This window comes from Haliotis asinina, chromosome 1 (assembly GCF_037392515.1).
Source record: "Haliotis asinina isolate JCU_RB_2024 chromosome 1, JCU_Hal_asi_v2, whole genome shotgun sequence".
NCBI classification, from domain to species: domain Eukaryota; kingdom Metazoa; phylum Mollusca; class Gastropoda; order Lepetellida; family Haliotidae; genus Haliotis; species Haliotis asinina.
Window position 1 is genome coordinate 35210559 of NC_090280.1, and position 50956 is coordinate 35261514.

At 39.1% G+C, this 50956-nt stretch overlaps 1 protein-coding gene and 1 pseudogene across 1 annotated transcript; one reads left to right on the plus strand and one right to left on the minus strand.

Moving 5' to 3' along the window:
- Nucleotides 1-6996: 6996 nt before the first annotated feature.
- Nucleotides 6997-13775, plus strand: LOC137290772 (beta-porphyranase A-like). Its single transcript, XM_067821892.1, has 3 exons — nucleotides 6997-7323; nucleotides 8034-8178; nucleotides 12224-13775. The coding sequence occupies exons 1-3, from the start codon at nucleotides 7090-7092 to the stop codon at nucleotides 13588-13590; spliced, it is 1746 nt and encodes a 581-aa protein (XP_067677993.1). The 5' UTR covers nucleotides 6997-7089; the 3' UTR covers nucleotides 13591-13775.
- A 19415-nt stretch (nucleotides 13776-33190) lies between these two features.
- LOC137290762 (beta-porphyranase A-like) lies at nucleotides 33191-36906 on the minus strand (annotated as a pseudogene).
- Between the last annotated feature and the right edge of the window lie 14050 nt (nucleotides 36907-50956).

Below are 50956 nucleotides of genomic sequence, written 5' to 3' on the forward strand. Positions count from 1 at the left end.
AACGAATGGGTGTTCATGGTCCCTGAATCACAGGTCCTTGCAACAAACAACATCAACATGACATTTCAAAGCGACGGTGGCCATGTGTCTTCTGTTGGCCTCATTGTCGGTAAAATATAGGGCAAAACACTTCCCCTCAGGAAATGATCTTATGGCTGAAATTCCAGTATACGTAGATAGCTACCTGTCACTGAAGGAATATGCTTTCTTAATCACTATGTGTGTTGTGATACCTCTGCCCACAACTATTACAGTCAGTGAAGAACGACACCTGTGTCAAAGTGCGTTATGAGTGAACGACGCCTCAGCAATATTTCTGCTTTGATGTTATAAAAAAGTTAATAATAGTGAGCTGACCAAGTTGCTTGCAAATTATACTCTAACTGAGGCGAATCAACGGATTGGGCCGTTTCATCATTGATGTATGATGAATGCGAGATAAGTTGGTCACTGCGCTATACTTAGGTCAGGTCCGAGAGCGTAGCCAAGAGGAAAAAGCGTTCACTGGTCACGCTGAAGACCTCGTTCGATTTCCACGTGGGTACAATGTGTGAAGCGCATTTTGGATGTCCTTTGCAATGACACCGCGAGTGTAAAACAACACTCACACGTATAGCCATCTAGGATTGATCATGGTCCCAGGTCTAGATGCTGACAAATGGCTGGAATGTACTCTTTTGAATGGTGGCGTATTTGATCTTGCATCAAATTGTCGGAAAATCCTAACTAATTTGTTTAAATGGCACGAAGAAAAAGGGAAAAATATTTCTCATTTCTTAATACAATCTGCATGTTGCATACTGGACAAAATAGTCAGGGATACATGTAAATTTTGAAATTATGAATGACAATCTATCCATTCACTGACACACCGATAAAATGTCAGTCATAAAAATATCAATATCCCTAACTTATTTTTTCCAGTAAATTACCGACTCGACAGATAATTTGTGAGCTAGTTCCTGGCGACATATACCCTTTGACATAGAGATGGCGTTTAAGCCTAGGTAAAGAAATCTTTACTTTCTGCGTTGGAAACAACATATACAAAGAATAGAGACAGTATGTAGTACGCTCATGTGAAGTTCAGGTGGCTTACATGAAATCACTCGGCTATCTCTGTTTGTAGAATAACATGGCCTTGGGTCATGAGGCCTTTGGTCATAAGGACGTTCCAAATTTAACATGTTCTTGATTGGTTGAATATGTCGTCTACCTTCCACAACTTCTGTTGGAAATCTAGTATTGAGAGAAATGGTAGAATTCTTTAAATTCTTAATGAATGTATGGCGTACCCGAATGGTCAAAATAGTCATACAGACAAGCCTCATTATTACATGAGTGTAAACGGTGATGTGAGGGGGTCATTAATAAACAAGGTCATTTTGCGATGCGGTATTGGCCTTCATTCACAAATATCTGCTAAACGCAGATGGAGAAGACTGTGCGAGTTAATATTTATCGTCACATCGGCAATATTGCAGTCACATCGCAATGTAACAATTAACTATCAGTGAAAATCAATACTGTTAGGAGTTAGAAAACTGTTTACGATGAACAGTGAAACTACTAGTGTATCACAGATAGAGATAAATAAACTAGCATGTAACTAAAGATGTATATTATAATGCAAGAACATACATTATAAAACGGGCTTTAGTGAGTGAGTTATTATCTCATCGGTAATTTGTCTGCTATATCGTGACGTGAACGCATTTAATATCGAAATGGAATGATTGAGTGAGTTAAAATTTAACGTCACATCGGCAATATTTCAGCCATATCATGACGAGAACATTTTGATACTCAAATGAAATGTGTATACATCATAAAAACCTGTCGTCAAAGGACAGTAAAACAACTAGAATATCACTGCTACAATTAAACCTAGTGTGGAGAGTTAAAACAAATACCACTATTTGGACAATACAATATAAAATACGGACTGTAGATCTCCAACAACAGAAGGTAGATCACCATACTAGGGACCATGGGGACTTACAGTACCTTTGCTACCTGCCTGAACCCCAGATGATTCACACCATCCCCTTAGCCATTGGCGATTATACTGACATTTAGCCATTATTATAAACAACAAATATACTACGATTAAGAGTTTCGTCGTACTAAATTGACATAGAGTGTTTTGGTCTTACGTACCCTCTCAGGAGGACAATAATTTCACAAATCCCCCCTCGAGGGCACAGCCACTAACAATCTCAGTTGTTAATCTAGACTACCAATAATACAATATTTAATTATTTACAATTCTGATAGCAAATCTAATTCTTTTTAAAAAGCAATAATTAAATGAGAGCTGGTATTAGACCGAGAGGTTAGTATCCCACCAGTATCTTCAATACCTGGCGGTGAAGAGAAGGAAGGCTTGTAACTGCGTCTGGTAAGAATCCTACTCATCTATCTACGTAAAACGAACGCCACACGTCAGAAGTGAAGACGACTCTTCATCCGTTCATGAGAGATGTAAAAAAATATCCTTCTGGATGAGATTGGGCTTAGAACCTCTCCCAGCTTCCAACCAACACGAGTAAGAGTACTATATGACATTTTTGTTCCTTTGGACAATCAAGGAAAGGATGCTTTGTTAATAGTTTTCCTTGTATATTTAACCATTTATATTTGAAATCATTTGCGAAGAAAAACTCAATTCATACTATCCCATCACCAACTGTAGCTGTTGTACACCTGAGAGGTCATGGATACATACGAAAAGTACGTTCCTACAGGACAACGCTACATCAAGCGTCAACATCGTGTCAGGAGTTGGTATCCTGTCTGTAGTAAAGGGTGTAAGAATCCATGCAAGTGCAAACAGTCTTCACTTCATGACATTGCCGAAGCTATGATTCAAGATGTTTAACATGTATTTCGGTTCAGGATATTTTTTTTTAAAAAAAAGTCCCAGTAGAGTATTGATGGCAAGCCCAAAGCTATAACAGTATCCATAAAAAAGCAAAATAGTATTTATCTACTGCACATACGCAATACGCCTCCATATCCTAAAATGTTCACCATACATCAGTCTACAAATGTGCAAAGGTTCATCACTTTTATCACTAAATGCACATTTTATCTACTTAACCGCTATACTAATACAAAATTTGATCATAACGCCACCGAACGCCCCCAAGTTTTCATGCATTGGTCTACTGTGCCTACATCGTCAAGGTGTGACAGGACCCTAATATAACATCAGTAATGAAGACGTGAAGCTGGAATAGTCCTGAATATTTATTACTCACAGATATGAAATGCTGGATAACTGAGGATGCAGTAACTGTAACCGAAACATCTTATATATCCACAAGGTAGGATTGTTGTGCGTGAGAAAACACACACTTACGAAAGACAGTACCTTGATCTGCATACTCGCCCTATTGTGATTAACATTAGAGAATAAGGTCAGTATATGCCCTGCCCATTACATATTTCTAGCAAATATAGCCGTATGGTCAGAGAAAAAATACATGAGTATTCACCTCCCGATTGGGAGAGTAAAAAGGGTTCATTGTCTGTGATGTGAAGACTTAGATACTTGTGAATTATGAATCCAGCTCTGTTAAACGTTGGTGAAAAACATTTGCTATGAGACCGTATGGGAATTTGTCAAGCATTTAGTACTTAGTTGAGATAAACATAAAGTAGGTTATGGCAGAGTATACGTTTACCGTTATCTCGGTGTCAGGAATGACAAGAATGTAGTGTAGAACTTTTTATTGAAACCCTTAAGAGATTGGAGTGCCCCTTTTTGAAACGACTGTTCACGTAAGGCTTCATTTGTTTTAAGGTGGAATTGTATGTAATTATTATATTATCGGGTTTATTGTTTTGTTTTTTTTTCTGTTTGTATTATTAAGACTACGATAAAATTTCTGATAATAAGTAAAGAAATTGTGCCCGTCTTGGATCTACAAAGAGTCTACTTAGCAATGGTTCGTATCCAGTCATAATCAAAGCCATATATTACCTTAGTGAGTTAACATTTAAAGTCACTTTGATGATATACTGACTCAAAAGAGAAACTTTGATTCTTTTTTAAGGGCAATATAAAAACAACAAGAGATGGTAAGATGGTCAAAATGTTATTACTTCATTGCTGAGATCTGTGTGATGTACTCGATACAGTGCCACAATCAGTTCCATTAGGCTATACCGCCGTTCCAAAACACGGGTATACCAAATGTTAGGTCACAAGAATACAAAAAATTTTCAGTTCAATAATGTGTTGTATGGCCGCCCCGCGCATTCACCACTGCCAAACACCGTCTCCTCATCGACTACCTGATGTTTGTGAACACGTGGTTGCAGATTCTGTGCCATTGTTCTTTTCAAGGCAGCTCCAAGTTCCTGCAAATTCTGAGGTTGGTTCCTCAGACCACGAAGCCTTCTCCCAAGTGCATCCCAAACATGCTCTGTTAGACTAACGTCAGGAGACCTCGATGGCCAGTGCATGACGTTGATTCCACCGTTGTGAAGGAAATTTCGTGTCAGCATCGTGGTATGCAGTCGAGCATTATCATGCTGGAACTGTAGACCTGGGCCATGAGCCGCCATGAAACGAACGAGTTCACGGGTGAGCACCTGATCGCGGTAAGCAGCAGCTGTGAGGTTTTAACGGGTGACCAGAAGTCGGAAACGCTGGTTCTCACAGAAAGCACACCACACTATGCAGCTTCCGTCCCCGAATCTGTCGACGTCATCTCTAGACTCTATGCCTGCCGTCCGCGAATCTGAGGGTAAATCTGGATTCATCGATAAAAACTAGTCATTTTACTGTCCTTTGTTGACAGGATTATATAATCAATCATTCATTATTGTTAATCTATATATTGTTTTAGTCACGAAATATTGCCAAAGTGACTTTAAATTTTAACTCACTCACTCACTCACTCTAAACATCTCAGCCCTGTTTCGTGCAGCCGGTAGAAATCGTACTGTAAAATTAAGGTCCTCCTGAGAGGGTACGTAAGTCCAAAAACATTCACAGTAAATTTAACCTTTCCACCGCTATTAATCGTAGAATATGTGTATTTTTTATTTTTTGGGTAGATGTGTCTAAATTGCTAACGGTAGAGGGGATGATGTAAATCCAACTAGGGTCCATGCAGGTAGCAAAGGTACTGTAAGTTCCCATGGTCCTTAGTATGGTGATCTAACTTCAGTTGTTGGCAATCTATAGTCCATTTTTATATTGTATTGTCCTCTATAGTTAAACTGTTTTAGATTTAATTGCTGGTCTTAAATGGACATCTGTGATATATACTAGTGGTTTTACTGTTCTTCGTCAACAGGGCTTTGGTTTCTTATATTCATTCATTCTATAACGACTTCTCATTATTTCTTGCTCTCGTCACGATATGGCTGCAACATTGGCGATGTGAAGATAAATATTAACTCACTCACTTATTACAGTTCCAGCATGATACGAAATTTCGCTGGAACCAATATCATGGACTGGCCATCGAGGTCTCCTGACCTTAAACTAATAGAGCACGTTTGGGATGCACTTGGGAGAAGGCTTCGTGGTCTGAAGAACCAACCTCAGAATTTGCAGGAACTTGGAGCTGCCTTGCAAGAGCAATGGCACAGAATCTCCAACCACGTGTTCACAAACATCAGGTAGTCGATGTGGAGACGGTGTTTGGCAGTGGTGAATGCGCGGGGCGGCCATTCATAATATTGAAATGAGAAATTTCGAATTTTTGTTTTTGTGACTTAACATTTTGTATATCCGTGTTTTGGAACGGCGGTATGGCCTAATGGAACTGATTGTGGCACTGTCAGTGTATCAAGTACATCACACAGATCTCAGCAATGAAATAATAACATCTTAACCATCTTACCATCTCTTATTCTTTTATAGTGCACTGAAGAAAGAAGGACGTTTCTTTCTTGACTCATCGTTTGCTCAGTATGTTATTAAATATCTTAGAGTTATCTCTGTCATATTTTGCTGGTTCAAAGGGGATTCGTATGACATTTGTCTCGGCACTTTATTGACTGTAACACTCTTCAAAATGTATCATCCTTTTCATCACAATATTAAATAAATATTAATTCACTCTGTCAGTTTTATGTTGTAATGTCCTAATGAATATATCTTTTTGCGTTCCATCCAGTTTTAAATCTCTGTACTTTGTTGACAGATATTGTAGCATCACAATGTAAAATATTTACTTATGACCCGTTCTGTCACGATATGTGTGAAACACTGATGATGTGACAGTAAACCTTAATTCACTCACTCACCCATATCAGAGGAATGATGTTGAAGCATTCCACTTGAACATGCATATGTTGAACGACATTACTAAAAGGTCTTGGAACATATTCTTGCACATGTTCATACAATGCAGTCGAATTAACAGCGACATTAAAGTAGTTTGTATGAAGGGCTGTTCGACAGAATGAAACGACATTTAAGTTAATGTCAATATATTTTTTCAGACGCACCAAAGGCACAGTCGCCATGTGGTTACCCAGATCCTACATATTGTCTAACCCTTTTTCTCGAACATAGAAGGTATTAGATGTTGTTATCTCTTTTAGAAACATAATAAAAGGTGATATAGTTTTAGAAAGACACTTAGGAAAAAGTCGATATCGAACAGGTGTTCCAGTGTCTGACGTAAAACGGAATGCTTTAGCCATTACATCTTTTGTCCTTCAAATTAAAGGTGCAGGATATGACCCGTTAAGATCATGGGTTGGATAAATCTTAACAACACATGCTTGCCACAAATGGCGACTATGCTTGTCGGAGGAGGCGACTAACGGGATCGGGAGGTCACACTAACTTAACACATGTCATCGGTTCCCATTTGTGTATATCGATGCTCATTTTGATCATCAATGGATTGTCTGGTCGACACTCGATTATTTACAAATCGGCACCATATAGCTGGAATATTGCTGGATCTGAGGCACCGTTCGTTATCAATTCTTCTGTCGTCTGTTATCTTACATGTTTTTCCCACACTCTGCGCATGTCATTTTCACATGCACATTGCTCGCCTAAACTTAACGTTCTCGTGTTAGAGAACGAAATTGGCATTGCACTCAAGCAGAATGTTCCTACCGGTTCTGTGCACTTTGTTGCTGTGGGGATCGGTGTTCTCTTACACAACCGTCACAATCTACAACGAGTGGCTCTCCCAGGGCGGGCATGTCCACTATGAATTTAAAAGATGGAGCAAACTTAATGGACTGACGCAAGAAAACCTAATACCAAAATGTAAATCTATCGGGACAGCTGCTGGTCGTTGGCTGAACAGAGACCAGAGAGCCAACCTCTTTCCTAATGTAAGTATGGTCTGCAATAGAAATGCTGGTGAATGGTTTAATTATTGAATGATATCCGTGGACAAGGAGCTATTCATGTGATACTGTAGGGCTTACCATTTCCATTCTCAACAGCCTGAAGCATACTATTCTAACTGACATTGTCAAATATGTTTGGGTGAATATAATCCTATAACTATTTTGTGATACATTTGGACTGACCGCCTCTGTGGTGTAGTGGGTAGAGCGTCTGCCTGGAGAGCACATGGTAGCCGGTTCGATCCCCGGCTGCGTCATACCAAACAACATTGACATATTGTACTTGTTGGTCCCTGCCTGGCGCTTGGAATTAATGGGTTGGCTCAGTATAATGTGACTGAGAGGAGTATTCATGCTTAACTGAGGTATTAACTGAGCTAGCACTTTGAAACCAGCTTAGGTTTGCTTGAGTACAAAGCAGCCACACATACACACGCATGCACGACGTCATATGAGCGAAAGAATCTTAAGTCTCACGTTTAACCCTATTTCACCTCACCTTGGACAATGTATATCCATTCTACCCCAACATGGAGTGAGTGGAGTTTTATGTAACCTTTAGCAATATTCCTGCAAGATCATAACGGGGAACGCACGAAATGGACTTCATTACAATATGGAAGTCACTTATCGATTTTATTCATGGAAGACCTAACACAGCCTAACACTGTAATGTATCATTTTATTTTCAGTGGCCAGAAAGTCGAAGTCACCCTGGGTACCCAGACCCCACCTATCTCCAGGACCATGCACTTCAGTCGAAGACTTGGGCGACGTATATGCGACAACTAAATGGCTACGGGAGTGCCGTTGACAACATGGTCTGGAACATAAGAGGTATCCAAAGTCATTAAACTGGTTGAGGAAATGTCTAAACAGGGGACTAAACATTTTTCAGAGATGTCTAAATCAAAGACAAATAAGGAATAACAGTTCCACAACATTAGTTCGATTTGCTACTGGAGCTGCTAATATAGAATATCAACTTTTAAAGCACTTACCAGAATCATGTTTAGAGACACTTTTACATATTTGTGAGATATTCGGATGTCACGGAAATTCCTCATGGTGTGACGCTGTGGTATTACCAGTAAGAAAACCTGGACGTGACCGTACGATTCCGTCGAATTTTCAACCGAATTTCGTTGACTAGCTGTGTTTGAAAACCATGGAAGGCATGTTAAATAATTGACTTGTTTTGTACTTGGAAACAAATAACCTTATAGCAGTTACACATGTGGTTTCCATAAAAATAGAAGTACTGTCAATCATCTAGTGCGTTTGGAATAGCTTATTTAGAACGCTCTCATTAATACAAAACACGTTGTGTTTATCCTTTTTGATCTTGAAAAATCATACGACACGACGTTGAAATCAGGCATTTGAAAAGATTTACTCGACTTCGCAGACAATTTGAAGGCCGCGTGGGTTCTACCCTGTGCCATCATTACAGTCAGGATCAGAGTGTCCCACAAGGCAGTATTTTTCGTAAGTTACTTTATTTAGTGTCAAGATCTAAAGTTTATCCAAGATTATAAATAATTCAATTGATAGATCACATTTTTGTGGATGATTTTAACATTTCGTGTCGCGGTAAAATGTGCACAGTAGTGAACGGCAAATTCAGATGTGTCTAAACAAAATATATAAATGGTGTTTAGAAAATGGTTTTAAATTGAAGCATAAAGTCCGAAACTAATTGTATACATTTCTGCCGTAAATACAAACCACATAAAGTCCCTGAAATATTTCTAAATGACACTATCAAAGTTGTAAGTTTCTGGGTCTTATTTTTGCCCCCCACCATTTGACTTTATATATCTCTAATTCAACATGGGGAGGGGATCGAACTACCCTACCTATACGGATCTCTCACTCGCTCCAAACGTGATTATGGCTCCATTGTATATAGTGGAGTCAGTAAAAGAACCTTAAAATTTTAGATTCTATCCATCAGCAAGGTCTAAGACTTTGTCTTGGATCTTTAAGAACGTCTCCCAATGACATTGAGGCAGATGAACCACTTCTTCCACATTAAAATCATCTTTACAGTATACTACTAAAGTACACGTTACCAAATCTAACCTTGCATAAAAATGCCGTCTCTTGATCCACCTCTTGGGCTCAGAATAAAGCCATTCATCGCTGCTAGTGGCACTGAGCTGGGCAACATATCTCCTTCTTGTCTTCTTTCTGCTCCAGCTTGGCTATTATTTAGGCCCCAAGTTGACCTGAAAAAAATAAAAAAATAAGAACATTTAGTCAATTTAGAAATACGCATATCAATAATCTAACCCCGCATATAACTGCGTCTTCAATCCTTTTATGTGGATTTGTATAACACACAATGCCATCTCTTGATTCACCTCTTTGGCTCAGAATAAAGCCATTCATATCCATTGCTGCTGCTGGCACTGAGCTGGAAAACAGCTGCTTCACGACTTCTCTCTTCTTCTCCTTGGCATTTGGTTAGGTTACAAGTTGACCTAACGTTGTGTACATTTTAAGAAATCAGAAACTAACGAATCACAATATAAACAAGAATATTATCATTTAAAAAATAGATATAGCAATTATTTACATATTTACATATGGGTCCAAGGATGGTGGCGCTGCAGCTTGTGCCATTGCCATTTGATCCGGAAAACATCTTCTCGATAGCCTGATAGCAGCTCTATTTCCACTGTTGAAGTTAACGCCATATCAACAATCTTAAAATAGACCAATACACATCCAAAGTGTAAACAGTAATAATCTTTTCTGAGTATCTTTCTTGCCTTAAGGCGATTAAAATATATCGTGAGTGAAAACACCCACTTTTAATAGAAATTATTTAATTGTATAATGATCCCCCTCTCCTGACCAATACGACATCGTCATCCGTTAGTTATCAAGCCACGTTGGCATTTCTGGGAACAAAATAACGACCTTGCTGCTCAGGTAACACTCAACCTGTGACACCTTGTACTGGCCTATACTCTGATTACAAAGCCAGCATCAAAACCTACATCCGTGATCTCATGCGGAAGTGCAAGACACCCAAGTAGGTATTACTAATTAACATGCAGTAAAAACCTGTACTGGTTATACCCGTGAAGGGCCCGGGGTAGAATACGCCTTCAGCAACCCATGCTTGCCATAAAAGGCGACTCAGCTTGTCGTAAGAGGCGACTAACGGGATCGGGTGGTCAGGCTCGCTGACTTGGTTGAAACATGTCATCGGTTCCCGATTGCGCAGATCGATGCTCATGTTGTTGATCACTGGATCGTCTGGTCTAGACTCGATTATTTACAGACCTCCGCCATATAGCTGGAATATTGCTCAGTGCGGCGTAAAACTACACTCACTCACTCACTCACTGTACTGGTTGTACCTACATGGGTTGTCAGTCCAGATGTGGAGAAGTCATCATGCGACAATGCCGTATTGGCCACACGATGTACTAAATATCAATTGAAAGGTGAGGATCCAACGTTTTACATAGGAGTTGAAGTCCTGTAAAATTATTGTTCTCTTGACAAACACAGAAGTCCAAAAGCATTCAAAGTAGATTCTTCTTCCTTTTTCAATCGTAGAATATGTGTCTTTTTAATGTCTGGGTGTCTGGGTAGATTTTTCAAAACTGCTTGCAGCTCAAGGGATGGAGTAAACGAGGGTGGGGTCCTTGCAGGAAGCCAATGTCCCCTAAGTTCTCATGGTCCCTAGTGTGGTGATCTACCTTCAGTTGTTGGCGATCTATAGCCCATTTTCACATTGTATGGTACAAAAATTTTGTGACAGTTTAGTAATTTTATTAGGCGATAACTTTGCACAATCACCAGTTAGTGAATCTCGTGAAGGGAGTGAGTTTAGTTTTACGCCGCAATCAGCACTATTCAGCTATATGGCGGCGGTCTGTAAATAGTCGAGTCTGGACCAGACAATCCAGTGATCAACAGCATAAACTGCGCACTTGGGAACCAATGACATGTGTCAACCAAGTCATCAATCCTGACCACCCGATCCCGTTAGTCGCCTCTTACGACAACTTTAGTCGCCTTTTCTGGCAAGCATGGGTTGCTGAAGGCCTATTCTATCCGGGACCTTCACGGGTCGAATCTCTGGAATGGTTATTATATAAGTAGTATCAAACTTTTTTAGATGTTGAAAGATCATTGCGTTGTGATATCCTATGCATTTTAGATTGCTATATCAAGGTTTAGATTCAATGTTTTTAATACTGCGGCTGATATGATACAAAAGTCTCCCACATATATGTAATTTGGGCGCATAAGATAGCTCTGGCTGTGATACATGGGTCTCAAAACGGACATTTACTATTCCAATATGGGTTTGGCTATGCTTGGAAAAAAACAAGAAATTGGAAATGTTAAATATTTTGTTATCTATTCAAAAACAGGCTAGGTGATAGCTTACAACAATCTTGGTACTCATCAATTAGTGAATCTCTTAAATACATATTATATAACGAGTATGAAACTTTGTTCAATTTTGAAAGATATTTGTGTTGGGATATCCTGTGCATTTAAGAATTGCTATATCAAGGTTCAAATGGAGTGATATCAAATATGCGGTTGATTGTGGCATGTATGATGGAACTGAATATGACGAAAGACTATGCTCTATATCAGCATTATATAGACCATGAACATCATGTACTAGATATTTGTAATGCCTATCATATGCACACAACTAAATATACAACAAAGTTCACTAAAGAATCACTTTCTCATTTCTCTTTTGTAAACGTTTTGCAAAGCTGTTATATACAATGCTGACCTATACTTTCATCATGTACAGAGCTTGAGGAACTCCAGGAGTGTCTGTCTCTCCGTTTGACTAATGTTTGACTTTCCTTTTCTCTCACGCTCTTCTGTACAGGACTGAACTGGCCCGACTGGATGAATAAATCACGTCATCAAGGTCAGTTCCCAAACAACGTTGATGCTGCATCAGAATTTGTGTCGCTAATGGTTCAGAGTGCTAAGGACTACACAGGAGGACGCCTTCCTTACACATTTGAAGTCATCAATGAACCTGATTGGGTCGAAAAGATTATTGACCAACAAACAAATATAGATTTTCACAACTCTGTTGCCAAGAAGCTCAAATCACGATTTGGAATGAAAGTTGCCGGACCAACATACACCAGTATGGCCTTACGACAAGCAGATGAAAATAACTTCAGCTATTGGAAAAGAACTGCGAAGTTTATGGACATGACGCTTGATCATTTGGACTTTTTCTCTTTCCATTCCTACAATTATCTGCGGGTGTCAGGTGGAAACTATTCACGTTTTGGCATCAACGAAGCTCGTCTGGTCGCCTCTATTGACATGGTGGAGAATTACTCCCATCTCAAGAAAGGCAAAAATGTTCCGTTAGTTGTCAGTGAATTTGGTAGAGGAAATGTTTTCGGACTTCCCGACGGTTTCGAAAATGGAATCATTGACTTTGAGACCATTTATCAACCCAACGGTTTCATGTTTACTTTCCTGAACTTGAGGGAGTTTATCGAAATAGTTCTAGTTTTTCTTCACGGAAATGTTCAATATCCGGGTCATCCCACTCTAAGGAATTCCTTATTTACCAAAGACGGTCATGCTCTTAACATGACGAAATATTTCACGTTTTGGACAAACTTCGTTTATAACCACAAGTTTCTCCGTGTTTCAAGTCAATACAATGGACAAGAAAGAGTAATTGCACCCCTGGCTCTGGCAAACCCTCTCACCAAAGAGGTGGTAGTTCTTCTTCACAGCTATGATAGAAATTGGCAAAATGTACAACTTGACTTCTCCAAAAGCTGGATGAATCCTCCCACAGGCGAACGAACATGCGTTCTTTTCGAAAACAGTAATCCAGCAATTCATCTCAACTACCATTTCAACATATCTAAGGATCATGGCTCCGTGGGTCTGCCTGGATCATCAACATGCTTCTACACATTTAAAACCAACTACAACTTTGGCAGAATGCCCACGTGCAACCAACGCACATACTATGGCAAAGACATGGTCATCCCTATCAGCCATGGTCATGCTCAGACAACCATCCGTCTTCCAAGCTCTGGTTACAGTTCTGCGCATCTTAGGGTGGGAGTTAGCAGAAATTTGAATGCTGACGCAAAACCGAAGGCAGTTGTGTTCAATGGCCACACGCTGTCATCAAGCTACATGCTCTTTGATTCTATGAAGACCGACGGAAAAACAAAATGGAACGTGTGGGTGTTCATGGTCCCCGAATAACAAGTCCGTGCAACAAACAACGTCAACATGACCTTTCAAGGCGACGGTGGTCATGTATCATCTGTTGGCCTCATTGTCGGTAAAATATAGGAGAAAACACTTATCCTCAGAACATGGCTGATCTTAGGACTGAAATTCTCGTAGATGGCTGCCTGTCATTGATGGAATAAAGATTATTAAATCTCCATGTGGGTTGTGATTTGGTATGTTTCTGTCCAGATTTATTGAAGTCAAAGAAGAAAGACACATGTGCTTTCACGTTGAGTGAGATAGTTAAAGTCTAACGTGGGCAATATTTCATCTTTGACGTTATATAAAACTAGTAATAGTGTGCTTATAAAGCTACATACATTATATCAACAGATTGGGTCTTCACTTATTGTCGCCGAATGATGAGCGTGGGAGAAGTTTCGGTACAAAGGGTACTATGTGTGAAGCGCAGTTGGGGTGTCCTCTGCAGCGATCATGCGAGAATATAGCAACAAGTATCTAGGATTGATCATGCCTTTGTCAAGAAGCCGTCGACAATCTTTGCATCTTAACGACTGACCCAGACAACATAGTGGGTGTTATGGGCAAGACAACATTGTGGGTGTTATGGGCTGTGGCACTGGCACAGTGATTGCGATTCTGTTTCAGAACACTCTGCAGATACCTCAGTGAATGAATGAGTAGTCTTTTACGCCGCTTTAAGAATATCCCAGCAATATCATGGCGGATAGTGTTACATAATCTTGACATAATTCTTAAGAATCAATTATTGTGCTAGTTTAAATAATGAGTGAGAGAGAGAACTTATATGTATTGTCACATCGGCAATGTTTCAGCCATACAGTGATGAACACAATCATTTATGATACAATAACTTAATATTTACCAAACAAATGTTGACGAAGAACAGTGAAAATATAGTATCAGAGAGAAGGTAAAAACTTCCAGGTAGTCATAAAACGATATCATTAAATGAGACCAAGACAAAAATATAAATGGGCTATAGATCACCACAACTAATGATAGAACGCGATACTAGGGACCATAGGAACTTCCATTACTTAAGTTATCTACACGGACCCTAGTTAAGAAATACAGTTCGTTCTACCACCATGTATAGTGTAATAAAGCACTATTTCGCCCTGAACTATTATACTTGCGTCCGAGTGCTTTAACGTTATAATAGTTCAGGGCGAAAGTGTCGGACAACATAAAATCCGGCTATAGATTGCCAACACCTGAAGGTAGATTACCATACTAGGGACCATGGGGACTTACAGTACCTTTGCTACCTTCATGGACCCCAGTTGGATTTACATCGTCCCCTCAGCCGTTAGCAATTTAGTCCCATCTAGCCAAAATTTAAAAATAGACATATGCTACGATTAAAAACAGTGGAAGTCTAAACGTACAGGAAATGTTTTGGGACTTACGTACCCTCTCAGGAGGACAATAATTTTACGGTACTTCAACCCCCTTTGAGGGTACAGCCACTAACAATTCAAGTTACTGATCTAAACTACCATGAATTACCATAATAATCAAAATTCAACAATGAAATCAATTTCTTTTAAAAATCCAAGAATTAAATGTTAAAGAGTTAAAAAGGTCCTTCATTGTTTTGACATTGAAATATTTATCCCTTATGATGGAGAATTCAACACAGTCAAGCAGGATATGCTTGACCGTGATTCTCTCATCACAAGGGATACAAAACGGAGGATCTTCACCTTTCAATAGGCATGAATGAGAATATCTATAGCTAGTATGGCCAATACGACATCGCCGCATGATTACCTCTTCAAATCTGGACTGACAACCCAAGTAGGAATAACCAATATAGGGTTTTATTTCATGTAATTTATTGATGCCTACCTGGGTGTCCCACATCTTCTGCATCAGATCACGGATATAAGATCTAATGTTAGCTTTATAATCAGTGTATGGAATAAGAAGTGGTGTCACAGATTTGTTGAGTGCTGCCTTGGCAGCAAGATCGGCTATTGTGTTACCAGAAATGCCTACGTGGCTGGGTAACCAACAGAAGATGATGTCGTATTGGCCAGTAGCAAGATCATTATACAATTCAATAATATCAATTAAAAGTGGATGTTTACAAGACATATTTTAATAGCCTGAAGACAAGAAAAAGAGTCGGAATAGATTATATATTGTTTATGTTTAGGATGTCTTTGAATATATTTAAGAGCCGTTAGTATGGCATTGGCTTCAACTGTAAAAATAGAGGTGTTGTCTGGTAATCTAGAAGATATTGTTCATCTGTAAATAAGGATTTATATTTGATATATTTATGTTTTAGTTGATTATATTCTTGTTTGTATTGTAATTCATTCGTTTCTCTTTTTTTAAATGTACTTAATGTTAGGTCCACTTGGGGCCTAACCAACTGCCAAGGAGGAGAAGAAAGAAGACGGGAAGGAGCTATATTTTCCAGCTCAATACTAGAAGCAGCAAGAAATGGCTTAATACTGAGCCCAAGAGGCGGAACAAGGGAAGACGTTTTGTTATACAAATCCTCATAAAGAGGATTAAAGACACAATTAATTGCAGGATTAAACTCATTAGAAGCTAATTTTGTAATGTACTGTAAAGATAGTTTTATACGGCGATGGTTGAGAAAAAGCTCATCAGCCTCGACTGTCGATAGGAGAAGTTGTAAAAGAACCGAGACAAAGTCTTAGGCCTTGGTGGTGCACAGGATCAAGTAGTTTTAGGTTGCTTTGACAAGCTCCACCATATACGATGGAGCCGTAATCAAGTTTCGATCGCACGAGTGATCTATATAAGTGAAGTAGGGTAGACTGATCCCCGCCCCATTTTGAATTAGAATCAACCTTTAATAAATCGAGAGCCTTCAAGCATTTGGCTTTTAGGGATTTAATATGCGGCAAAAAGGTCAAATGTGAATCAAAAATAAGTCCCAAGAACTTAGCCTCCTTGACAACTTTGATAGGGGTGCCACTTAGAAATATTTCTGGGTCTTTATGCGGTATATATTTACGGCAGAAAAGTACACAATTGGTTTTTGATTTAGAAAATTTGAAGCCATTTTCAAGACACCATTTATCTATTTTGTTTAAACAAAGCTGCATTTGTCGTTCAATAGTATGCATATTTTTTCCACGAGAAGAAATATTAAAATCATCCACAAATAACGATCCATCAATTGAATCTTTTAAAACTTTAGATAAATTGTTGATCTTGATGCTAAAAAGAGTGACAGACAAAATACTGCCTTGTGGAACACCCTGATCCTGATTGTAATGATCAGACAGGGTAGAACCTACACGGACCTGGAACTGTCTGTCATTTAAAAAGTTGGCAATAAATTGAGGCAAACGACCTCGCAAACCGAAGTCATGTAAATCCCTTAAAATGCCATATTTCCAGGTTGTATCATATGCCTTCTCAAGATCCAAAAAGATAGATACAGCGTGTTGTTTATTGATCAGTGCGTTTTTAACAAATGATTCTAAACGCACTAAGTGATCGACTGTACTTGTTTTGACGCACCCGTGAAGGTCCCGGGGTAGAATACGCCTTCAGCAACCCATGCTTGCCATAAAAGGCGACTCAGCTTGTCGTAAGAGGCGACTAACGGGATCGGGTGGTCAGGATCGCTGACTTGGTTGACGCATGTCATCGGTTCCCAATAGCGCAGATCGATGCTCATGTTGTTGATCACTGGATTGTCTGGTCCAGACTCGATTATTTACAGACCGCCGCCATATAGCTGTAATATTGCTGAGTGCGGCGTAAAACTAAACTCACTCACTCACTCACTCACTCACTCTGTTTTGACGGAAACCACACTGTATATCTGTTATGGGGTTATTAGTTTCCAAGTACCAAACAAGTCGATTATTTATCATGCGTTCCATGGTTTTGCAAACACAGCTAGTTAATAAAATCGGACGATAATTGGATGCATCAGTATGATCCCGTCCAGGTTTAGGTATTGGTACTACTATGGCATCACGCCATGAAGAAGGAAATTTTCCGGCAGTCCAAATATCATCAAAAACCGATAAGAGCGTCTCTAAACAGGATTCTGGTAAGTGCTTCAGGAGTTGATAATGTATGTTATCAGCTCCTGTAGCAGTGTCATGAGTTTGATCAAGAGCAGTATGGAGTTCATGAATAGAAAAAGTTTCATTATATTCTTCCCCATTATCAGAATTGAAATTAATATTTTTTTCTTTTCTTCCTGTTTTTGATATTACTGGAATTTAGGTGCATAATTTGAAGAGGAAGAGTGTTAAGCAAGTGTTTCACCCAGTTTGTTAGCAATATCTGAATTATCAGTAAGCAATTGATCTCCATGTTTAAGATGATGGATAGTGGATTTAGTACCTTTACCTTTAATTTTCTGGACCATGTTCCATACCTTGGACATGGGTGTCCGAGAATTTATTTTGGATACATAATTTTGCCAAGATTGGCGTTTGTTCTATTTAAAAGTACGCCGTGCTTTAGCATTAAAAAGTTTGAATTTATTTAAATTATGCACCATAGGATGGCGACGGAAATAATGTTCTGCTTTTTTCCTTGCCTTCCTAGCTTGTTTGCACTCATCGTTGAACCATGGTTTTCGAATATGTGGAACTACAGAGGAATTTGGTATACACACATCAGCTATGGAATTCAATTCATCAGAAAAACACTTAATAGCATCAGGAATGTCAATAAAACGTTCAGGTTTAAGCTTTTCAGCACACAGTGTTTCATATAAAGCCTAGTTAGCCTTTTTAAAATTCCGCCTTGATGATGGAGGAACATCAGAGGGAATTACAGCTTTTAATATTGTAGGAAAATGGTCACTTCCACAGAGGTCATCGTGGACTGACCATTCGAATTCATTTAGTAGTTCTGAATTTGTGAGTGACAAGTCGAGAGCAGAATAGGTCCCTGTACCAGGGTGTAAATATGTGTTGGAACCATCATTATAAATACATTAATCATTATCAGAACAAAAGTCCTCCAACAATTTACCTTTAGCGTTTGTAGTTACACTACCCCAGAGTGGGTTGTGCCCATTTAAATCTCCCATTAGAATACAGGGCTTCGGGAGCTGATCGTATAGAGCTTGAAGATCGGTTTTGGCAAACGCCGAAGACGGTGAAATATAAAGAGAGCATAGCGTAAACGCTACATGTAAAGTAATTCTCACAGCAACAGCCTGCATATTAGTAGTAAGTGGAACAGGGCTTTGAATAACGTTTTGTCTGACTAGAATGGATGATCCGCCACTGGCCCTATCACCCGGAGGGGAATAACAATGATATGCATTAAAATGACGAAGGTCAAATGTATCTGTTTGCTTTAAATATGTCTCCTGGAGACATATCGCTGAAGGTGTAAAATCTTGGACTAATAGCTGTAATTCATGTAAATTAGTCCTCAATCCTCTGCAGTTCCACTGTACAATATTACTGGAATAAACTGTCTTTTGGGGGGATTTATTGGGGATCTACCCCGCACTCTTTTGGAGGGCGACAAGCTATGTGCCATAGAATGGACGTTTTCAGAAACGTCCATGTCTTCAAGAGACCCATATTTATTGAACAATTGAATTTTGTTCTCTGACCCTTTAGGAGCTCTGCCACTTTGTTGTTTTGAAGCATCAGCCTTAGGCTTCGGTTTACTTTTTACCGTTTGCTGACTATCAGCTGTCGACTGAGATTTTGAGTTCGACTGAGATGATGATTTGTTAGCAGAAGAAGACTTTGAGGTACTAGGAAGTGATTCCTCAGTCTGAGATGACATAGTAGGGGATAAAAGCTGTGGAGAATCGCAATTTACCCAAGTCAAGGTAGTTTGGCAGCCTGTAGATGATTTTGTTATTTTAGATCTGGACTCAGATGGTGGTTTTGCGACTGTAGCATAACTTTCTGTAAGGTCAGATCTCTTTACCAGTTGTTTTGCTTCAGAAAAAAAGATGTTTTGGGTATACTTTATTCTGTTTATTTCCATTTGCTCTTTCCATATTGGGCACTGTTTTGACGAAGATGAATGGTCGCCTGAGCAGTTGGTGCATTTTCTAAAGTCACTGTCACAATCTTCTGTTGTGTGTGTCTTCTCACCACAGTGAGCACACACAACAGACAATGTGCAGGTAGATACACCGTGTCCATATTTCTGGCATTTAAAACACCTGAGCGGGTTGGGGATGTATGTATCAACCTGAATATTACAGTAGCCTGCCTTCACTGATTTGGGTGCATTTGGAGAGGAAAAAGTAAACAGACTTTTCGTCAAACAATCGGTCTCGATCCCTAACGATACCTTTGCTTGTGTTCAGGGTTTTGTGAGCAGACGCTGTGACGGGAATGCCCACGAAAGATTTGATGTTCATCAGGTTGGTGGATTGTTGTTTTTTACTACATTCAACTAACAGTGCACCCGAATGTAATCGTCTAATGTTTTTCACATCTCCAGCCATACCTTGAATACCTTCGGAGACAGCCCATTCAACCACCCGTCTAGGTGAAGTAAGGGCCGAAGATGGTGTGTTGGGCAAATGGAACACAGTTAAAAGCCCAACTGCCCTCAACCACCAGGATCCCGTCCTTCACCGACACGGGACGCAACCCACGGCAAACAGGTTGCCCAATTTAGTCGCCTTTTACGACAATCAATGGGGTGCTGTGGACACATTCTGTCCCGGGTCCACACGGGAGAAAAGCACTTAGCGTCACCCACCACGAGGAGGTGGCTCTTCATGGGTGCCAAACACATCTGGGGTGAACGTTTTACCTAAAAGTGTTAAAAAGGTCCTTAATTATTTTACCGGTAAAATACATATTCCTTATGATGAAGAATTCAACACGGTCAAGCGGGATATGCTTGACCGTTACTCTCTCATCAAAAGGGATACAAAATGGAGGATCCTCACATTTCAATAGGTATGCATAGGTATATCGACATCGTCGTAAAATAACCTCTTTAAATCTGGACTGACAGCCCAAATGTAATGCCAAGTAAGTGTAACCAACATGCGGTTTTATTTCATGTAATTTATTCATACCTACTTGGGTGTATCACGTCTTCTGCATCAGATCACGGATGTAAGTTCTAATGCTAGCTTTGTAATCAGAGTATGGAATAAGAAGTGGTGTCTCAGATTTGTTGAGTGCTGCCTTGGCAGCAAGATCGCACATTGTGTTACCAGAAACGCCAACGTGGCTGGGTAACCAACAGTAGCAAGATTACTATACAAATCAATAATGTTGGCAAGAAATATTTTAATAGCCTGAAAGCAAGAAAGAGAGTCTGAAAAGATTATATACTGTTAATGTTTAGGGTGCCTTTGAATATATTTAAGAGCCGTTGATATGGCTTCAGCTGTAAAATTCGAGCTGTTATCCGGTAATCAAGAAGATATTGTTTTCGATCCAATGACAGTGGCAGATAAATAATGATTTTTAATTACTATATTTATGTTTTAATTGATTATATTCTTCTCTCATTTTTAAATGTAGTTAATGTTAGGTCCACTTGGGATCTAACCAATTGCTCAGGAGGAGAAGAACTATATTTTCCAGCTCAATGCTAGAAGCAGCAAGAAATGGCTTGATTCTGAGCCCAAGAGGCGGAACAAGGGAAAACGTTTTGTTATACAAATCCTCATAAAGAGGATTAAAGACACAATTAAATGCGGGGTTAGACTCATTAGAAGCTAAGTTTGTAATGTATTGTAAAACTAGTTTTATACGGCGTTGGTTGAGAGAAGGGTCATCACCTTCGACGTAAAGACTGTCGATAGGAGACTCTGAGGTTCTAAAAGAACCAAGACGAAGTCGTAGGCCTTTAGAATAACTGTTGATCTTTATGCTAAAATGAGACATAAACAGACAAAATACTGCCTTGTGGAACACCCTGATACTGATTGTAATGATCAAAAAGGACAGAACCCACGCGGACCTGGAACTGTCTGTCATTTAAAAAGTTGGCCACAAATCAGGCAAACGACCTGCCAAACCGAAGTCATGTAAATCTCTTAAAATGCTATATTTCCAGGTTGTATCATATGCCTTCTCAAGATCAAAAAAGATATACACATCGTGTTGTTTATAGATTAAAGTGTTTTTAACAAATGATTCTAAACGCACTAAATGATCGACAGTACCTCTATTTTTACGGAAACCACACTGTATATCTGTTACAAGGTCTTTTGTTTCGAAGTATCAAACAAGTCGATTATTTATCATGCGTTCCATGGTTTTGCAAACACAGCTAGTTAGTGAAATTGTTCGATAATTTGACGGATCCGTATGATCACGTGCAGGTTTAGGTATTGGTACTACTATAGCGTCACGCCATGAGGGAGGAAAGTTAACCGATGTCCAAATATAATCAAAAATAGTCAACACAGTTTGAAGACAGGATTCTGGTAAGTGCTTCAGGAGTTGATGATGTATGTTATCAGCTTCTGTAGCAGTATCGTGGGCTTGCTCAAGAGCCGTATAGAGCTTGTGAGCAGAAAATAGTTCATTATAGTATTCCCCATTATCAGAACTGAAGTTAATAGGTTTCCTTTCTTGTTGTTTTTGGTACTTTTGGAATGTAGACACATAATTAGAAAAGAAAGAGTGTTTAGCGAGGGTTTCACCCAGTTTTTTGCAATATCTGATTTATCTGTAATTGATCTCCATGTTTAAGATGATGGACTCCAGATTTAGTATCTTCACCTTTAATTATCTTGACCATGTTCCATACCTTGGACATGAGTGTCCAAGAATTTATTTTGGATACATAATTTTGTCAAGGTTGGCGTTTGTTCTGTTTAAACGTACGCTGCGCTTTAGCATTTAAAATTTAAAATGTATTTAAATTATACACCATAGGATGGCGACGGAAATAATGTTCTGCTTTTTTCCTTGCCTTCCTAGCTTGTTTGCAATCTTCACTGAACCATGGTTTCCGGATATGTGGAACTGCAGAGGAATTTGGTATGCACTCATCAGCAATGGAATTCAGTTCATCAGGAAAGCATTTAATAGCATCAGGAAAGTCAATAAAACGTTCAGGTTTAAGTTTTGCAGCACACAGTGTTTCATATAAAGCCCAGTTAACCTTTTGTAAAACGTCAAAGACGGAGAGATATAGAGAGAAGATAATGTAAACGCAACGTGCAAAGTTAGTTGTACGGCAAGGAATTGGTATTAAGTGAAACGGGGCTATGGATAATGTTCTCATTGACTAGAATGGAAGATCCTATTGTGGCCTTATCACCTGGAGGTGAAAAGCAATGACATGCTTTGTAATGATGAAGGTCAAAAGTGTATGTCTGTTTTAAATACGTCTCCTGCAAACAGATCGCTGAAGGTGTAAAAATTTGGACTAATACCTGCAAATCATGTAAGTTAGTCCTCAGTCCTCTGCAGTTCCACTGTACAATATTAGTGGAATAAACTATCTTTTGGGTGGATTTATTGGGGATCTACCCCGCACTCTTGTGGAGGGCGACAAGCTATGTGTCCTAGAATGGACCATTTGAATGGACCTTCAAGAGATCCATATTTGTTGAACAATTGAATTCTATTTTGTGACCCTTTGGTGCTCTGCCACTTTGTTGTTTTGAAGCATCAGGCTTAGCTTTGGGCTTATTTTAGCAATTTGTTGTCTGTCAGCTGTTGAGTGGGACTCAGAGCGTGACTGTGAAGAAGAAGGGGATTTATGACCAGAAAAATACTTTGAGGAACTAATAAGTGATTCCTCAGTCTGGGGTGATATAGGAGGGTACAGAAGCTGTGGACAGTCGGAACTGACCCAAGTCAAGGTAGTTTGGCATCCTGTAGATGATTTTGTTATTTTCGAGCTGGATTCAGGTGATGATTTTGCTACTGTAACATAACTTTCTGGAAGGTCAGATCTCTTCACCAGATTTTTTTTGCCTCAGAAAAAGAAATATTTTGGGAAAACTTTAGCTTGTTTATCGCCATTTGCTCTTTCCTAATTGGTCATTGTTTCGGAGAAGATGAATGGTCGCCTGAGCAGTTCGTGCATTTTTTAAAATCACTGTCACAATGTTCTGTTGTGTGTGTCTTCTCACCACAATGAACACACATAACAGACATTGAGCAGGTAGATACACTGTGTCCATTTTGACAGACAGACATTTTTATTCGGTAATATACGGGCTTATGGACCAATTTGCAGTTGAGATATACTGCGTTTATAATGTCACGTGAACACAAATTAAAATAATTATCTAGCAATAAATATATGTTTTAACAAAGTTGCAACTGAATGTATCAGAAGGGGATTTTGAGATGTTAGTAAATTTACCATTAACATATTGTTTTTATGCCTGAGCGGGTTGATAATGTGGGTCTCAACTTGGGTGTTACAGTAACATGCCTTCACCGATTTGGGAGCATTTGTCGATGTACATACAGCACACTTTGATCTTTCATTTCTGATGTTTGGAGGGCCACCATTCGATCCTTTTTGTCAAAGATTGAAAACAAAGTGGCTGGAACACCCCCGTTATTACGCTAACGCCGTGTATCGAGATGGGTACACGATTGTTTGTGGACTTGTGTATGCTTGTTGTCGTGTAGGGTGACTTTGAAAGCAACCCTGGACCCAGAACTGGTGGTCGGTACTATAATAGTGACTCCAATAATAACGGATTACAAACAACATTGACAACAAAAACGTGGCGGGCGAATGTTTATCGGGTGGGAGTGAACAGGCACAGTCCGACCGGACTAATATAGCTGCCATTGCAAAGACGTTGAAAACAATTCAGGATGAGAAATCATCTATGAACTCAAAGTTTGATAGACTTTCTGAAGACTTTGGGGATAAATTAGTTGACCTAAAGGCAGAAAAGTAGGATTGCAAACAGAAACTGTTTGATTTAGAAATTAAAACTGACAACATCGAGGCACAGTCACGTAGATCAAATCTGATATTTCTTGGAATCGTGGGAGGATAGTGAAGCCAAAGTGAGAAACTTCTTTTACGATATCCTTAAACTAGAAAACGCCGATACTGTACCGATGCAGCGGACACATCGACTGAAAGCAAAAACAGCCATTCACCCTGCCCTTGTAAAGTTTACCTCTTACAAGGATGAAAGTAACATCCTACAGGCTCGAAAATCTCTCCTGAAAGATGATATAAACTTTCGCATCTCAGAAGATTTCACGGAGAGGGTGAGATGGCTTAGATCACAACTCTTCCCTTTCATGGACAATGCACAAAGTGAGGGTTGTACTGCCTTCTAGAGTTATGACAAACTTATCAACGACATGGTCTTGAGATGCTCACTCTTTGTAAAACCATGCACATGCATATCGCCAATGGGCTAACTGGACATATATTTCTAACACTGGAACCAGTATAGTAGACTATGTTATCTTCAGTACTTGTTTATTTCCTAATATGGAGGATATGTCAGTCCTCACAAGGACAGAATCAGATCACCAACCACCACCAACCACCTTTACTAATATTTTCTCTACACAGCAATGTACAAATGTCCATAATGACATACCGACGGTTCGAGTACCTCGCTTTAGAATGAATGATACTAGCTATGAACAATTTTAGGCGGTGGTTTCTGATGATATTATAGATACATGTAAGTAGGAATTTGTTTGATCCCTAGACACGTATGTTAATGTCGCTGTGAGCTATAATGCAAACAATTTTAAAGAAAAAAGTAGTAACCAATGAGTGCAAGTTTCTGAAATCAGAGAAGTATAAATATCTCACTAAACTTAGAAAGTATCATTGCAAAAATGACCTAACAAATTATTTGCAAGCTAAAGCAAACTTTAAACGTTACTGCAAGCTGAGGAAAGACCAATACGATAAAGTACATGCAGATGAGATCTCAAATGTCGCCTCTGGAAGGTGATTGTAGACTCTTCTGGAGAACAGTGAAACGTCGATTTTTATCAGACAAAGGAACGGGTAACATCACACCAGACGTATGAACCCAAAGAAAAAACAACAGAATAATTCGTTCGATGATGAAGTGTATAGTTTTGTTGATAACCACACTTGTGAATTTTGTGATAATTCCCCAATAGACCTTACTAATGACATACTGATTAGTGTAATATCTCAGAAAAAGAGTTACTTAACAATGTTCGGGACTTGAAACCAGGTAAAGCCCCCTGGTGATGATGGTATACCACCTGATTTTTTAAAGCTGAGTAGTTCATATCTCTTACCTTTTCTACTCTTATTGCTCCATAAAGTCTTGGATAGTGGTGTATTTTCAGATAGCTGGAATACTGGTATGATAATCCCGTTATTTAAATCATGGCCAAGAAATAATCCAAACAACTACAGAGGCATATATCTCTTGACCTGTTGTGAAAAGACTTTTACATTAATTATAGAAAAAAGTATAAGAATCTGGTTGCATTTTAATAAACTCATTGCTGAATCTCAAGCTGGGTTTCGCCCAGAGTATTCCACTGCAGACCAAATATTTACTTTACAGGCCTTATGTACTAATATCTGAATAAGCACAAAGGTAGATTTTATGGTGCATTTATAGATTTTTAAAAGGTCTTTGACCTCGTTGACAGAAGAAAATTGTTATATCTGCTTGTAAAAAGCTATAATGGTAAAAGCTATAATGTCTTAAGAAACATGTATAATGTCGTTAAAGCAGCGGTCAAAGTCGATAATCATAAGACACCAGCGTTCAGTACATCAGCTGGAGTTAAACAAGGTTGTATTCTAAGTCCTGTATTATTTATATTCTTTATCAATGAACTTGTGCACGAAATGTGTGAGGCCAGCAATTATGGTATATTTGTTAACCACAGTATTGACGATTTAATGTTGTTGTTATTTGCAGATGATGTTGTTGTTTTCCTTCTTCACTGTTGGTCTGCAAAGGCAATTGGATGTCTTACCTGAGTATTGCTCGAAATGGGGACTAAGTGTAAACATAAACAAATCAAAAATCATTGTCTCCAGAAATGGAGGTATACTTTCCAGACTTGAAAAATGGTCTTATAATAATATAAATCTCGAAATTGTGACTTATTACAATTACCTGGGTATTATGTTTTCCTGAAGATTGATATGGACAAAGATATTGATATGTGAAACTTTGGCAATTCAGGGACGGAAAGCAATGGGACCAGTCTTATCATTGTTTACTTGCAACAAACATATTGATTTTCAAACTGCGTGTAAAATATTTGATTCCAAAATATCTCCTCTTCTCACATATGGGTTACAAATCTGGGGTGTAAAATACCAGGAAGTTATAGTGAGTGAGTGAGTTAATATTTATCGGCAGTATCTCAGTCATATTGTGACGAGAACAATACAAAAACATGATATATATCAATAATACTTGAAACAATCTGTTGACAAAGAACAGCAAAACCACTAGTATATCACAGACATTCATTTAAATCTAGTAATGATATCTAAAACAGTTTAATTACTGAGAACACTACAATATAAAAACGGGCTATAGATTGCCAACAACTGAAGGTAGATCACCATACTAGGGACCATGGGGACTTACAGTACTTTTGCTACCTGCATGGACCCTAGCTGGATTTACATCATCCCTTCAGCCGTTAGCAATTTCGTCATATCTAGCCATATATTAAAACTACACGTATGCTACGAGTAAAACAGTGGAGAGCTTTAATTTACTTCGAATGTTATGGGACTTACGTACCCTCTCGGGAGGACAATAATTTTACTGTACTTTAACCCTCTATTTAGAGCTCAGACAACAAATCTAAGTCTTTTTAAAAAGCAATAATTAAATGAGAACTATGATTAATAAAAAGATCCTGCAAAGTTCGTGATGTAAAATATTTGTCCCTTGTGATGGAGTACTCAACACAGTCAAGCAAGAGATGCTTGACTGTGATTCGTTCATCACAAGGGATACAAAACGGAGGATCTTCACCTTTCAATAGGTATTGATGTCTATACCTGTTGTGGCCAATACGGCATCGTCGGATGATGACCTCCTCAAATCTGGACTGACAACCCAAGTAGGTGTAACCAACATAGGGTTTTACCGCATGTAATGTATTGATACCTACTTGAGTGTCCCATCTCTTCTGCATGATATCCCGGATATAAGATCTGATAACAGCTTTATAATCAGAGTAGGGGATAAGAAGTGGTGTCACAGATTTGTTCAGTGCTACCTTCGCAGCACGATCGGCTATTGTGTTCCCAGTAATACCAACGTGGCTGGGTAACCAACAAAAGACGATGTCACACTGGCCAGTAACAAGATCATTACATAATTCAATAATTTCTATTAAAAGTGGATGTTTACATGATACGTTTTTAATCGCCTCAAGGCAAGAAAGAGAGTCTGAATAGATTATAAATTGTTGATGTTTCGGGTGTCTTTGAATATATTTAAGAGCCGTCAATATGACGTTTGCTTCAGCCGTGAAAATTAAACTGCTATCGGGTAATCTAAAAGATATTGTTTTAGATCCAATGACAGTAGCACAAGCCACTGCGCCACCGTCCTTGGATCCGTCTGTGAATAAGGATTTGTAATTGCAATATTTATTTTTTAGTTGATTATATTCTTGTTTATATTGTAATTCATTAGTTTCTGATTTTTTAAATGTGGTCAGTGTAAGGTCTACTTGTGGCCTAACCAACTGCCAAGGAGGAGAGTAAATCAGACGGGAGGGAGCTATGTTGTCTAGCGCTATACCAGCAGCAGAAAGGAAAGGTTTCACTCTTAGTCCAAGAGGCGGAACAAGGGAAAACTTCTTGTTATACAAATCCTCATACAGAGGTTTAAAGACACAGTTAAATGCAGGGTTTGACTCGTTGGAATATAATTTGGTTATATACTGTAAAGCTAATTTTATACGGCGTTGTTTAAGAGATGGTTCATCAGCCTCAACGTACAGGCTGTCGACGGGTGAAGTTCGAAATGAGCCAAGACAAAGTCTTAGACCTTGATTGTGAACAGAATCTAAAAGTTTTAGGTTGCTTTTGCAGGCTCCACCATAGACGATGCAGCCGTAATCAAGTTTTGATCAATGATCGATAAAGTTGCAGGAAGGTAGCTTGATCCCCTCCCCACTTACAATTAGAAATGACTTTCAACAAGTCAAGGGCCTTCAGGCATTTAGTTTCAAGGGACTTAATATGTGGTAAAAAGGTTAAATGGGAGTCAAAAATTATACCTAAGAACTTAGCTTCCTTTACCACTTTGATGGGAGTGCCACTGAGAAATAGTTCAGGGTCCTTATGCAGTTTATATCTTCTACAAAAATGTATACAATTAGTTTTCGATTTAGAAAATTTAAAACCGTTTTCAAGACACCACTTGTTAATTTTGTTTAAACACAATTGCAGTTGTCTTTCAATAGTATGCATATTTTTACCGCGACAAGAAATATTAAATCATCCTCAAAAGTGATCCATCAATTGAATCATTTAAAACCTTAGATAAACAGTTGATTTTAATGCTAAATAAAGTGACAGATAAAATACTGCCTTGTGGGACACTCTGATCCTGACTATAATGATCAGACAAGGTAGAACCCACTCGGACTTGAAATTGTCTGTCATTTAAAAAGTTGGAAATATATTGAGGCAAACGGCCTCGCAGTCCAAAGTCATGCAAATCTTTCAAAATGCCATATTTCCATGTAGTGTCATAGGCTTTTTCTAAATAAAAAAATATAGAGACTGCATGTTGTTTATTAATTATAGCGTTTTTGACAAATGATTCTAAACGCACTAAGTGATCAATGGTACTTCTGTTTTTACGAAAACCACACTGAATATCTGTTATGAGGTTATCGGTCTCTAAGTACCAAACTAGTCTATTGTTTATCATTCGTTCCATGGTTTTGCAAACACAGCTTGTGAGAGAAATTGGTCGATAATTTGAAGGATCAGTATGATCACGTCCAGGTTTAGGGATTGGGACTACTATAGCATCTCGCCATGAAGACTGAAATTTTCCCGAAGTCCAGATGTCATCAAATATATTTAAAAGGATTTCTAAACAAGATTCTGGTAAGTGTTTCAGGAGTTGATAATGTATATGATCAGCTCCTTAAGCAGTATCATGAGCTTGTTCAAGAGCAGCATGAAGCTCATGAATAGAAAATATTTCATTATAATCTTCATCATTATTTGAACTGATATTTATAGCTTTCTTTTCTTGCTGATTTTTATATTTCTGAAATTCAGGCACATAATTTGTAGAAGAGTGTTTGGCGAGGGTTTCACCCAGTTTATTTGCGATATCGGATTTGTTAGTCAGTAGTTGATCACCATCCTGAAGGTGTTGAATGCTGGATTTAGTGCCCTTCCCTTGATTTTCTGAATCATGTTCCATACTTTTGATATCGGCGTACGTGCACTGATCTTTGATACATACGTTCGCCAAGAATGGCGTTTACTTTGCTTAAAGGTACGCCGAGCTTTAGCATTAAGAATTTTATATTTGTTCAAATTGTGGACCGTAGGATGGCGGCGGAAATAATATTCAGCTTTTTTCCGTGCCTTCCGAGCTTGTTTGCAATCATCGTTGAACCACGGTTTTCTAATATGTGGAGTTGCGGAGGACTTAGGGATACACCCATTGGCTATGTTGTTCACCTCATCAGTAAAACACTTTATAGCGTCAGCAACATCAGTGAAAAGTTCAGGTTTAAGTTTGTCAGCACAGAGAGTTTCATATAAAGGCCTGTTAGCCTTCTTAAAATTCCATCTGGATGACGGAGGAACGTCAGAAGGGGTTACAGGTGTTAGAAATGTAGGAAAGTGATCACTTCCACAAAGGTCGTCATGGACGGACCATTCAAATTCATTCAGGAGGATTGAGTCAGTGACAGATAAATCAAGACTAGAATAAGTACCATTCCCAGGATGTAGATAAGTGTGAGAGCCATCGTTATAGATGCATAAATCATTATTTGAAATGAACTCTTCAAGTAACCTTCCGGTCCTATATTGCTTGTATGCACACTACCCCATAGTGGGTTATGACCATTGAGATCACCCATAATGATGCAGGGCTTTGGAAGTTGGTCGTAAAGTGCTTGAAGATCAGTTAATTGAAGCAACGATGTTGGGGGAATGTAAAGATAGCACAAAGTGAAAGGAAGTTATAGAAAAAGTACAAACAAACTTCTTCAAATGATTTCCAGGAGTGGGTAAATATATGCAGCAAACAAAGCTATTCTTGGAGAAACCGAACGATACTGTTTATTCATAACAACACGGATAAAAGTTATAAAATATTGAATTAAGTTGTTAAGAATGAATGTTTCACGTTATGATCGATATGTACATCCAATCCTGACAGCAGAATATTGAATCATCATCATATATATCACACTATTTTAGTAATAAAAACCTATCCCAATGTGAAACATATATACATAAACTTGAAAATAGAAACTTAACTAAATCGATATGTTAATTTCGTTCGTATATCTCTTCATGATTTCAGGGTTAACCAAGAACATAAAAAAGTCAGTGATAAATCCGACATAGAATCGATTTGCTTGCACTGTGATATGAATACCACGTTTTCTTTATCTGTGATAGATATGTTCTGCTACGCAATGAGTACTTTTTGTCCATCAAAAAATATTGCAAAGCTAGATTAACATTACACTGTACAAATAAAAAAATAGTGTTTATGCTCTCACTTTAGTTTGGAGTATAATTCTGTGATAGACAAGTTATTTATTGTCTTTTGTAGACAGGCCAGTAGAAAGACTGTAAGTAACTTAAGTTTCATTTATACAGAAAACTTTCACCGAAATACTGCCAGTGTAATTTTAATTTTAACTTGCTCACTCAATTTGTGATTTGCTGCAAAGATTTGTCTGTTGTAAACACAGAGAAATTCTTTTCTTGGACATTAAGCCACATCGGAATAAAAAGGTAATAGTAAAGCCGATGCCCGGGAGAAATCAGGATCAAAAAGCAATCGTCCTCATACCAATTGAAGTCCCGCAATTAAGGAATTATGTTGGTGTTCAAATTGGAATAAACAAACGACAATCAAGCTGAATAACATTCAGCCAATGATCAGTCATACCAATATCAGTGTTGTCTGCTGAAGAGATGATAATGTGTTACGTCAGTGCCAAACAGGTCATTCCCACTATACTCATGGTGCCCTTCTAACATTTTAGAGTCCCTTCCTTGTCGACGTCAGGTAACTGTGAAAGCCATTCTTTTTGACTGTGTGGACAAAATGGTAATTCCTCAATATTATGGCAGTGTTTCTACAATGGCAGTGTTTGTACACAATTTCATTAGTAGGAGAATAAAATAATTGAGAGAAACCATTTTGTGACATGGCATTGATTTTAATCATAATTTCTGAGTTTTATCCTTTTCTGGTATGAGTGACTTTTATCCACTTGTTTGTTTTAACTATGTTAGAATTATCATTAACGAGTTCTCTCATCACAGAGCTGAAATATGGCTGATGCGGCATAAAAAATGATGATTTACGGTTACTTTTGCAAGTTTATGAACTACCCCTGTTATGAACTACCCGTGGTTTGTTTGCAAGAAATTTAATTTAAAGAAAATCATTGCATTTCTGGTAATACAATGCCTATTCTACGGCACTATGTTCAGCAGTGAACAAATCTGTGACAGTTGTCATAACATACTTCCATTTTAAAACCGTGGTTAGATCATACACCCAAAATCCTATGCAAACGATCCAAGAAAGTGTTAAATACACAAAATTAGACCAAATATCGGTTACACCCATTGGGTTGTCCAGATGTGAACGCTTAAGAATAAGAGCATCCTACATTTTGTATCCCTTGTCATGCATTGTTTATCATCTCTTTCAAAGTTTTATTTCAAAGTTTTATCCAGAAGGATCTTTAAAATATGGGTAATTAGTTTTCAGTTAATTGTTGGTTGTTTTTGATGTGTAAAAAGGATATCTGTTGTTTTGTTTCTTTAGATCAGATTAGTTTCACACTTCAGAATGTTTTCATTTCTATTATATGAATTGTTTTCGTCACGATATGGTTGCAATATTGCCGATGTGACGTTAAGTATTATTTCACTGACTCAGAGTTGCGACACTATTGTTTTCAGATTAGTAACAAAGATTGTTAGAAGTTGGTTCAAAAGTATTTGAAGTATTGAAAATGTTATTGCCTTCCAGTGAAAGTATGTTAGACCATATCTTTTAAAGTAAATAGAATAAATTTGGTGTTCTACAGTCCGTTCTGGAAGCATGATTAAGCGTGCATTGTGTTTCAGGACCCGGACTCTTTTCGGCATCACTTAATACAGCATTCGTATTGTTTATGAATCAAATTAATCACAACTCTACTCTTTTCTCATGTGGCAAAGGCACTGTAAGGTTCCATGGTCCATAGTATTGTGATCTACCATCAGATGTTGCTGATCTAAAGTCCACCTTTATACTGTATTGTCCTAATTTGAAATCCGATTTGAGAGAGAGATGCTAGTTTTAATTCTTGTTGGTCTTATATTCTAGTTGGTTTTATTGTCCTTCAGTCACAAACTATTTTAATAATACCATTTACATCACTTGTGATAAGAATTAAAACAAGTCAGATATTCTCAAAGTGAAATTTATCTACTGAAGTTTTCCAACAACAAGGGCGACAGATGTCACGTGACCACCATCTCCATTAAAGGTCATGCTGACGGTGTTGGTTGTGTTGACCAGTGATTCTGGAACCATGAATTCCAAAACGTTCCATGTTGTTTTACGCAAGCTATCATCATTCTTCATAGAGTCAAATAGCATGTAACCTAAAGACAAAGTCTGACCATTGAACTGCACTGCATGCGGTTTTGCATCCGCATTGAGGTCTCTGCTCACTCCCACTCTCAGGTGAGCGGTATGGTATTCAGAGCTGGGTAGGTGTATGGTTGTCTGTGCATGTCCGTCATTGATTGGTATGATCATGTCCTTCCCGTAGTATGTGGTCTCGTTGTTCGTGCGTAGTTCAGCAAAGTTGTAGTTGGTTTTGAACTTGTAGAAGCAGGTTGAAGATCCGGGCAGACCAACAGTGCCATGAAGCTTCGATATGTTAAAATGATAATTGTCATGAAAAGCTGGATTACCATTTTCGAGCAGAACGCATGTTTCTTCACCCGTGGAAGGGATAAGCCAGTTGTTTGGAAAGTCCAATTTAACATTCTCAAATTTACTACCATAGTTGTGGAGAAGAACTACCATCTCCTTGGTGAGAGGGTTTGCAAGGACAAGAGGTGCAACCATTCTGTCCTGTTCATTATACTGACTTGAGACTCGAAGAAATTTTTGGTCATTAGTAATGTTTTGCCAAAACCTGAAGAATTTGGTTGGTTGAAGGGGGTGGCCATCAAGAGTAAATAAGGAATACCTCAGGGAAGGATGACCAGGGTATTGTCCATTTGACGACAGGAAGACGGTAACTCTGTCTATAAACTCTCTCATATTAAGGAAGGTAAACATGAAGCCGTTTGGTTGATAAATGGTTTCAAAGTCTATCAGTCCATTTTCAAAATTAGGACTGACTCCGAAAATGTTACCGCATCCAAATTCAGTGTTAACTAATTGAACATTTTTTCCTTTCTTGATGAAAGAGTAATTTTCCACCATGTCCAGAAATGCAACTAGACGAGCTTCATTTATGCCAAAGTAAGAACAGTTTCCAGCAGTTGATATACGGAGATAGTTATAGGAATGGAAACCGAAAAAGTCCAAGTGGTCAAGAGACATATCCAGAAACTCAGCAGTTCTCTTCCAATATGTGAAGTTATCTTCGCCTGCTTGACGTAAGGCCATACTTGTGTATGTGGGTCCAGCAACTTTCATTCCATATCTGGATCTGAGTTTGTCAGCAACTGCCCTGTTGAATTCTATATTCGTTTGTGGGTCAATGATGTTTTCCGCCCAATCAGGTTCATTTATGACTTCTAATACATATGGAATTCGTCCTAATGTGAAGTCCTTGCAACCCTGGACCATCAGTGACACGAACTCTGATGCTGCATCAACATTATTGGGGAATTTGCCATGATGTTTTGACTTATTCATCCAATCTGGCCAGCTTAAACCTGTAAATAATTTCCAGAGACAAGCAAATCAAGCATTCATTCCATGTTAAACTACCTTCTGTGTACTATAAGGGATATTTAAAATTTAGTTTTGTCAGTAAACTACAGTACCGTTTTGCTGAGTTCCATTAAGGATCAAAACCAATGTTCTCTGCCCTCAGTAAGGAACAAACTGCTCAGACTCACACATATTCCTGCAGCTGGTTGCGAGTTAATTGTGCTTTAACCTAAAATCACACATACTGGCGCCCTGGTTTCTCAAGACTTCACCCAAACACAGCAATATTAATAATGGCGACCTATAAAGCTAACAAAAAAATGCAGTCACCAGTAGAAGTATTGGGGGGGGGGGGGGGGGTTCCTTTATAGGTGGCACAGGATGCATGATACAGACGCTATGGACGCGCTCTTCTGTGCAGGAGACAGACTGTTGGAAGGATAAAAAACATACCACAATAATTTACCTCATCCATTTCACTAGATACTTTCAACCATGTCAGATGAATGAGATTCTTTATGTGATATCTTAAAATGAAAAAAACGAAGTAGGGTGCTTCGGGTTTTTTTTGCTAATATGATATGACGACAGCTACATTGCAGCTTACATGGAATGTATGTACAACTTGATTCCAGGACAGTTGGCTGTGATGAGTTTTACCTTCGTCCACTCAAGTATCCTAAGCCTAACCATGGGTACTCTATAGCCCCTACAGGAGACGCTTTCTGTCCGGGGTGGTCCAAGGGCTCTGAGCCAGGGGATTCTGTAAAGGATTCTTCACTACCCACTCTCTAAGGGCTGGAACGGCTACAAACCGTGAGTGTGGTCTGGATGAACAGCTGGTTGAAATAGACATATACTGAACAAGAAATTCATATAAACATGTGGGCACTGGTATAAGTGGACATATATGCAGTATACTTAAGGATGATCAATCACGTCTATGGGTGGCGAGTAAGCCTAGCAGTTATACTGCCCGGGGTGCGGGTTTCCCTCAGAGGCAGAATGTGTAAAGTCCATACGTTGTGTCTTCTATTTTATACCACCGGAATGTTGTTTCAAGGTGTAAAGCCACACTCAATCTCCAATAATTACCAGTAAAATGTCTGTTAAAATACCAATGAATATGGAGGGAGTGACATATTTGAATAAGTATTTTCTATATACAATACAGGTGCAAGGAAACAAGCGAGGACATGTTAAAGATTGTTAATGGTGTTGTCCAGAGGAAAACACCAACAACTGTCACATCGACAATATATGTTCCTATTATATATCTTTCTTCAAACGTTTGATTGACTTGCCTTGTATGTTCCAGACCATCTTGGAGATGTTATTCCCGTAGCCATTCAGTTGGTTCATGTAGGTCGCAAATGTCACTTGCTGACGTCCAGGGTCCTGGAGGTAAGCTGGATCTGGGTATTCCGGCCGACTAGGACTTTGTGGCCACTGAAGGAAAAACGATGATTAACTGTGCACAGCTTTCATGGGATGACAAGATACAGATAAATCCTCCCAGGACAGATAAACCATTAGCTTTGAAATGGTGACGCAATCCGAATTACCAAAATAAGATATTTTAACCTGCTCAGGTACCTGTACTTCAATACCACTGTATTCTACCACAGATCTACACGGGGAAGAACTGTTAGCGTTACCCACCTCTCACCACGGGTGCCCCACGCCTAATGAGTGCTCTAAGCATTACAGTTTGTACTTTTGCTCACTTGGGTATTGCTTGTTTAATTGTTTGTTTAACGCAGAACTAGACAATCCAATCTATGAGGTAGTAAATGCTCGTGAGGATCCGGGATAGAACTGATCATATGATCACTGGATGGTAAGGTCAACCAACTTTGCTGTAAGAGTTTGTCAGATATCATTATCTACAAGTACATAAAATCATGCATGGGAGATATCATTTACAAAATTATCATTATATATGCACAAGGCGTTTTTCATAGTACTTACATTGGCAAAAAGACCATCCCTCAGGTCTCTCTATGCCCTCTCTAAATGCCCTTCAAAGACCTCAGGTCTCTGTTCACCCACCGCCCGGGAGCTGTTCCGATAGATTTACAGTTTGGAATTAAATTCTATTGGGTGAGGCCGTTTATTTTATTCCATCTTTCAGGTTCATAGTGGACACGTCCACCTTCAGAGAGCCACTGGTTGGAGATTGTGATAGTTGTGTCAGCGAGCGCTGCTCCACACAACAACAAGGGCCAAAGGAGCAGCAGGAACATTTTGCAGTGAAAGTATGATACTTCTGTTCACAGCAGAAATTTTAAAATGTTTTTTTTTTCAAACATGGGAGACATGGGAGAACAACACGTGACAATTTTAGATAGTCCCATTATTTCAGATAAATAGAAAAAGTGGATGATAAGAATGTTCTGGTCCAGACTCGATTACTAGCATTTACAGACCACCGCCATCTAGCTGGAACATTCCTGAATGTGGCAAACCAACCGTGTTGGAGAACTGACCCAATTCAAAATAGTGTACTCCCAATATGCTAACAACAAAATGCAGTCACCAGTAGAAGTATTGGGGGGGTCCTTTATAGTCTGTTTCAAGGTAAGTTTGGTGACACTGTGACCGCAAGACTGAAGAAATTGGTGACCAATAACAAATGTCACAGTTATATATATATGATGAACCCCCACTTCATCATGGTCACGTTGACGGTCAGTTCACTGTAATGAGTGAGTGAGTTAGTGAGTTGATGTTTAACGTCACATCGGCAATATTTCAGCCATATAGTGGCGTCTGTTCTTTGTAAACGTACAGGGTGGACACAATCTGCTTTACTTCAACTATAAGCTTAAGGTTAAGAACAGTAAGAATAAGAAGAATCTACTGATGATTCTTAAAACCATTATATAATTATTTCAAAATCATTATACACGTCTTGCTTAGTTAGTGTAAGGTGCATACTAGTATATGATGTACGTATGTAGCTTATGACTTAAAAGTTAAGTAGACTATACCATATACCATTGCCTACTAGCCTAATACAGACTTCACCCTAATCTCTCTGATATTTCAACACAAAAATGGGCACTGGAGAGTAAACCTTTAATGGTTCACTAGCAGGAAGGCGACTCTTTTGGACGTGTATAAACGTGATTTGTTTTTCGTTTTCGACTTCGTGCGAAAAGTGTGGACGTTTGCAACAATGGGTTCGGGTGTTTATACAATAACCCTAAAATCAAAGGAAGGCGACAGCCACAAGACGTTCACTTTCATTCTATTCATACATGTGCATTTACAAAATATTTCTCTTCTTAATTCTAATATTAACTTCCTTCTTAATCATTAACATATGTTTAAAATATGTACAAAGTATCATCTAACATGCTATCATAGTATCACTTTATAATACTTTCACTTAAAATATGTACATTGGTCGTTTACACTGCCCATCTTAATCATTACAATATGTACAAAGTATCATCTAACATTCTAATAATTCAAGTTAAGTGCATGTATTAATAATATATTATATATAGCACAAACAAAAAGGAACACCCTAAAATCTGATCGTCATATATACACTTAAACATGGTTTGGCCATTCATACTTCAAAGGTGAATGCAACTTTTTTGTGTGCTGAATGAGCACTTAAATTAACATCTTAGGGCTTGAAGTGAAGCAACTGATACAGTATTCGTTGAGTTTGAGTGAAATGAAACATTGCCAAAAACAGTGAAACTCAAATGTGTTGAAACACACCATGTTCGATTCAAACGCTCAAGCACAACAGACTGGTGCATGTGGAGGACAGACTTCCCAAGCAGCTTGTGGTGACATGTACTTTAAAAAAAATCAACAAACAGTTTTAAAGCCTCATAATGTCTTCTACAAATCGTTACGCGCCCACGTCAGAAGCAGGGCCATTGCATGGTTACAAGCTGGTGAATTCTTAAGAAGCGTTGTTCGCCGTCCGTGTCTCCCTCTGTGCTTCACAGACGAGGTGTCAACTTGAACGACCCAAGAGCTGTGTTTAGTCGCCACTCTTATGTTTATCATATCATCATCACCCGTGAACCCCATAAACATTACTGTAACAAAAATGAGACATGCAGCTTTATGGATGACAACTTCTTGTTTATTACATTGAGCGACGTATCGATGTAGATTCTTACATCGTTTTCATTACATCAAATCAAATGTGTTACTTCGTGCGAATAACTAAGGGCTGCGTAGACACGCCTTCAATATTACGGCTGGTATGCCAATCCCTGAGCAATCCATTTTCAAGGGTCTTTCACTGATTGGATATATTATTGACTGGGTTGTTGTGAGTGAGTGAGTGAGTGAGTGAGTGAGTGAGTGAGTGAGTGAGTGAGTGAGTGAGTGAGTGAGTGAGTGAGTGAGTGAGTGAGTGAGTGAGTGAGTGAGTGAGTGAGTGAGTGAGTTGATATTTAACGTCACATCGGCAATATTTCAACCATATCGTGACGGGACAATAACATTGAAATGGAATATATGAGCACCATGAAAACCTGTCGACAAAGGACAGTAAAAGAACTAGAATATCACAATTACAATTAAAACAAGCATGGAAAGTTAACACTAATATCACTATTGAGACAATACAATATAAAAACAGACTATATATCGCCAACAATAGAAGGTAGATCACCACACTAGGGACCATGGGGACTTACAGTACCTTTGCTACCTACATGGACCTCAGTTGGATTTACACCATCCCTTCAGCTGCTGGTGAGTGTACGAAACGTTAGCCAAAATTTAAATAACATGAATACTACGATTAAAAACGTGGTAGGCTTAAATTTATATCAAATGTTTTGGGACTTACGTACCCTCTCAGGAGGACAATAATTTTACTATACTTCAACCCCCTTTGAGGGTACAGCCACCAACAATTCAACTTATTTATCTGAGCTACCAATATTTAAAATACAAATATTTACAGAACATATTACTCAAACTTCAACCAAACAATCAATTTCTTTTAAGAAACCAGTAACTAAATGAGAAGCAACAGTGGTAAAAAGATCCTTGATGGTTTTGACATTCAAATACTTATCCCTTGTGATGGAGAACTCAACACAGTCAAGCAGGATATGCTTGACCGTGACTCTCTCATCACAATGGATACAAAATGGAGGATCCTCACCTTTTAACACTTAGTTATGAGTATATCTTGTATAGGTATGCATGAGTGTATCTTGTATAGGTATGCATGAGTGTATCTTGTATAGGTATGCATGAGTGCATCTTGTATAGGTATGCATGAGTGCATCTTGTATAGGTATGCATGAGTGCATCTTGTATAGGTATGCATGAGTGTATCTTGTATAGGTATGCATGAGTGTATCTTGTATAGGTATGCATGAGTGTATCTTGTATAGGTATGCATGAGTGTATCTTGTATAGGTATGCATGAGTGCATCTTGTATAGGTATGCATGAGTGCATCTTGTATAGGTATGCATGAGTGCATCTTGTATAGGTATGCATGAGTATATCTTGTATAGGTATGCATGAGTGTATCTTGTATAGGTATGCATGAGTGTATCTTGTATAGGTATGCATGAGTGCATCTTGTATAGGTATGCATGAGTGCATCTTGTATAGGTATGCATGAGTGCATCTTGTATAGGTATGCATGAGTGCATCTTGTATAGGTATGCATGAGTATATCTTGTATAGGTATGCATGAGTGTATCTTGTATAGGTATGCATGAGTGTATCTTGTATAGGTATGCATGAGTGTATCTTGTATAGGTATGCATGAGTGTATCTTGTATAGGTATGCATGAGTATATCTTGTATAGGTATGCATGAGTGTATCTTGTATAGCCAATACGACATCGTCGCATGATGACCTCTTCAAATCTGGACTGACAATCCAAGTGGGTATAATCAATGTAGGGTTTTATTTCATGTAGTTTATTGATACCTACTTGGGTGTCCCACTTCTTCTGCATAAGGTCACGGATATAAGATCTAATGGTGGCTTTGTAATTACTGTAAGGAATAAGAAGTGGTGTCACAGATGTGTTGAGTGCTTAAGCAGCAAGGTCAGCCAATGTTGTTACCAGAGACTCCCACATGGCTGGGAAATCAACAGAAGACGATGTCGTATTGGCCAGTAGCAAGATCATTACACAATTCGATGATTTCTATTAAAAGTGGATGTTTGCAAGAAATATTTTAATAGCCTGAAGGCAAGAAAGAGAGTCGGAATAAATTATATATCGTTTACGTTTAGGGTGTCTTTGAATATATTTGAGAGCTGTTAATATGGCGTTAGCTTCAGCTGTGAAAATAGAACTATTATCTGGTAATCTAGAATATATTGTTCTGGATCCAGTGACAGTGGCACAAGCCACAGCGCCACCGTCCTTGGACCCATCTGTAAATAAGGATTTATAATTGCTATATTTTTGTTTCAATTGATTATATTCTTGTTTATATTGTAATTCATTCGTTTCTCTTTTTTTAAATGTAGTTAGCGTTAGGTCAACTTATGGCCTAACCAACTGCCAAGGAGGAGACGAAGAAAGAAGACGGGAGCTATATTTTCCAGCTGAATGCTAGAAGCAGCAAGGAATGGCTTAATTCTGAGCCCAAGAGGCGGAACAAGGGAAGGTTTTTTGCTATACAAATCCTCATAAAGAGGATTAAAGACACAATTAAATGCAGGATGGGACTCATTAGAAGCTAATTTTGTAAGGTATTGTAAAGTTTTATACGGCGTTGGTTGAGAGAAGGCTCGTCAGCTTCGACGTAAAGACTGTCGATAGGAGAGGTTCTTAAAAAGCCAAGACAAAGCCTTAGGCCTTGGTGGTGCACAGAATCAAGTAGCTTTAAGTTGTTTTGACAGGATCCACCATATATGATGTAACCATAATCAAGTTTCGATCGTACGATAAGTGAAGGAGGGAAGTCTGATCCCCTCCCCATTTTGAATTTGAAACAACCTTAAATAAATGGAGTGCCTTCAGGCATCTGGTTTTAAGGGATTTAATATGCGACAAAAAGGTCAAATGTGAGTCGAAAATAACGCCCAAGAACTTGGCCTCCTTGACCATTTTGATTGGGGTATCACTTAGAAATAGTTCTGGGTCTTTATGGGTTTTGTATTTACGACAGAAGTGTATACAATGGGTTTTTGATTTAGAAAATGTGAAGCCGTTTTCAAGAAACCATTTATCTATTTTGTTTAAACACAACTGTAGTTGCCGTTCAATAGAAGGCATAATTTTACCACGGCAAGAAATATTAAAATCATCCACAAGTATAGATCCATCTATTAAATCGTTTAAAACGTTTAATAAACTGTTGATCTTTATTGTAAAATGTGTGACAGACAAAATGCTGCCTTGTGGAACACACTGATTCTAATTGTAATGATCAGACAGGGCAGAACCGACGCGGACTTGAAATAGTCTTGTTATTTAAACATTTGGCTATGAATTCAGGCAAACGACCTCGCAAGCCGAAATCATGTAAATCTCTTAAAATGCCATATTCCCAGGTTGTGTCATATGCTTTCTCAAGATAAAAAACGATAGACAGAGCATGTTGTTTATTAATTAGCGCATTTTTCACAAATGATTCCAAACGCACTAAGTGATTGGCTGTGCTTCTGTTTTTAACGGAAACCACATTGTAGATCTGTGATAAGGTTATTTGTTTCCATGTACCAAGCAAGTATTTATCATGCGTTCCATGGTCTTGCGAACACAGCTAGTTAGTGAAATCGGCCGATAATTGGACGGATCCATATGATCACGTCCAGGTTTAGGTATGGGTACTACTATGGCATCACGCCATGAGAGAGGAAAGTTACCCGATGTCCAAATATCATGAAAAATATGAAGAAGAGTTTCTAGGCAGGATTCTGGTAAATGCTTCAGGAGTTGATAATGTATGTTATCAGCTCCTGTAGCAGTATCATGAGCTTGATCAAGTGAAGTATGGAGTTCATGAATAGAAAAAAGTTTCATTATTATCTTCCTCAGTTGAAATTAATAGTTGTCTTTTCTTGTTGTTTTTGGTACTGCTGGAATTTAGGTAAATAATTAGAAGAGGAAGAGTTTTTAGCGAGGGTTTCACCTAGTTTATTTGCTATATCTGATTTACCCGTAAGTAATTGATCTCCATGTTTAAGATGAATGTCCGAGAATTTAGAATTTAGATGCATAATTTTGCCAAGTTTGGCGTGTGTTCTGTTTAAAAGTACGTCGTGATTTAGCATTTAAAATTTAATATCTATTCAAGTTATACACCATAGGATGGCGACGGAAATAGTGTTCTGCTATTTTCTTTGCCTTCCTAGCTTGTTTGCAGTCATCGTGGAACCATGGTTTTCGAATATGGGGAACTGCAGATGAATTTGGTATACACTCATCACCTATGAAGTTCAATTCATCAGAAAAACATTTCATAGCATCAGGAGCATCAATAAAACGTTCAGGTTTAAGTTTTTCAGCGCATAGTGTTTCATATAAAGCCCAGTTAGCGTTTATAAAATTCCGCCTTGATGATGGAGGAACATCAGATGGAGTTACAGATTTTAGTATAGTAGGAAAATGGTCATCGAGGTCACAGAGGTCATCGCATTTAGTAGCTCTGAATTGGTCAGTGACAAGTCGAGATTAGAATATGTCCCTGTACCAGGGTGTAAATATTTATGTGTTGGAACCATCATTATAAATACGTAAATCATTGTCAGAACGAAAGTCCTCCAACAATTTACCTATAGTGTTTGTATTTACACTACCCCAGAACGGGTTGTGCCCATTTAAGTCTCCCATTATAATACAGGGCTTCGGGAGTTGGTCATATAGAGCTTGAAGATCAGTTTTGGCAAACGTCGAAGACGGCGAAATATAAAGAGAGCATAGCGTAAACGCTGCATGTAAAGTAATTCTCACTGCAACAGCCTGCATATTAGTAATAAGTGAAACAGGGCTTTGAATATTGTTTTGTCTGACTAGAATGGATGATCCGCCAGTGGTCCTATCACCCGGAGGTGAAAAACAATGATATGCATTAAAATGACGAAGGTCAAATGTATCTGTTTGTTTTAAATATATCTCTTGGAGATATATCACAGAAGGTGTAAAATCTTGGACTAATAGCTGTAATTCATGTAAATTCGTCCTCAATCCATCTTTTGGTTTGATTTATTGGGGATCTACCCAGCACTCTTTTGGAGGGCGACAAGCTATGTGCCCTAGAATGGACATTTTCAGAAACGTCCATGTCTTCAGGAGACCCGTATTTATTGAACAATTGAATTTTGTTTTGTGACCCTTCAGGAGCTCTGCCAGTTTGTTGTTTTGAAGCATCAGGCTTTGGCTTCTGTTTACCTTTCACAGTTTGTTGACTATCAGCTGTCAATTGAGACTTTGAGTGTGACTGAGATGATGATTTTAGTTCAGAAGACGATTTTGAGGTACTAGGAAGTGATTCCTCAGTCTGTGATGATATAGCAGAGTACAAAAGCTGTGGAGAATCGCAATTTAGTTTGGCAGCCTGTGGTTGATGTTGTTTTAGAGCTAGACCCCCATGTTTTTGTTACTGTAGCATAGCTTTCTGGAAGATTAGATCCCTTTACCAGTTTTTTTGGCCTCTGAAAAAGAGATATTTTGAGTAAATTTTATTTTATTGATCTCCATTTGGTCTTTCCAAATAATACACTGTTTAGAATATGAAGAATGGTCGCCTGAGGAATTGGTGCATTTTTTGTAATCACTGTCACAATCTTCTGTGGTGTGTGTCTTCTCACCACAGTGAGCACACACAACAGACAATGTGCAAGTATTTACACCGTGTCCATATTTCTGGCATTTAAAACACCTGAGCGAGTTGGGGATGTAGGTGTCAACTTGTATGTTGCAGTAGCCTGCCTTCACAGATTTATGAACATTTGAACATGAGAAAGTAAACAGATATGTATTTGTTTGGAATGTTTCATTGATCTTTCGGGTTGAAAAGCGCTTGACGTACAGCACACCTTGATCTTTTATTTCTGATGCTATGTCAGTTTCGGACATATCAGCAAACAATCGATCACGATCTCTGATGATACCTTTACTAGTGTTTAAGGTCGTGTGAGCAGAGACCGTGACCGGAATGCCCACGAAAGATTTCATGTTCATCAAGTTGGGTTGCTTGCTGCTTTTTCCCTCACTCAACTAGCAGGGCACCCGAACGTAAACGTCTTATGTTCTTCACATCCCCAGCAATACCTTGAATACCGTTGGACACAGCAAAGGGGTTCAGCTTTAACGGTGTCAGGAGTCTCAATCACAACGAAACGCGGCCAATACTCAATCGATGCAGACGGTCTATGGTCAGTATCAACAGGGTCAGTATCAAGTGGACGTTTTGTTTTTTATGTTGGGGTTTCATACGCCATAGTTAGTGTAATATGGTTCATCATCCGAGCTCCCCACCCACCACGGAGTATCACAAGGACATTGCTAAAGCAAGCGGCGGGCCTCCAGCTTGCACCACCAAGGATACCCGGATGATATACCCCAGTAGAAGAGTGAGTGAGTTAATATCTAACGTCACATCGGCAATATCTCAGCCATATCGTGACGAGAACGTTTCATACTGAAATGAAATATATGGATACTATAAAAACCTGTCAGGACAGTAAAACAACTAAAATATCACAAATGGGATTAAAACTAGTGTCCCCAGTAGAAGAATTACAAAGAATTAATCCACCAGATTGGCCCATGAGCCACCGCCTTTTGGGCATACGACTCTAGGCAAAATTCAGAACTTAAAATACATTCCAAAGCCAGAAACGTAGATGAATAATTGAGCGAAGACCGAAATTAAAAGTCCAAATAAATATTGCGCAATGACATATATATAATCCATGCACAGGGCGTGGCATGACCAGCCGATTGGTTGAATCGGGCGCATTCAACCACCCGTCTAGATGAAGTAAGGGCCGAAGTAGTGTGTTAGGCAAACAGAACATGGTTAAAGGTCCAGTTGCCCTCAGCCACCAGGATCCCGTCCTCCACCGACACTGGACGCAACCCACGGCAAACAGGTTGCCCATTTCGGGTGCAATGGGGTGCTATGTACCTTGCTGACCCGGGTCCACGCGGCGAGCTCTTAGCGTTACCCAGCACCCACCACGAGGAGGTGGCTTGCCACGGGTGCCGACGGGTTGTTGTCAAATGGGCAGATTCCAAAGTCAAATGGACCGAAATCAAAAGTAAAAAATGCCGAAAAAAATTATACATCACATTTTAGAATAGCGTAATTAGTGTTTAGTTTGCTGTTGTTATTTTAAATGGAATTCAAACACTTGACTCAAATGTTTTCATTGTTACAGTTTACATGCATCCAATTAATCAAACGTAATTTAAACACAGTTATCACTTATTCATGATACATAAAATTGATTGCTGATTCAGAAAAAAACCAATATCATCGCAAATCAAAAATGCAGTTTTTGTACGTAGTTTTACCTCCCTCGAAACGAAGAAGCCGCGATACCAAACCAAGTCAGAGTCGGTGGGTGTGCACCCAAGTGTAACGAAGACTTTTCATTGGCCACTGGTTCACTTGCCGATACGCTTAGCCGGCTATTCGGTTATGGCTTATAAACCCGCTACGTGTTAAATTCAAAATGCATGTGGTCAGTGATTGAAGTTGTGCATTGCACATTGTCATTAGCAGACAGGCAGGCAGACATACAGGTGTCAGTAAAGCAGACACTGAGTTCTCTCTGTGACAGAGTCTGCTAAAAATCAACATGTTTATATTTATGTAATGAGTGGATAATTTACTTGTTTATGTACACAACCAAGACTAGACTACTGCCCACGTCCTCATACTCCGGGCAGGCATACTATTTCAAGCTCCGGGAACCTATTCACTGCGCATGCTTTATGATCGCATAACTTTTCAAGCCACTGGGGGAGAATTAGTGAATCACTTGAACTCCGATTTCGCGGGCTGTTTTCAACTTCATAGGTTGATTTGTCATTTCATTCGTAACTACTCGTGTCATTCCGGCAAGTCGGATGGCGTCTCGTACCCCTCTCGTGGCCATGTTTATGACTGGCTCCTGTGTAAGCGCAAACGGGCATGGAGATGAAAATAGTCTACTACTATTATCAAGGAAAGATGACTCTGAATTTTCTAACATGGCTATTAGAATATCCTACATCCCGTGGGCAAAACAGCAATACTGTCTTTCCCTTTGCAGTTATGTTTCAGTGTTGAAAGTTGTTCATCCTTTAGCTCAAAGGTTATGTTTAAACTGCGCTTTGTATAGTTTAGCGGAGTTTCCAAGTTCAACGGTTCCGCCATGTTCATGTTTTGAAATGCGTTTTACTACGCGCGGTTTGACTGGTTTGCCAAGATTCTCGGCAATGATGGCATGCGAGAGGTGTACGAGTCTTCTTGTAGGTCACTGAAAGAAGCGAGTAGTTACGAATGTTGCCATTTTTGAGGATTTGCTTCGGTAAGTGTATACCGAAAGGTATCAGAATCTGCCAAGTTGTGTTTTACGTTGCATGTGACCTTTAAGTGCCTTAACTAATCTGTACAGTATGTTTGTTGTTGTAATTTTTAATACAATTGTTTATTTTGCTTCCCAAATCTAATGAAAACCTGTGAGTCTAATGTATTTATTGTAAAGTATCACGACACGGTGTCCTAACTGAAGACTGTGAGAAGGCACAAAATATCGAAAAATGATCATGCTTGTTATAGTTTTTTTTTCACATTCCGCCGTAACTAATATAACGCGACAATGCGACCACGTGACATTTTGATGAAATATACTGAGTCAAAAAAGAAACTTCACATTCTTTCTTCAGGGCTCTATAAAGGAACAAGAGATGGTAAGCTGGTTGTATTGTGATTATTTCATTGCTGAGATCTGTGTGATGTACTCGATACACTGACAGTACCACAACCAGTTCCATTAGGCTACACCGCCGTTTCAAAACATGGAAATACAGAATGTCAAGTCACAAGAATAAAAAATCGAAATTTTTTAGTTCAATATTGTATATGGCCGCCAAGCGCATTAACCACTGCCAAACACCATCTCCTCATCGACTGCCTGATGCTTGTAAACACGTTGTTGAGGATTCTGCGCCATTGTTCTTGCAAGACAGCTCCAAGTTCCTGCATATTCTGAGGTTGGTTTTTAAGACCACGAAGCCACGTCCCAAACGTGCTCTATTGGGTTAAAGTCAGGGGACCTAGACGCCAGTCTCTCTGGGTTCATCGGAGGTGACGTTGGACCCACAGCAGAAGTTGACAGAAGTTGACAATATTGGCCCTCAATATGGACGTCGAGAATGGAAACTGACAGCTCGCAACCGATTTCGAATGGTCTGTGAGGACAGTCGACCTCTAAACATCTCAGCCCTGGTTCGTGTAGCCGGTAGAAATCGTAGGACGATTTGACGGTCTTCTGCTCGTGACGTCACACCTGGACGACCCGACCTTGGGTGCCAGTTTGTTGTAGACGACCTCGCAAGTCATACACAGTACGACGGCTGCATCCCATTGCTCTTGCGACGTCAATAACTGATATTCTCGCTTGCAACATGCCAACGACACGGTGAAGTTGCACATTTGACAATCGTGGCATTTAAAGTACCATTAGAACTGTGGCTTAAAAGTGTCTTTTTTCAATTCTTGAGGCCAATGCAAACACGTGCAAATGAAGAAAACTTCGATGCGAAGATCACGTGATCGACTGCACGTGGAAAACCTGATTTGGCGCTAACGTCGTTTGCACGACGAATGGGTGGGTTTGAATGGATTTTGCTAACGTTTATCTAGAGTCGAAAGTTATGGATCCCATTTCGGATACATAGAAGTATCATCAGAGAAAAACTATTCATTATTTTTAAAAAATACACTTTGTGAAGTTTCTTTTTTGACTCAGTATAATATCCGTATGAGAACATCATGAGATATATTGTGAATCATGGCATGTGTAGGGTTAATAAGATAGGATTCAAATAAAAGTAAAACCAGATATCACAGCACATTTTTGTAATGAAATACCTTGCTAATTTACGAAGCTTCCTAAACTTTGAGAAAGTGGAGCGGCGGAGGGGTGAAGGGGCTGCAGAAGGGAGGGCTTGGGTGGAGTGGAACGGAGCGTCGGAGGAGTGAAGGGGGAGGAGAGGAGAGGAGCGGTGTGGTGTGGAATGGAGTGGAGCGTCGCAGAGTAGCAGGAGGGGGGAGAGGAAGAGTTGGTTTCTAGAACTTCAAGGGTATCCAACCCTAACAAGCGATTTCATCGTTTGTAATATACTATTTCCAAAAAGAAACTCATAGGCGATTTGTGTTTTTAAAAATCTAGTATTTCCCGGTTGTGTTCACTCAATCGTCAAAATATGTAGCAAGTGTTGATAACATGATTTTACACATGTTACTCTCTGGCAATAAAAGCATTCCCTGCCTGGCAATAAACATTCAGATTACTTTCCGAAATTGGCATTCGTTTTGAAGGAGTTTCAAGGTCAAATCACTGCGTCATGCCTTGACTCGACACGGAACATCGCCATTGAAAGAATGCATGCTGGATATTACCAATCTTGCCAGGCGTCCGAATGTTAGTCTGAGCAAGATATAATGACTTGCAGCTCGTTGCGACCAAACAGGTAGAAGAAATCACCGTCCCCGTGCAGGCAGACCTCGAGTTACCACTGCAGCACAAGATCCGTACATCCGGGTACTACAATTGCGTGATCGTACTCCCACGGACCCGTGAAGGTCCCGGGGTAGAATAGGCCTTCAGCAACCCATGCTTGCCATAAGAAGCGACTATGCTTGTCGTAAGAGGCGACTAACGGGATCGGGTGGTCAGGTTCGCTGACATGGTTGACACAGGTCGTCGGTTCCCAATTACGCAGATCGATGCGCATGTTGTTGGTCACTGGATTGTCATTTCCAGATTCGATTATTCACCTACCACCGCCATATAGCTGGAATATTGCTAAGTGCGGCGTAAAACTAAACTCACTCACTCACTCACTCACTCACTCACTCACTCGTACTCCCACGGGTGAGAGCACAACAGCCAGGGTACCTGGGCCTCAGAGGATATTCCGCGAAACTGTACGGAACAGGATGAAAGAGATTCGTTTGAGAGCCAGAAAACGACGTCGGGGTCGTATTATGTTGTCATGATCGCTCTCAACGTCTTCGCTATCTGGAAGTATACTCTTTGTTTTATAGACACTACCCTCTTCTAAGCTCATGCACTCATTACTCATTTAATACAGTGAAACTGTGTCAGGAGCCACACTATGGAACATAGTGACCCATTCGAGGATGTCACATGCCGATGTGGCCTGAATTTTAACAACATTTCAGTTTCTCACAACCTGTCCAAAGTGATTGATGTGTATGGTGCTGGGATTCGAACTTATGATCATAGTTATCTGGTCGGACTAAGATGTGGACAGCAAATTGCCCCGCCTTGAATGACAGGGCAACCATGTGCCGTGATTTATAGGAACTTTATTTACATTGATAGGAGCTTTTCCAAGTAGAAATGTTTGGACTATATAACAACGTATTTTGAACTGTTGAATCCGATGCGACGACACAAGGTAAAAAGTACTACCATGAAGCACCAGAAGAGTTCGGAATTCCCAGCGGTGTACATTGAGAATAATACATCGCCTGTAAGCGGTGTACATTGAATATAATAGAATAGCGCTTAGCCAATCAGAAAGCGACATTCATGTGTGAGTTCACATATATATATTCACACAGGATCACTTAGATAATCTTGGTAATGAGCTGTGCGACATTGGTCTCTGATTGTTATCCAGCCACGTTTGAATTTCTGGAAATAAAATGACTCATTTTTCTGCTATGTTTAGCATTAAACACGAATGTGACATCAGTTGTCATAACATACCACGATTATAATACTGTGATTAGACCTTACATCTATGATCTACTGCAAAACATTCAAGTAGCTGTCAATACACAACCTCCAATAAGACCAAATATCGGTTACACCACCTTGGGCTGACCATAAGTAAAAACTCATGAGTGTCTATTAACATCTGAAGATCCTCCATACTGTATTCCTTGTGAAAGAATCACGGTTTAGCATCTGTTTCAACATTTCATCCAAGGAGAATATGGTTAATTAGTTTTCGGCTAATTGTCTATTGATATGTTTTGTAAGAGGATGTTGGGTATTTTAGAGTCTTTAGATCAGATTGGTGTCTAAGATTGTTAATGGTTGGTTCAAAAGGATTTACAGTATTGTAAATGTTGTCCT

Excerpts from the sequence above, each read along its gene's own strand:
- LOC137290772 (XM_067821892.1), top strand. The coding sequence starts at position 7,090 with ATGTTCCTACCGGTTCTGTGCACTTTGTTGCTGTGGGGATCGGTGTTC. Across the intron at positions 7,324-8,033 it reads GAGCCAACCTCTTTCCTAAT|TGGCCAGAAAGTCGAAGTCA; the intron begins GTAAGTATGGTC and ends TTTTATTTTCAG. Across the intron at positions 8,179-12,223 it reads CATGGTCTGGAACATAAGAG|GACTGAACTGGCCCGACTGG; the intron begins GTATCCAAAGTC and ends TCTTCTGTACAG.